Source organism: Triticum aestivum, chromosome 2B, assembly GCF_018294505.1.
Source record: "Triticum aestivum cultivar Chinese Spring chromosome 2B, IWGSC CS RefSeq v2.1, whole genome shotgun sequence".
In the NCBI taxonomy this organism is placed as follows: Eukaryota; Viridiplantae; Streptophyta; class Magnoliopsida; order Poales; family Poaceae; genus Triticum; species Triticum aestivum.
In genome coordinates, this window is record NC_057798.1 from 757,584,315 (window position 1) to 757,656,403 (window position 72,089).

Here is a 72,089-nt window from a genome sequence, read left to right on the forward strand (position 1 = left end):
TAGCATGTTGGCACGCAAGGTAAACCATTATAACTCATAGCTAATCAAGCATGGCACAAGCAACTATAATCTCTAAATGTCATTGCAAATATGTTTACTTCATAATAGCTGACTCAGGAACGATGAACTCATCATATTTACAAAAACAAGAGAGGTCGAGTTCATACCAACTTTTCTCATCCCAATAAGTCCATCATATTATCGTCATTATTGCCTTTCACTCGCACGACCGAACGATGTGTATAATAATAAGAGTGCACGTGCATTGGACTAAGCTGGAATCTGCAAGCATTCAACTCAAGAGAGAAGACAAGTAATATGGGCTCTAAGTTAAATAAACAATCACGCATATAAGAGCCACTAAGCATTTTCAATATGGTCTTCTCGACCCCCAAAAGAAAGAAAAGAAAATAAAACTATTTACACGGGAAAGCTCCCAACAAGTAAAAGAAGAACGAGAAATCTTTTTGGGTTTTCATTTTAATTCCTACTGCAAAAATCGCTTAAATACATTTCTTTGAACTCATCATATAAATGAAAGGATACTGCAGGCGGTGACTTCTTAGGATAATAGTAAAAGTTTTGCATGAAAGTATTTGTAAGTAAGAGATACTGATCGATTCGGTCGTTGATGAAACCGGTGAGGCCTGCAGTCTCGATTAAAGCATAAAAGTCTTCATGAATTCCGGCTTCTTTCAAGAAATCCTCACATAGCCATTTGCACGAACGTACTTCCGCTAAGCGAGGAAGATTATACTTGGCTTTTCTCTTCTCCTTGGCTTGTTTTCCCTCAGAGCTTTGGCTGGAAGAGCCTTTAAAGAGCCTCCTTAACATTTTCTGTTTTTTTGAAATTTTAATAACTTCAAAATAAAAGTGAATAAAACTAAACAAGATTGATAGCAACTACTCCTACAAGTGCCTAGAGCCTATATCATGCATTGGAATTGCATGGGACCTCAAAAATTTAACATGCAAGCTCAAGAACATGGTCACCAAAGCAGCAATAATTTGCAATGAATAAAGAACTAGAACAAAAACTAATTGGACCAATGGAGGAGTCACATACCAAGCAACAATCTCTCAAAGCAGTTTTGTGAATGGAGCTTTGAGCTAAGAGATCGAAAATCGCAGCAAAACAAGCTAAAACTCGTGCTTGAGCTGGATGGGGATTTTTTTTGGGTAGAAGATGAAGTGTGTGGGTGCTGGCATAAGTGGAGGGGAGCCACCAGGTGCCCACGAAACAGGGGGCGCGCCTTACAGGTGGGGCGCGCCCTCCTCTCTTGTGGCCTGGTGCTTGCCCCTCCAGCAGTGTTTTCAGTGCCTAAAATCCTCAAATATTCCAGAAAAAATCATACTAAATTTGCAGGGCATTTGGGGCACTTTTATTTTCGGACTATTTTTTGTTGCACGAATAATTCAGAAAACAGACGAATAATACTATTTTTGTTTTATTTAATCTAAATAACAGAAAGTAAAAGGAGAGTACAGAAGGTTGTGCCTTCTAGTTTCGTCCAGCTCGTGATCATCAAAATGAACCCACTAACAAGGTTGATCAAGTCTTGTTAACAAACTCATTCTGAATAACACGGAACCGGAGAAATTTTGAATGACACTAAGTTACCTCAACGGGGATATGAGAATCCCCGACAACAAGAATATCATATTTTTTCTTGACGGTAGGAGGAGGAAATTCAAAACCTCCAAAAATGATTGTTGGAACTTTTTCAATAGAATTGATGCTATGAACTTGAGATTGTTTCCTCGGAAATTGTACCGTATGCTCATTACCATTAACATGAAAAGTGACATTGCCTTTGTTGCAATCAATAACAGCCCCTGCAGTATTAAGAAAAGGTCTACCAAGGATAATAGACATACCATCGTCCTCGGGAATATCAAGAATAACAAAGTCCGTTAAGATGGTGACATTTGCAACCAGAACAGGCACATCCTCACAAATACCGACATGTATAGCAGTTGATTTATCAGCCATTTGCAAAGATATTTCAGTAGGTGTCAACTTATTCAATTCAAGTCTACGATATAAAGAGAGAGGCATAACACTAACACCGGCTCCAAGATCACATAAAGCAGTTCTAACATAATTTCTTTTAATGGAGCATGGTATAGTTGGGACACCCGGATCTCCAAGTTTCTTTGGTATTCCACCCTTAAAAGTGTAATTAGCAAGCATGGTGGAAATTTCAGCTTCTGGTATCTTTCTTTTATTTGTGATGATATCCTTCATATACTTAGCATAAGGATTTACTTTAAGCATATCAGTAAGCGCGTACGTAAGAAAATAGGTCTAATCATTTCAGCAAAGCGCTCAAAATCCTCATCATCCTTTGACTTGGATGGTTTAGGAGGAAAGGGCATGGGTTTCTGAACCCATGGTTCTCTTTCTTTACCGTGCTTCCCAGCAATAAAATCTCTCTTATCATAACATTGATTCTTTGATTGTGGGTTATCAAGATCAACAGCAGGTTCAATCTCTACATCATTATCTTGCTAGGTTGAGCATCAACATGAACATTATCATTAACATTATCACTAGGTTCATGTTCATCACCTGATTGTGTTTCAGCATCAGAAATAGAAATATCATTGGGATTCTAATGTGTGTCTACAGTAGGTTCACTAGAAGCATGCAAAGTTCTATCGTTTTTCTTTTTCTTCTTTTTAGAAGAACTAGGTGCCTCTAAATTATTTCTCTGAGAATCTTGCTCGATTCTCTTAGGGTGGCCTTTAGGATACAAAGGTTCCTGAGTCATTCTACCAGTTCTAGTAGCCACTCTAACGGCAAAGTCATTTTTATTATTCAATTCATCAAGCAAATCATTTTGAGCTTTGAGTTCTTGCTCAGCTTGAGTAGCAACCATAGAAGCATATTTGCTGACGCGGTGAAGTTCATCTTTAACTCTAGCCAGATTATCACCTACGCGTCCTATCTCAAAGGCATTATTCTTTAACTCTCTACCAACATATGCATTAAAACTTTCTTGTCTAGCCATAAAGTCATCAAATTCATCTAAGCATGGGCTATGAAATTTAGTAGAGGGTATTTCAACTTTATCATATCTATAGAGAGAATTTACCTTTACTACCTGTGTCGGGTTATCAAGACAATGTGGTTCTTTAGGCGGTAAATTAAGACCATGTATTTCTTCAATAGGTGGTAAATTCTTAACATCTTCAGCTTTAATACCTTTTCCTTTCATTGACTACTTTGCCTCTTGCATATCTTCAGGACTGAGAAATAAAACGCCTCTCTTCTTCGGAGTGGGTTTAGGAATAGGCTCATGAGTTGGCTCAATTGGTTCAGGGATTACTTCAGGAGCTGGCTCGGGAAGAGTCCAATTATTTTCATTAGTCAACATATTATTCAATAATATTTCAGCTTTGTCGACTGTTCTTTTCCTGAAAACACAACCAGCACAACTATCCAAGTAGTCCTTGGAAGCATCATTAGTCCATTATAGAAGATATCAAGTATTTCATTTTTCTTAAGAGGATGATCAGGCAAAGCATTAAGTAATTGGAGAAGCCTCCCCCAAGCTTGTGGGAGACTCTCTTCTTTGATTTGCACAAAATTATATATTTCCCACAAGGCAGCTTGTTTCTTATGAGCAGGGAAATATTTAGCAGAGAAGTAATAAATCATATCCTGGGGACTACACACACAACCAGGAGCAAGAGAATTGTACCAAGTCTTAGCATCACCCTTTAATGAGAACGGAAATATCTTAAGGATATATAAATAGCGAGACTTCTCATCATGAGTAAATAGGGTGGCTATATCATTCAACTTGGTAAGATGTGCCACAACAGTTTTAGATTCAAGGCCATAAAAAGGACCAGATTCAACTAAAGTAATAATCTCAGGATCAACAGAGAATTCATAATCCTTATCAGTAACACAGATAGGTGAAGTAGCAAAAGCAGGATCGGGTTTCATTCTAGCATTAAGAGACTGCTGCTTCCATTTAGCTAATAATTTCTTAAGATCAGATCTATCATTACAAGCAAGAATTTCCATAGCAGCTTCTTCATTCATAACATAACCCTTAGGAACAACAGGTAACACATAATCACTGGGGGAACATTCATCATCACTATCATCAATAATAGGTTCTTCAATATTTTCATTCCCCCTAACTCTAGCAAGTTGTTCATCAACAAATTCACCTAATGGCAAAGTAGTATCACACACAGAAGTAGTTTTATCATGCATAGCAGAAGTGGCATCATCAATAACATAAGACATATCAGAATTCATAGCAGTAGTAGGTTTAGGTGTCGCAAGCCTACTAATAAGGGAAGGAGAATCTAGTGTAGAGCTAGATGGCAGTTCCTTACCTCCCCTCGTAGTTGAGGGCAAAATCTTGGTCTTAGCGTCTTTCAAGTTCTTCATAGTGATCAACAGATATAAATCCCAAGTGACTCAGAGAATAGAGCTATGCTCCCCGGCAACGGCGCCAGAAATTAGTCTTGATAACCCACAAGTGTAGGGGATCGCAACAACTTTCGAGGGTAAAGTATTCAACCCAAATTTATTGATTCAACACAAGGGGAACCAAAGAATATTCTTGAGTATTAGCAATTGAGTTGTCAATTCAACCACATCTGGATAACTTAGTATCTGCAGCAAAGTATTTAGTAGCAAAAGTGGTATGATAATAAGGGTAGCGGTAGCAACAGTAAAGATAAATGTTTTTGGGTTTTTGTAGTAGTTGTAACAGTAGCAACGGAAAAGTAAATAAGCGAAGAACAATATGTGAAAAGCTCGTAGGTAATGGATCAGTGATGGATAATTATGCCGGATGTGATTCCTCATGCAATGGTTATAACATAGGGTGATATAGAACTAGCTCCAATTCATCAATGTGTAGGCATGTATTCCGTAAATAGTCATACGTGCTTATGGAAAAGAACTTGTATGACATCTTTTGTCCTACCCTCCCGTGGCAGCGGGGTCCTAGCGGAAACTGAGGGATATTAAGGCCTCCTTTTAATAGAGAACCGGAACAAAGCATTAGCACATAGTGAATACATGAACTCCTCAAACTACGGTCATCACCGAGAAGTATCCCGATTATTGTCACTTCGGGGTTGTCGGATCAAAACACATAATAGGTGACTATAGACTTGCAAGATAGGATCAAGAACACGCATATATTCATGAAAACATAATAGTTTTAGATCTGAAATCATGGCACTCAGGCCCTAGTGACAAGCATTAAGCATTGCAAAGTCATAGCAACATCAATCTCAGAACATAGTGGATACTAGGGATCAAACCCTAACAAAACTAACTTGATTACATGGTAAATCTCATCCAACCCATCACCGTCCAGCAAGCCTACGATGGAGTTACTCACGCACGGCGGTGAGCATCATGAAATTGGTGATGGAGGATGGTTGATGATGATGACAGCGACGAATCCCCCTCTCCGGAGCCCCGAACGGACGCCAGATCAGCCCTCCCGAGAGAGATTAGGGCTTGGCGGCGGCTCCGTGTTGTAAAACGCGATGAAACTTTCTCTCTGATTTTTATCTCCCCGAGACGAAATATATGGAGTTGGAGTTGAGGTCGGAGGAGGTCCAGGGCGCCCACGAGATAGGAGGCCGCGCCCTAGGGGGGGGGGCACGCCCCCCTATCTCGTGGACAGGCTGTGGGCCCCCTGGCATTAACTCTTTCACCAAAAATTCTTATTAATTCCAAAAAGTGCCTCCGTGGATTTCCAGGACATTCCGAGAACTTTTCTTTTCTACACATAAAACAACATCATGGCAGTTCTGCTGAAAACAGCGTCAGTCCGGGTTAGTTTCATTCAAATCATGCAATTTAGAGTCCAAAACAAGGGCAAAAGTGTTTGGAAAAGTAGATACATTGGAGACGTATCAACTCCCCCAAGCTTAAACCTTTGCTTGTCCTCAAGCAATTCAGTTGATAAACTGAAAGTGATAAAGAAAAAAATTTACAAACTCTGTTTGTTGCTGTTGTTGTAAACATGAAAAGCCAGCATTCAAGTTTCAGCAAATATTATGAACGAACCATACTCACAATAACACTTAGCTCTCAGAATCACTCATATCAATAGCATAAACAGCTAGCGAGCCATAATAATAAAACTCGGATGACAACACTTTCTCAAAATAAGTATAACATGATATAACAAAATGGTATCTCGCTAGCCCTTTCTGAGACCACAAAACATAAATGCGGAGCACCTTTAAAGATCAAGGACTGACTAAACATTGTAATTCATGGTAAAAGAGATCCAGTCAAGTCATACCCAATATAAATCAATAATAATGAATGCAAATGACAGTGTGCTCTCTAGCGGGTGCTTTTAATAAGAAGGGTGATGACTCAACATAAAAGTAAATAGATAGGCCCTTCGCAGAGGGAAGCAGGGATTTGTAGAGGTGCCAGAGCTCGATTTTAAAATAGAGATTGAATAACATTTTGAGCGGCATACTTTCACTGTCAACACAACAACTATGAGATGGCTGTATCTTCCATACTACATGCATTATAGGCAGTTTCCAAACAGAATGGTAAAGGTTTATACTCCCCCAACCACCAACAAGCATCAATCCATGGCTTGCTTGAAACAACGAGTGCCTCCAACATACAACAACCCTGAGGGAGTTTTGTTTGATTATTTTAATTTGCTTTGATCTTTTTGGATCATGGGACTGGGCATCCCGGTTACCGGCCCTTTCTCGTGAATGAGGAGTGGAGTCCACTCCTCGTGAGAATAACCCACCTAGCATGGAAGATATAGGCAACCCTAGTTGTAACATGAGCTGCTCGAGCATACAAAAAAGAATTTCATTTGAAGGTTTGGAGTTTGGCACATACAAATTTACTTGGAACAGCAGGTAGATACCGCATATAGGTAGGTATAGTGGACTCATATGGAACAACTTTGGGTTTTAAGGAGTTTGGATGCACAAGCAGTATTCCCGCTTAGTACAGATGAAGGCTAGCAAAAGACTGGGAAGCGACCAACTGAGAGAGCGACAACAGTCGTAAGCATGCATTAAAATTAATTCACACCGAGTACAAGCATGAGTAGGATATAATCCACCATGAACATAAATATCATGAAGGCTATGTTGATTTGATTCAACTACATGCGTGAACATGTGCCAAGTCGAGTCACTCAATTCATTCAAAGGAGGATACCATCCCATCATACCACATCATAATCATTCTAATAGCATGTTGGCACGCAAGGTAAACCATTATAACTCATAGCTAATCAAGCATGGCACAAGCAACTATAATCTCTAAATGTCATTGCAAATATGTTTACTTCATAATAGCTGACTCAGGAACGATGAACTCATCATATTTACAAAAACAAGAGAGGTCGAGTTCATACCAGCTTTTCTCATCCCAATAAGTCCATCATATATCGTCATTATTGCCTTTCACTCGCACGACCAAACGATGTGTATAATAATAAGAGTGCACGTGCATTGGACTGAGCTGGAATCTGCAAGCATTCAACTCAAGAGAGAAGACAAGTAATATGGGCTCTAAGTTAAATAAACAATCACGCATATAAGAGCCACTAAGCACTTTCAATATGGTCTTCTCGACCCCCAAAAGAAAGAAAAGAAAATAAAACTATTTACACGGGAAAGCTCCCAACAAGTAAAAGAAGAATGAGAAATCTTTTTGGGTTTTCATTTTAATTCCTGCTGCAAAAATCGCTTAAATACATTTCTTTGAACTCATCATATAAATGAAAGGATACTGCAGGCGGTGACTTCTTAGGATAATAGTAAAAGTTTTGCACGAAAGTATTTGTAAGTAAGAGATACTGATCGATTCGGTCGTTGATGAAACCGGTGAGGCCTGCAGTCTCGATTAAAGCATAAAAGTCTTCATGAATTCCGGCTTCTTTCAAGAAATCCTCACATAGCCATTCGCACGACCGTACTTCCGCTAAGTGAGGAAGATTATACTTGGCTTTTTTCTTCTCCTTGGCTTGTTTTTCCTCAGAGCTTTGGCTAGAAGAGCCTTTAAAGTGCCTCCTTAACATTTTCTGATTTTTTTTGAAATTTTAATAACTTCAAAATAAAAGTGAATAAAACTAAACAAGATTGATAGCAACTACTCCTACAAGTGCCTAGAGCCTATATCATGCATTGGAATTGCTTGGGGCCTCAAAAATTTAACATGCCAGCTCAAGAACATGGTCACGAAAGCAGCAAAAATTTGCAGTGAATAAAGAACTAGAACAAAAACTAATTGGACCAATGGAGGAGTCACATACCAAGCAAAAATCTCTCAAAGCAGTTTTGTGAATGGAGCTTTGAGCTAAGAGATCGAAAATCGCAGCAAAACAAGCTAGAACTCATGCTTGAGCTGGATGGGGATTTTTTTGGGTAGGAGATGAAGTGTGTGGGTACTGGCATAAGTGGAGGGGAGCCACCAGGGGCCCACGAGACAGGGGGGCGCCCTACAGGTGGGGCGCGCACTCCTCTCTCGTGGCTTGGTGCTTGCCCCTCCTGCAGTGTTTTCAGTGCCTAAAATCCTCAAATATTCCAGAAAAAATCATACTAAATTTGCAGGGCATTTGGAGCACTTTTATTTTTGGACTATTTTTTATTGCACGGATAATTTAGAAAATAGACGAATAATACTATTTTTGTTTTATTTATTCTAAATAACAGAAAGTAAAAGGAGGGTACATAAGGTTGTGCCTTCTAGTTTCATCCATCTCGTGATCATCAAAATGAACCCACTAACAAGGTTGATCAAGTCTTGTTAACAAACTCATTCTGAATAACACGGAACTGTAGAAATTTCGAATGACACTAAGTTACCTCAAAGGGGATATGAAAATCCCCGACAACAAGAATATCATATTTTTTCTTGACAGTAGGAGGAGGAAATTCAAAACCTCCAAAAATGATAGTTGGAACTTTTTCAATAGAATTGATGCTATGAACTTGAGATTGTTTCCTCGGAAAGTGTACCGAATGCTCATTACCATTAACATGGAAAGTGACATTGCCTTTGTTGCAATCAATAACAGCCCCTGCAGTATTAAGAAAAGGTCTACCAAGGATAATAGACATACCGTCGTCCTCGGGAATATCAAGAATAACAAAGTCCGTTAAGATGGTGACATTTGCAACCAGAACAGGCACATCCTCACAAATATTGACATGTATAGCAGTTGATTTATCAGCCATTTGCAAAGATATTTCAGTAGGTGTCAACTTATTCAATTCAAGTCTACGATATAAAGAGAGAGGCATAACACTAACACCGGCTCCAAGATCACATAAAGCAGTTCTAACATAATTTCTTTTAATGGAGCATGGTATAGTTGGGACACCCGGATCTCCAAGTTTCTTTGGTATTCCACCCTTAAAAGTGTAATTAGCAAGCATGGTGGAAATTTCAGCTTCCGGCATCTTTCTTTTATTTTTGATGATATCCTTCATATACTTAGCATAAGGATTTACTTTAAGCATATCAGTAAGTGCGTACGTAAGAAAATAGGTCTAATCATTTCAGCAAAGCGCTCAAAATCCTCATCATCCTTTGACTTGGATGGTTTAGGAGGAAAGGGCATGGGTTTCTGAACCCATGGTTCTCTTTCTTTACCGTGCTTCCTAGCAATAAAATCTCTCTTATCATAACATTGATTCTTTGATTGTGGGTTATCAAGATCAACAACAGGTTCAATATGTACATCATTATCTTTGCTAGGTTGAGCATCAACATGAACATTATCATTAACATTATCACTAGGTTCATTTTCATCACCTGATTGTGTTTCAGCATCAGAAATAGAAATATCATTGGGATTCTAAGATGTGTCTACAGTAGGTTCACTAGAAGCATGCAAAGTTCTATCGTTTTTCTTTTTCTTCTTTTTAGAAGAACTAGGTGCCTCTAGATTATTTCTCTGAGAATCTTGCTCGATTCTCTTAGGGTGGCCTTCAGGATACAAAGGTTCCTGAATCATTCTACCAGTGCTAGTAGCCACTCTAACGACAAAGTCATTTTTATTATTCAATTCATCAAGCAAATCATTTTATGCTTTGAGTACTTGCTCAGCTTGAGTAGCAACCATAGAAGCATATTTGCTGACGCGGTGAAGTTCATCTTTAACTCTAGCCAGATTATCACCTACGCGTCCTATCTCGAAGGCATTATTCTGTAACTCTCTACCAACATATGCATTAAAACTTTCTTGTCTAGCCATAAAGTCATCAAATTCATCTAAGCATGGGCTATGAAATTTAGTAGAGGGTATTTCAACTTTATCATATCTATAGAGAGAATTTACCTTTACTACCTGTGTCGGGTTATCAAGACAATGTGGTTCTTCAGGCGGTAAATTAAGACCATGTATTTCTTCAATAGGTGGTAAATTCTTAACATCTTCAACTTTAATACCTTTTCCTTTCATTGACTTCTTTGCCTCTTGCATATCTTATGGACTGAGAAATAAAACGCCTCTCTTCTTCGGAGTGGGTTTAGGAATAGGCTCATGAGTTGGCTCAATTGGTTCAGGGATTACTTCAGGAGCTGGCTCAGGAAGAGTCCAATTATTTTCATTAGTCAACATATTATTCAATAATATTTCAGCTTCGCCGACTGTTCTTTCCTTGAAAACACAACCAGCACAACTATCCAAGTAGTCCTTGGAATCATAGGTTAGTCCATTATAAAAGATATCAAGTATTTCATTTTTCTTAAGAGGATGATCAGGCAAAGCATTAAGTAACTGGAGAAGCCTCCCCCAAGCTTGTGGGAGACTGTCTTCTTTGATTTGCACAAAATTATATATTTCCCACAAGGCAGCTTGTTTCTTATGAGTAGGGAAATATTTAGCAGAGAAGTAATAAATCATATCCTGGGGACTACGCACACAACCAGGAGCAAGAGAATTGTACCAAGTCTTAGCATCACCCTTTAATGAGAACGGAAATATCTTAAGGATATATAAATAGCGAGACTTCTCATCATGAGTAAATAGGGTGGCTATATCATTCAACTTGGTAAGATGTGCCACAACAGTGTCAGATTCAAGGCCATAAAAAGGATCAGATTCAACTAAAGTAATAATCTCAGGATCAACAGAGAATTCATAATCCTTATCAGTAACACAGATAGGTGAAGTAGCAAAAGCAAGATCGGGTTTCATTCTAGCATTAAGAGACTGCTGCTTCCATTTAGCTAATAATTTCTTAAGATCAGATCTATCATTGCAAGCAAGAATTTCCATAGCAGCTTCCTCATTCATAACATAACCCTTAGGAACAACAGGTAACACATAATCATTGGGGGAACATTCATCATCACTATCATCAATAATAGGTTCTCCAATATTTTCATTCCCCCTAACTCTAGCAAGTTGTTCATCAACAAATTCACCTAATGGCAAAGTAGTATCACACACAGAATTAGTTTCATCATGCATAGCAGAAGTGGCATCATCAGTAACATACGACATATCAGAATTCATAGCAGTAGTAGGTTTAGGTGTCGCAAGCCTACTAATAAGGGAAGGAGAATCTAGTGTAGAGCTAGATGGCAGTTCCTTACCTCCCCTCATAGTTGAGGGCAAAATCATGGTCTTAGCGTCTTTCAAGTTCTTCATAGTGATCAACAGATATAAATCCCAAGTGACTCAGAGAATAGAGCTATGCTCCCCGGCAACGGCGCCAGAAATTAGTCTTGATAACCCACAAGTGTAGGGGATCGCAACAACTTTCGAGGGTAAAGTATTCAACCCAAATTTATTGATTCAACACAAGGGGAGCCAAAGAATATTCTTGAGTATTAGCCATTGAGTTGTCAATTCAACCACATCTGGATAACTTAGTATCTGCAGCAAAGTATTTAGTAGCAAAAGTGGTATGATAATAAGGGTAGCGGTAGCAACAGTAAAGATAAATGTTTTTGGGTTTTTGTAGTAGTTGTAACAGTAGCAACGAAAAAGTAATAAGCGAAGAACAATATGTGAAAAGCTCGTAGGTAATGGATCAGTGATGGATAATTATGCCGGATGCGATTCCTCATGCAATGGTTATAACATAGGGTGATATAGAACTAGCTCCAATTCATCAATGTAATGTAGCCATGTATTCCGTAAATAGTCATACGTGCTTATGGAAAAGAACTTGTATGACATCTTTTGTCCTACCCTCCCGTGGCAGCGGGGTCCTAGCGGAAACTGAGGGATATTAAGGCCTCCTTTTAATAGAGAACCGGAACAAAGCATTAGCACATAGTGAATACATGAACTCCTCAAACTACGGTCATCACCGAGAAGTATCCCGATTATTGTCACTTCAGGGTTGTCGAATCATAACACATAATAGGTGACTATAGACTTGCAAGATAGGATCAAGAACACGCATATATTCATGAAAACATAATAGGTTCAGATCTGAAATCATGGCACTCGGGCCCTAGTGACAAGCATTAAGCATTGCAAAGTCATAGCAACATCAATCTCAGAACATAGTGGATACTAGGGATCAAACCCTAACAAAACTAACTTGATTACATGGTAAATCTCATCCAACCCATCACCGTCCAGCAAGCCTACGATGGAATTACTCACGCACGGAGGTGAGCATCATGAAATTGGTGATGGAGGATGGTTGATGATGACGATGGCGACGAATCCCCCTCTCCGGAGCCCCGAACGGACTCCAGATCAGCCCTCCCGAGAGAGATTAGGGCTTGGCGGCAGCTCCATGTCGTAAAACGCAATGAAACTTTCTCTTTGATTTTTTTCTTCCCGAGACGGAATATATGGAGTTGGAGTTGAGGTCGGAGGAGGTCCAGGGGGCCCACGAGATAGGAGGCCGCGCCCTAGGGGGGGCGCCCCCTGTCTCGTGGACAGGTTGTGGGTCCCCTAGCATTAATTCTTTCGCCAAAAATTCTTATTAATTCCAAAAAGTGCCTCCGTGGATTTTCAGGACATTCCGAGAACTTTTCTTTTCTACACATAAAACAACATCATGGCAGTTCTGCTGAAAACAACGTCAGTCCGGGTTAGTTTCATTCAAATCATGCAAGTTAGAGTCCAAAACAAGGGCAAAAGTGTTTGGAAAAGTAGATACGTTGGAGTCGTATCATGCGTCGCCCGGGGCGGAACCCATGCTGCTTCTCGGCATGGATGGGATGGTGGTATCCAATGCTGGACGATCATTTGCTTGCTGCTGCCGCTGCCGAGACCCCCTTTCCTGGCTAAGTGAGTCGATCTGCTGCTGCTGCTGCTGGAATTTGAGTGCCAAGTCCACGTGCCTTGCTTCTAGGCCTTGAAGGTGTTCTGCGTCCTGCTTCCTCTGCTCCTCCTCCAGCTTCCCCTTCTTCTCCTCCTCCTTCTTCTTTCTTGCATGGGTCCTATAGTCGTCGTTCTATTCCAAAAAGCCCTCATACTAGCGAATAACGCCCTTGCCTCGTGTTCTTCCGGGGAGTTCAGGATTTTCCAGGGCGCGCGTAAGCTCGTCCTTCTCTCTGTTGGGCATGAACACCCCCTTTCGAGCATCTTCTATTGCGTCAAGTATCTTTTGTCCGGCTCCTTTTAGACTTGCCTTCTTCGAAACCAGGCCTGTCTTTGGGTCCAACGCTCCCCCATGCGCATAGAACAAAGTTCTGCACCTGGGGGGCCAGCACCTAGTAACCGGAGTGACCCCTGCATCCTCCATCTCTTGCTCAGACTTATCCCACTTAGGCATTCCCACCGCGTAGCCAGCTAGACCCAGTCTATGGAACTGCGTCTTTTTTGCGGCATTGGCCTTGTTTTTTCTCGACCATTCCTTAGATAATTCTGATTCCTTGAATTTCACGGAAGCGGCCCAGTGTTCTCTTTGCTTCTCTAGTGTTCTAATAAATTCTGGAGTCTCCCTTTCTGCAGCGAGGTAGTTGGCCCATATAGTTTTCTTGTGGGTGTTGAATGTAATTGCCATCTTCTTAAGAGCGGCGGCCTTGACTTTCTGCACATCTGCATCAGTGAAATACTCTAGTAGGGTGAAATGTTCCATCACAGATTCCCAAAGGTTTTTTTTGCTCTGTCGTCGACCCAAGTAACATCTGGACGTTTAGTTTTTGGCTCTTTCCATTCTTGAATGGAGATCGGGAGTTGGTCCTTCACAAGAACTCCGCACTGACGAGTCCACTTGTTCGCAATGTTCTTAGGTGTGAGGGGTTCGCCACTAGCTTTGATGGAGTCGATGTTGTACTTTACATGGTCCTTCAACTTTATGCCCGGGCCTCGCTTTGTCCTGCTGTCTGTAGAAGTATATTTGCACGATCAGGAGGGCTTAAAGAAGAAAGATCAATTCGTTAATATATCTTCAAATAAAAAACATGTGATGATCACCAGATGCCTGCTTATATAAATATACCTCGCCGGTAGTCTTTGTTATTTCAAGATCAGCATTGTCTGTGTCATCATAAACATTGTCTGCATCATCATAATCATAATCATAGTTCATGACTTCATTAGCTTGGTCGTCGAGATCGAATATATTATCATCACCCTCCCCGGTATTGTTCAGATATTGGGAGCCATCATCTGCTTCATTCAGATCATCTAGCCTGCAAGGGCTGCGTATGATCTCGAACAATTCCTCTTCTCTCTCTCTGCCGGTATTGTCCGCCATAGCTTTTACTTAACTAATATAGAAGAAATATAAAACAATTTAGTATTCAAATTACAATGCATGGATGCAATCAATAAGGAAAAACTGAATCATATAGTACATAATATGCATCGTCTCGATTATATATAATCTCGAATACATCGTCTCGAATAATATATATAATCTCGAATACGTAGTCTCGAATGTTATATATCGAATACATCACTGGCTAGGTACCTAACAAAGATCGAATACTACAGAAGAATCTAGGCCACTCGCGGTTCCTGGGGCGCGGGCGGTGGACACCCAAAGAGAAGGAACCATCACAGGATCATATCTCCGGTCATCTGCCCAAAGAACCTGCCAAGTATTGGAGAACCTGACGTCCATAGCAGGCATGTAGCGATAGACGTGCTCGTCCTCCTCCCTGACACGGCGACGCACCACCTCCGGTGGGGCCGGCTCCCTCTACACCGAATGTGGCCCCACGCGAATGCCACCAAAGGAGATCAGGGTCGACGACGGGACCCGAGGCCGGGTTCCTCACCAAGCGGCGCGCCCCTCCAGGTAGCACCTCCCAGTGCCAGCCCGGCGGAGCCTAGTCCCGGACATGGGTCAGCCGGACGTCGTCGTGAACGAGTCGACGGCGAGGATGCGGGCCGGGCATCATCGAGAACTAATACTATATGCCCGCAAAAAGTAATATTTTTTAAATGATTGGATTGTGATAACTAAAATTCTATATGCAAATTCTAACAATTTGACATTAATCTAATTCATCTAACTAAAACTAATTCTAAAATTTCTAACATTTCTATATATATAACTTAAATTTCTATAACATTTCTAATATTTCTATAACTAGAAAACAAAAAATTGCTAATGTTTCTATAAATATTTTTATAACTAAAAAACATAAAAATTTTATAACATTTCGATATAACTAACATTTCTATAACATTTCTAATATTTCTATAACAAAAAACAGAAAAATTTCTAACATTTCTATAACTAAAAACAGAAAAAATTCTATAACTAAAAAACTAATGTGTGTGTGTGGACATGGCGGCCGGGGCAAGAGCTCACCGGCGAAGCGCGGTGACGGGGGGAGGCGACGGGGACGGAGATGGGCGGTGATGACGGGGATGGGGACGGGGCGGCGACGACGGGGACGGGGACGGGCTGGGCGGGGACGATGGGACGGGGCGCGGCAACGAGGACGATGGGGACGGGGACGGCCGGGGCGGCGACGATGACGGGGACGGCGATGGACGCTGATGGGGATGGCGACGGACGGCGACGGGGACGGCGAAGGGGGTGGCAGCGACGACGGGGCAGAGAAGAAGCAGAGGGAGAGATGAGAAACTGAATTTTTTTGAAGTGCTTTCTTATATAGAACACCCCTTTAGTACCAGTTGGAGCCACCAACCGGTACTAAAGGTCTGTTCTGGCTAGGCCAAGCGGCGGGAAGCGCCCCCCTTTAGTACCGGGTGGTGGCACCAACCGGTACTAAAGATCCCCTCTTTAGTACCGGTTGGAGCCATGAACCGGTACTAAAGGTGGTACGCTGGCGCAGGTTCGGTGCGGCAAGTTTAGTCCCACCTCGCTAGCCGAGGGGCGTCCACACTAGTTTATAAGCCCAGTGCAGTAGCTCTCTCGAGCTCCTCTCCAAAGCAGGCCTACTGGGCCTACCTGTTCTCTGCTGCCCTGTGGGACTACTGGGCCTTTGCGAGCCTGCATCCTGGCCCAACAACACATTGGGTTTCTAGGTGTATGCAGGCCGCTCTGGCCCAGTAGGCGGGCTTTTTTATTTTCTTTTTTTTTGCTTTATTTATTTTTGTTTTATTTATTTTTGAGTTGTTTTTTGCTGTATTTAGAGTTTCTTTGTGAATATTTTTGCTTTAGGTACAAAAAATTACAAACTTTCTATTAGTGCCGATAGTTTTGAAATTTGAATAGTTTAAATTTTGAATTATTTGAAATTTGTTTGAATCACTAGTTTGTGAATAACTTAACTTTGAAAATAGATATTTCAGTGATTCTTTTTTCTTATGTTTAATATTAGTGTGTTTTATTATTATATTCAATTTGGTAATGCTTAGGTTATTTAAAAAATGAAATGCCTTTGTAACAGATGAGTTTTCGTCCGAAACCCTGATACTTCGAAAGAGATTGTCCATTTTGTACACGAAGTGCATCCAGTTTTTGCGGTAACCCTCTCTACTTTTTTGCACATGCTATGTGGGTGAAATTATGATACCATGCCAACTTTCTACCTTTTCTGAGTTCATTTGAAATGCTTTTCAATTTCAGGGTCATTTAGCTGAAAAAATGAATAAATGCATGAAAGAATTTGTTTGCACATAAAATTTCTTCGCGTTTCAAATGCGAAAACACATAACTACCCTAACTATTACAGAGATTCCCTCCTAGGTGTGAAACATAGAAGAAAGTGATGATAGTGAAGCCGATCACATCCCAGATCTTTGGGTGTGAAACTTTTTCTTCGCGTGTGTCCCTTTGCGCCGTAGCCATGGACAATCTTCATCATTTAACTGGGTGCTCGGGTCAATATTCATTTTGAATGGAGCAATTTCATCAAAATTTTCATAATCTTCTGACATGTCTGTCTTGTCATCCACTCCCATGATGTTTCTTTTCCCTGAAAGAACTATGTGGCGCTTTGGCTCATCGTATGATCCATTCGCTTCCTTATATTTTCTTTTTCTCGGCCTGGTGGACATGTCTTTCACATAAAAAACCTGCACCACATCATTGGCTAGGACGAATGGTTGGTCTGCATACGCAAGATTGTTGAGGTCCACTGTTGTCATTCCGTACTGTGGGTCTTCCGTTACCCCGCCTCGTGTCATATTGACCCATTTGCACCGAAACAAAGGGACCTTCAAACCACCTCCATAGTTAAGTTCCCATATGTCCTCTATGTAACCATAATATGTTTACTTTTCCGTGTTGGTTGTTGCATCAAAGCAGACACCACTGTTTTGCTTGATGCTCTTCTTATCTTGGGCGATCGTGTAAAATGTATTCCCATTTATCTCGTACCCTTTGAAAGTCATTATATTCGAAGATGGTAACTGGGACAACGAGTATAGGTCATCTTCAATATCGCCATCATGCATGGCACATTTCTGCAACCAACTGGCAGAAGTCCTCGTTTGTTCATGTGTAATCCAGTCGTCAGACTGCTCCGAGTGTTTGGAGTGTAGAAAATTCTTGTGTTCCTCCATATACGGAGCCACCAAGGCAGAATTCTGTAGAACTGTGTAGTGTGCTTCAGTGATAGAATGCTCGTCCATACATATTATTTGATCCCCTCCTAGCGTGCCTTTTCCATCCAGTCTGCCCTTATGCCGCCATTCAGGAACACCAATCGGCTTAAGGTCAGGAATAAAGTCAATACAAAACTCAATGACCTCCTCATTTTCATGGCCCTTCGAGATGCTTCCTTCGGGCCTAGCACGGTTATGAACATATTTCATCAAGACTCCCATGAACCTCTCAAAGGGGAACATATTGTGTAGAAATACAGGACCCAAAATGTTAATCACTTCGCAAAGGTGAACTAGGACATGCGTCATGATGTTGAAGAAGGATGGTGGGAACACCAACTCGAAACTGACAAGACATTGCACCAAATCATTCTGTAACCTTGGTATGATTTCTGGATCGATTACCTTCTGAGAGATTGCATTGAGGAATGCACATAGCTTCACAATGGCTAATCGAACATTTTCCGGTAGAAGCCCCCTCAATGCAACCGGAAGCAGTTGCGTCATAATCATGTGGTAGTCATGAGACTTTAGGTTCTGAAACTTTTCTCTGTCATATTTATTATTCCCTTTATATTGGATGAGAAGCCAGACAGTACCTTCATACTAAGCAGGCATTCAAACAAGATTTCCTTCTCTTCTTTGGTAAGAGCGTAGCTGGCCTGACCCTGATGTATGTCGTCTTTTCCGTGCATACGTTGCTGGTCCTCCCGTGCCTCTGGTGTATCTTTTGTCTTCCCATACACGCCCAAGAAGCCAAGCAGGGTCATGCAAAGATTCTTCGTCACGTGCATCACGTCAATTGCGGAGCGGACCTCTAGGTCTTTACAATATGGCAGGTCCCAAAATATAGATTTCTTCTTCCACATGGGTGCGCGTCCGTCAGCGTCCTTTGGAACAGGTTGTCCTCCAGGACCCTTTCCAAAGATTACCTTCAAATCCTTGACCATATCATGTACATCAGCACCAGTACGGTGGTGAGGCTTCGTCCGGTGATCCGCATCACCTTTGAAATGCTTGCCTTTCTTTCTTACGGGATGCCTGCTCGGAAGAAATCGACGATGTCCCATGTGCCCATTCTTCCTACAACTATCCAAATATATACTGTCGGTATCATCCAAACAGTGCGTGCATCCGCGGTATCCCTTGTTTGTCTGTCCTGAAAGGTTACTGAGAGCAGGTCAATCATTGATGGTCATGAACAGCAACGCCTTTAGGTCAAATTCTTCATGTTTGTTCTCATCCCACACACGTACACCTTTTCCATTCCATAGATGTAATAGTTCTTCAACTAATGGCCTTAGGTACACATCAATGTCGTTGCCGGGTTGCTTAGGGCCTTGGATGAGCACTGGCATCATAATGAACTTCCGCTTCATGCACAACCAAGGAGGAAGGTTATACAAATATAGAGTCACATGCCACGTGCTATGGTTGCTGCTCTGCTCCCCAAAAGGATTAATGCCATCTGCGCTTAGACCAAACCATACGTTCCTTGGGTCACCTGCAAACTCCTCCCTGTACTTTCTCTTGATTTTTCACCACTGCGACCCGTCAGCGGGTGCTCTCAACTTTCCGTCATTCTTACGGTCTTCTCCGTGCCATCGCATCGCCTTCGCATGCTCTTTGTTTTGGAACAAACGTTTCAACCGTGGTATTATAGGAGCATACCACATCACCTTGGCAGGAATATTCTTCCTGGGGCGCTCGCCCTCGACATCACCAGGGTCATCGCGACTGATCTTATAACGCAATGCATCACATACTGGGCAAGCGTTCAAATCCTCGTACTCACCATGGTAGAGGATGCAGTCATTAGGGCATGCATGTATCTTTTGCACCTCTAACCCTAGAGGGCAGACAACCTTCTTTGCTTCATACGTACTCTCGAGCAATTGTATGTCCTTTGGAAGCATATTCTTTATCGTTACCAGCAACTTTCCAAATCCCTTGTCAGATACACCATTCTCTTCCTTCCATTGCAGCAATTCCAGTGTGGTGCCCAACTTTTTTTTGTCAGCTTCGCAATTCAGGTACAACAATTTCTTGTGATCCTCTAACATGCGCTGCAACTTCTTCTTCTCCAAATCACTTGCGCAGTTTCTCTTTGCATCGGCAATGGCCCGACCTAGATCATCAGCGGGCTCATCTGATGCCTCTTCTTCAGCTTCTTCCCGCATTGCTGGCTCGGCTTCTTCCCCCATTGTTGTATCATCGTATTCAGGGAACCCATGGCCAGGATAGCTATCGTCGTCCTCTTCTTCTTCATTGTCTTCCATCATAACCCCTCTTTCTCCGTGCTTGGTCCAAATATTATAGTGGGGCATGAAACCGGACTCAAATAGGTGGACGTGAATGGTTCTTGACGTTGAGTGATTGTGACCATTCTTACAGCCAGCACATGGACAAGGCATAAAACCATCTGCCCGCTTGTTTGCCTCAGCGGCAAGCAGAAAAGTATGCATGCCATTAATGAACTCGGAAGAGCATCGGTCATCATACATCCATTGTCGGCTCATCTTCATTACACAACACCGAAAAGACTCATACAACACTTAAATGCAACAAACAAATAACTCTCTAGCTAAAGCATTTAAATGCAACAACAAATGCGATCAAGATTGCAACTAAGGTAACAATTGATCCAACAGCATAATGATACCAAGCCTCGCTATCAATGGCATATTTTCTAATCTTTCTAATCTTCAAGCGCATTTTCTCCATCTTGATCTTGTGATCATCGACGACATCGGCAACATGCAACTCCAATTCCATCTTCTCCCCCTCAATTCTTTTCAATTTTTCTTTCAAATAGTCGTTTTCTCTTTCAACTAAATTTAACCTCTCGACAATAGGGTCGGTTGGAATTTCCGGTCCACATACCTCCTAGATAAAAATATCGATGTCGACTTGATGGGCATAATTTATCATAAACACGAAATGCAACAACTAGTTTTAAAAGAGAATATACCACATCTGAATCATAACAAGGACGAGGGCCAACGGGGACGGATATCAAAACCATGGCACTATGTATAACAAACAACGTACGGGTAAGATAATTATACGAGTAAGTATATATCCAAATCACACAAACATCAATTTGGTAATGTAAAACATGCATGAACAAGAGCCTCACCACAAGGTGGTGCCGGTGATGGGACGGTGCGGGCGATCGACGGTGGTTATGACGGACATTTAGAAGGCACTAAGTAAACCACACCTATATATGCAAACTAAGTGTTATTTTTGACCTCAAATTGCATATAAATCAAATACTAGCACATATAATTCCTCCCAAATTACTAAACTCACAAATTAATTACTATAGAAAGCATTGCAAGAGCTAATCTAGTAATGAGAGATGAAAGGACAAAGTTGCTAACCTTTGTGATCATTTGAATGGATGGGGGCCTTTAAATCTTGACAAATTTTGGGCAAAATGTGTGATGAGCTTGAGGAAGAGGGGAAGAACAGAGGAGGAGAGGGGAAAGGGGAAGAACAGAGCGAGCTCGGGTGGACGGAGGGTTTATGTAGGACGACCTTTAGTACCGGTTCGTAACACAAACCGGTACTAAAGGTGCTGGAGGGGCCCCAGACTGACAACATCCTGCCACAACTCACTTTAGTACCGGTTCGTGGCATGAACCGGTGCTAAAGGTTCGCCACGAACCGGTACTAATGAGAGCGGCCGGCTAGCCGTTGGAACCGGCACTAATGGACACATTAGTGCCGGCTCAAACCGGCACTAATGTGCTTCACATTTGACCCTTTTTCTACTAAACCTAAACATGCAAGGGACTTAGTAACTTTCAATGTAAACAATGCAAGTACAAGTTACCGCAAAGAGGAGCATTGGATTGATAGATATGATGATAATCCACTTGACATGGCATTAACCATAACATATGGTGAAAATAGTTTTTCTTCATGAAGTAGCCAAGTCTCCAATGCCCTCCACACACCTGTTGATCAAGTTTGAGCTTGATGGTCCCCAACCAAGTTGGGTCCTAAGAAGTTAGTAACAATAGGCTTGGCAATCCAAATGGTCTTGTCCACTTTCAAACTTCTTTGGGAACCCACAAACTTGGCAAACACATTGCCAACAATATCATTCCTTAGCGAATAGTGATTATTGACTATAGGAGGCTTAGATATGTTACCGTTGGGACAAGATGAAGCTATGTGTCCCTTCTCACGACAAACATAGCAACATGTGCCCCCTTTTCTTTTCTTCTTTATTTTCTCAATTTGAGAAGCATCATCATGGTTCATCATGGGTGGAGGCCTTTCTACATCTTGAGATTGAACTTGAGGCCACTTTCCATTTTGCTTCTTATTTGAAGCCGTCTTCTTTAGTGGACAAGATCTCACATGGTGTCCAACATTTTTGCACTTAAAGCAAGTAATGTTGGCCGAATTCTTGACTTGTTCTTGTCCCTTCTTCTTGTTCTTGGACTTCTTCCTGTTGGAGATGAAATCAAGTCCTATTTTGTCTTGAGGGTCCTTTTGCACACTCAAGATATTCTCACAACATTTTTCCAAGTCTTTCTTCAAACTAGTGACTTGGGCCTTGAGCTCTTTATTTTCCTCTACAAGGTTAGTATTAACAAAAGAACAAGAGGAAGTAGAAGCTTCATTGTTAGAGCAACAAGGCATGGTGAGCAATTTATTACAAGATGTACCAATATCATGTAGAGAGGGATTGCAAGGACTAGCACATGGCAATACGGCATTTTGAGTAGAAAATGTGCTAATATCCACCTGAGAGTCACATGATTTTACCTTGGTGACCATAGCCTCATGAGCTAACTTTAACTCATCATGAGAGATTAAAAGATCCTCATGAGTGCCTGAGAGCTTTTTATGACTTTCTCCCAATTTCCCATAATTGCTAGTTAGAAAATCAAGTCGAGTCCTTAGCTCAACATTTTCTTTTAATATCGATGCTTCACACAAGATAGAGTTAGTAGCACAAGCATCATTATCAATATGAGAGGAGCATGTAGAAGCTAGAGACTCCGCATGAGTAGCTTGAAGTTCCTCATGAGACTTAGAGAGTTTGGTGAGCTCTCCTTTGACCTTCTTGTAGTCAAGGTCAAGGTGCTCAAAATCCTCTTTAAGTTTACAATGAGTAACTTCAATCACTTCTTTTAAAGACCTCAAGTCACTAAGACGTTGATGAGCCATAGCAAGTTCATGTTCAAGTTGTTCACATTTTTCTTGCTCATAAAGAAACAAGTCATTACATTTTTGAAAGCGAGAAAGAACATCTTGGAGCCTTTTATAAGGGTTAATTTTTAGCTCTACGAAGAGTTTTCCAATCTCATGGAGATTTTGAGTCAAGACTTCATCATCTTCCTCATTACAACTATCATCATTGTCATTAAGAGAAGATGATACCTCGTCATTACCTCTTGCCATGAGGCACATGTGAACACAGGGGGTTGATGATGATTCTTTTGAAGAAGAGGGTTCTTCATCAACCAAGCATGCATCATTTTTCTTGATTTCCTCTACATGGTTAGTTTCACAAAGAGAACTAGAGGGAATCACGGCATTTTGAATATGGCAACACAAACGACCTAGCATATCATCACAAGAATTTATGAGTGCATCATTAGATGATATTCATGGACTCTCTACACAATAATGTACGATGTTCTCGGTGTTAGATATGCTCGTGTCCATAGAAGATACATCACTAGTATCAACATAAGCAAGATCAGCAATGATGAGCTTAATACCATCATCACGAGATATTTCTTCACTCACCATGCCATTACCTTGTGGTAAGCCACATTTTGGTGAAGTGAAAGATGTTGAGGTATGCAAGTAATCGGAGGTGCAAGCAATAAAGATCTCTTCATGATTTAAAAATGTGGAGAACTCCTCCGTTAACTCCCCAAAAATAATACTTTCTTCATCAAGATTGAACCCACCATATATATCTTCAATTTTGGTCCAAGCCTCATGAGCCAACGAACAAGACGAGATTGACTTGAACACCTCGAAGGTTATAGCTTGGTGAATGACACTTAAAGCTTCACAATCAAGATGCATATCATCAAGTGACAGAGATTGTCCATCCTTTAGATTTGAATTCCCTACAACCACAATCCACAAAGCATTTGGACCCATGGCCCGAAAGTGACAAAGCATGCGTAATCTCCACATAATGTAATTTGTGCCATTAAAAAAATGTGTCAGCATGCACTAGTTCACTAGTCGACATCATTACTCTCTAGGTGGTTAAGCCTAATAAGGAGGTACCTAGCTCTGATACCAATTGAAAGGACCACGATGTGGCCTAGAGGGGGGGTGAATATGCGTTTTAAAGCCTTTTACGGATTTGACTATATCCTAATGCGGAAATAAACTAAGTGGGTACTTTTCAAGCACAAATCCTAAATATACTAGGCTCACTAAGTGCACCAACAACTTAGCATAAACAAGATGAGAACAACGAGGATATGAGAAAGCACAAGTAAGTTACACAAACTTACTCAATGTATATCACGAGATATGGAAATGAATAATACACAAACCCACAAGTAGGCAATACAAGCTTAAACAAACTGTATCACAATATATGGAATTGAATGATACAAGCAAACTCAAGTAAGTACTACAAGCTTACACAAGTTATGTTACAAGATATGGAAATGAATGTTACAAGCTAGCAATTCACACTAAACACAAGATAGAACAATAGTAGGAAGTATGAATTGCGGACTATAAAGTGTTGGCCTAAATAAACTCTACGATATGGTAACCAACACAATATAATGAGGACAACAAGAATAGTGAATGCACGGTCAAGTGACCAAGGTAAACCACAAGTAAGGAGTTAGGGTTAGGGATAACCGAAGTCACAAAGACAATGATGTATCCCGATGTTCACTTCCTTGGAGGGAAGCTAGTCACCTTTAGAGAGGTGGATGTTACCATGAAGGCACACCAATGCCACGAAGGCTCACCCTATTCTCCTTGAGATATCACCACGAAGGAGATTCCCAACCACTAGTGGTAGACCTTGAGGTGCCCTCCAAACCTTTCACAAACATTCCAGGGGACAAATCACAAGTTGATTCCTCACCGGAGCACTCCTACCGCCTAGGAGTCTCCAACCTCCAACAGTAACAAGATCAAGGGGGAAATGCTCAAGACTTGCTCAAATCACGAATTCCTTTGGTCAAGAGAGGGAGATGGAGTGGATCTTGACTTGAGTGGAATCTCTCTCAAGAACTCTCACAAATCTCTCCGGGATCTAAGATTTGAGGTAGGAGAAAGGAGAGGGAGCTTTTCTTCAAGTGTGGGTCAAGATAGTTGTGTTGCTCAATCCCTCCACGAAGTAGTGAAGGGGTATTTATAGTGTGGACCCAAATGGCCATTGGGGCGGAATTCTGCTTAGGAAAGTGTAGGACGTCCGGTGGATTACCGGACGTCCGGTGGCAAAACAGGCACCGGACGTCCGACGGCTGTAGCACGCCATCAGGCGAATGTAGCAGGATATTTGCGAAACAGGTTTGTCCGACATCCGACACTTTCTGGACGTCCGGTAACCGAATGTCCGGTAAGTATCAGAAATCCATCCGTTTGCTGCTGGATATGGCCACCGGATTTCCGGACGCTACCGGACGTCCGGCCAATAAAGAAAACAGCAGCAACCCCAAAACTAAAACATGCACAACTTTTTCATACGGACTCTGATTTTGATGATCTTGGGCTCGTTCTGAAGCTATGGAAAAACTCTAGGTCCTCACATAGAGAATCACCCAATATAAACCAAAATGGAGGGTGCAAAGTATGCAAAGGTTAGATCATATATTTTGGGAAACTATTTGGCTTTGGCTTTTCTTTGGTATATAGGATATGAGTGGAATTGTGTATAGAAGATGTTGACTTGAGAAAATCCATCACAAACCCCTTTGATCCTCTCTTAATAGTGCAGGATCCCTATAACTCAAGAATCATAAAAGAGCTACACTACATAGCAATCGAGAATCCATTCTTGAGTGTATATGTTTCTTTGGTGGTCATCACTCCACAATACTAACGTCAAATGAACTAATACCGACACGAGCCGTTCACTTGAGCTTGATGTTGATGTTTCTTCTTGGCTCAAGATGAAGGCAAGACATTGGTGAAGTCTTCAAGTCTCTCCTCCATACACAATGTGGGAAGCTTAGCTTTGTATTCATCTTCACTTGTCCATCATGCGATCATCCACAAGCTTCAAGCATGTAATCCTTTGGGATGGTTATATTGAACTTGCCCTTGTCAACCATGATCACCAACACTTGATGTCATCCTCTCATAGACACTTGAAATCTCTCTCTCGATGCGAGCCCATGAGAATCACCTAACCCTCAAAAACATAGACAACACATAGTATGGGTTAGTACACAGAGTGCAATTGATAATTTCTTATCATACCATAAGATCCTATGTGGTGCATCATTTGCGCTCGTGTGTTGACCATTTAGAGTTCGATCTTTGAGCTTCATCTTGGTCAACCTATATCTCTACTCCATGTTTAATCTTGATGTCTTGAAGGGTATATTGAAATCTTCACTTGAATAGCTTGCTTGAATACTTGATCAATCATGACTCAACACATGAGTCCATTATGATCATATCTTTGAGCCACTCCTAGAACTCATCATTCAAATCATCCTTTTAAGATCTTGATCCATTATGGCTCAAACCATAGCTCTAAGCATGGCAACCCTTAAGCTACTCCAGTGAAGTTGATTTTGATCATCTCAATGTAATTGTTGCTTCAAAGGAGTTGTCTTCCATTATTCTTCAATCATTTTCCAATGGCACTAACCTTCAAGTGTATATCTCAATGCAAACATTAGTCCATAAGGATTGTCATTAATTACCAAAACCACACATGGGGACTACATGTACTTTTAGTCGGCCTCCTCCCTGATAATTGTTGTTGGAGTAGTGGCTGCCACCGCCACCACCATAGTGGTTGCCGTGGTCGCCATAGTAGCCTTTGCTGCCGCCGTTGTTGGGGTAGCCTCCGCCGCCGCCATTTCCAGAGCCACGACGAGGACCGCCGCCACCGCCGCCGCGATAGCCCTTGGTCGAGCCACCTCCATGGCCGCGTGATGCAACGTTGGCTGATGATTTGAAGGCACCAGCACCCGTGCCCTGGAACATCTCTACCCTCTGATCAAAGGTAGCCACCATGTTGAAGAGCTCATCGACGGTGACATCATCAAGACGCACCTCAAGTGCAGAGATGATTGGTCGATAGTCCATGTCAAGACCAGATATGATGTGGGAGACGAGTTCGTTCTCTGTGATGGGTTTTCCTGCTGCAGCTAGCTCATCAGCGAGACCGCGCATATGCCCGAAGTACACAGCAGTAGATTGGGTTCCTTTCTGGGCAGTGGTGAGAGATATGCGAACATGATTGGTTTTGGATCTGGATTGGGTAGAGAACATGTTGGAAAGAGCTGACCATATGGCGGCAGAGGTTTCTAAGGATGCTACCTGAACTAACACTTCCTTGGAGAGATTGCGGAGCAGGTAGGCAATGATCTGCTGATCTTGGATCAACCAAGGCGCATAAGCAGGATTTGGAACAACCCGATCTTTGCCCTCGGAGGTTTTGCTGGTTAGGGTTCTTGGTGGTTCGGCTATGGTTTTGTCGATGTGCCCAAAGAGACCGGTCCCCATGATCTGGGAGCGGGCTTGAGCACGCTAGAGTATGTAGTTGGATCGGGTAAGTGGTTCGGAGGCATTTTTGTTGAGACCGGAGGAAACGACGGATGAAGAGGTCGACATAGTCGAGTTTGAGGAAGGGGATGGCTAGACGAGATGGAAGAAGATGGGTCAGATTACCATGTGAAATATGGAAGCGTTCCTACTCTCCAAACAGGGAGAGCCGCAGGTATATATTGATATCTGACGAGAGACGTCTCGTGGCGTTACAGAGAGAGAGATCGTTGGAACGACCTGAGGAGATACATGCGGGGTAGGAAGAAGAGATAGAAAAGTTAAAGCAATAAATCAGCTCTATCCCTAACTACCTGACTTGATATACAAGTTATATAGCGCGCATACAATGTATCGTGACTATATGATGTTTAACATCCTGCATATACTCCCTCCGTTCCTAAATATAAGTCTTTTTTAGTGATTTCAAATAAACAGCCACATACGGATGTATATAGACATATTTTAGAGTATAGATTTATTTATTTTGCTTCGTATGTAGTCACTTGTTCAAATCTCTAGAAAGATCTATATTTAGGAACGGATGGAGCATAACATAAATAGACATATTTTATAGTATAGATTTATTTATTTTGCTTCGTATGTAGTCACTTGTTCAAATCTCTAGAAAGACCTATATTTAGGAACGGAGGAAGCATAACATTAAATATTTTAACAATCTTGCAGCTGTTATTTTAACATTAAATATTTTAACAATCTTTTCAGGATGGAACATCAAAGTCTGTGTGGCGATGGGTGTGGTTCAAATTGTCGCATGGCCAGTCTGCGCTGGCGTGACCCATCATCCGTCACGGTTGAAGCTTTGGGTCGTTGTGTTTGGAGGAGCTTTAGCTATGCTTCTTGAAGTGTTTGACTTTCCTCCACTAGATAGGAAACGCGCCTTGGCGCGTGGTGCCTGGCTCAACCCATTATCTAAACATATAAACAAAGTATATATTATTGCAAGAAAAGTTGCCGAGAATGGATCAGTTTAATGCATAGAAGCGGAAAATTGCCTTTATAGATAACATGGTTGTGTCAAATACATTGCCTATGTCCGGACAACACTAAATGGGCAGTGCAATCAGTCGCACCAAATGCCCAACAGCATTTTGGCACCAAAAATAAACCAACACGACAGGGCACACATAATATATATTTCAGAGGTAACAAATAGCACACATAATATAGACAACTGAACCATCATATGAATTTCTAAAAGTAAGATGCTTGTGATAGTAATCGTTCAGTTATGATAGACGATTCGGATGGCATGTCTTCCAAATGCCGAGGTCACAGAAATGGTAACATGATTTACCAAAATCAAGTCCTAATGCTTGTGAAGAGAAACGATATTTACCGTTCGTCTACAACATATGTGTTTGTGAGTCTATCTCTCCTAGCTGGAACATCATTAAAATCGTCGTCCCAAAGTAAATCATCATCGTCACCTGGTTCTTATGTTTGCAAGTTCGTCTTCTCCTAGCTAGAACATCATTACAGTTAGAAAGCCCTCTCATCCCTGCAGTACAGTGAACATGAACAAACTGGACGATTATATAAAAGACATATTTCTTAGACCCACTATATACGGAGAAGCATCGACAGGCAATCATAATAATTATATTCGGATACAAAATAGACAGAGCAACAGATATTGATATTTCCATGAAGCTAGAAAGAGATGTGTACAAATGTTATGTTTTTTTTCGAAACAGAGGCAAAAGATTTGCCTCATCGATTAATTAAGAAGAAGAGAGTTGCCCAGTTAATTAATGGAAAACCGGACAAAAACCAATACAAACTTACCACACGAGGACTACTTGCATAACATGTAACCCCATAAGCACACAATCAGCCTGACAATCATACCCAACACATAACGACCACCAACCTCCACAAAGCTACATCGCATAGACACCCCTAACGAGAGTACCTCGGCCGGAGACCACGAGCACCACCAAGACCATAGAGACAAGTTAGGCCATATGGACAACTGAAGAGACTGATGACCATACATCAAGTAGCTGCGGACCCTTTCCTGCGCCACCACTCTTCTTACTTTTGCTCTTGATGAGAGCCTCCTCCACAATCACCTTGCCGGATCCAGGACAAGCCGCCTCCAAACGCTTGAGCAAGCTGTGAACCTCTAACTCGAAGAGAATCTCATCGACCTTGTCACGCACAGACACCACCTTCCCAATGGCCACCTGCGAGTGGGTGACCGCAACGTCGGAATCTCCTCGGTCCACAAAGGCGGGCGGCTGGCTAGGCTCCCAAGAGTCAGGCGCCAACATACAGACCGCCTCAACATCATCAGCCACAGAAACCACCGGCACGACAACATCGCCCACGGGAACCATTGACACTGACTCAGGCACCTCCAGTTGCTCACATGACAGAGGCGAAACATACCACTCACACGAGGTCACCGAAGAGTCCGCCTCCACGCGCTCCACACACAAAGGCGAAACAGGGCACAGACATAGCTCTTGTAGGTCGGGCATAATCTGCAGAACTGGAGCCTCGGGCACGGCAATGGGCTCACCCTCACTAGTACTCAACACATGAGACAAGGTCAATAATGCCGATGAGATATCTCCAACACGAGGAGAGAAACACCCATATAGCTCTTGGCTCCCTTCCTCCATGGAGGCAACACCGACCACACCAGGAGGGCATGACGTCAGAGCGGTCGGCAACACAATTAACACAAGGGCGAGCTTTCCCAAAGCAGCCTCTGCACTCTCCAAAAAGCTCTCGGCCCGTGCCATCCAACCCTACAGCAGTGCAGTCTGATCAGCCAGAGCAGCTTGCAACATCACGTCAGGCTGGGTTGTCGAGCCAACAGTAGTAGAGACGACAGACACCCAAGACCCATGAGGAAGCACCTTGGATGGGAGCGTGGATTTCATCGGACTCTCATATGAAGCTGAAGCAGGACGATGGACGGTACCAACTAATGGCTGCACATCAAGGCAAGACAACGAGCTTAGAGGACGCCATGGATTGCAGCATCCGCGTGCACGGTACACTACCAACTTGAGTATCAGAACCAAATGTGGGTCCGAACCCACTGCAAACAAACAACTTTCACATTCTAGTCTGCACAACAATCCAGTCACTCAAATCTATGCTATACTTGCAGGCTACAACATAAATACAACCACTTAAGAAAACTGGAGTAGGGAAACAATTTTAATCATGATCACACCATTGAAGTGAAAGCCAGGACAAAGTTTAAGGCTATACTCTAAAAGAGCCCACGCTCCCCGCTCCCCGCTCCCCGCTCCCTGAGGGATGCTCGCCGCACCTCCGCCGGCCGCCCCGCTGTGACTTCCACTACTCCGCGCTGTTGGCCAGAGATCCAGGGCTCCTGGATCCGCTCGGTTTCCTTCCCTCCGCTACTCCGCCTCGCCACTGCCGCTGTTCCGAGGTGATGAAGAGGGGAGGATTGGACTAGGGATCTTAGATCGGTGGTCTGGTCCAGTGTTTCCCTGTGCCATAGATGGCTGCCGCCGGCGAGGGGAACAGGGCCACAGACCAAGAGATCGCTGGTTTGATAGCAGATTTGGGGAGGAAACAGAGGGCCTCGGCGAGAGCTGCGAGAGATGCGGAGATTGCGGCAGGGCAGGTACGCGATGCGAGGATGCTGCTTGCGCTGAGGGCCATGTCGAGGACATCTCAAGAGGAGAGGGATCGGATTTTCGCGCTGGGTCAGCCACTCACTCCGGGGTTGATTTTGAATTGGGCATCGGAGGAGGCCAATTCTTCTTCCCGTATTCAGAGAGCAAAGTGGAGGATCTTCAGAGCGCTGCAGATCTAGCTTCTGTCAGGATTGGAGCCGGAAAGAGGGATGGCTTGCGGAGGATTTGGTCCCATGCTAAAGATCGATTTGATGCGTCGAGTACCTGGAGCAGACCGCAGGAAATCAATTCGAGGATGACAGTTCCGCCATGGTTCAGTCTCAGAGGAATTGGAGGAGGCCAGTTCAAACCTCGTCCTGAGGCAAGGGGGCGAGATGAGAGCCAGGTCAAAGATGCTGCTAGGTCATCGGGACAGAAGGGCCCTGTTGTCAGCGAGATAGGAGAGGAGATAGGTGGTGAATTTTTTAGCCAGTTGTGGTTGGAGGAGAAGGATAAATCAGCACCCCCATCTAGGGTTCCCGAGCAGAGGGAGGCGGCAGCGGAGCTCCGCAGATTTCTCTTGGTGAATCAGGATTTGGGAGTTGAAATTTTCCACACAGCCAAAGGAGTTGAAGCAATAGATCGTAGTTCCATCAACTCCAACTCATCCGCGTCTGGGTTTTGCGAAGAAGCTGATCCGGTGTTTGAAACAAATCCTGAGCAGGAGGAGATGGGAGAAGGAGGCCGAGGAAGTGGGAGAGGTTGGGGGGCTGGCCGCAATCAGCAGAATTTGGCGCCCCAGGATGAATTTCTACAGCAATCGGGGCCGCCAGTGATGTATGGATTCCCTCCACCACAGTTTGGTTTCCCAGGAGCTCCTCCCCCGTGGGGATTTCCAGGTGCATATCCACCTTTCCCTACTCCTCCAAGTTTCCCAGTGAACAACCAATGGACTCTGCCTGGTCAAAATCAGATGCCTCCTGGAAGCAACCAGCAGGGTGGAAATCAACAGCAGCATGCAGCTAATACAAGGGGACAGAAACCCCAATCTGGGAAAGAAAAACAGAAGAAGAATTGGAATAGGGCTGGACCTAGCAACAATGGAGAAGGAAAGGAGAAGATGACTGTGGATTTCACTGAGTATAGCCAGGCGATGTGCTACAATTGTGGCGACCCTGGACATCCACAGTCTGAATGTAAGAAGGCCAAGCTTTGCTTCATCTGCAAGAGTGCCGCTCATGCTGTTGGGGAATGCCCTGTCAAAAGGAGGCCACACCAGATGGCCAAGTTTGTGGGAAGTGCAGCTGCAGGCCTAGGATTCTACCACATAGAGGTACCAGACATGGGGCAGAATGTTATTGGCAGTTTTAAGAACTGTGGAGTGGTATACATTGAATCAGGAGAGATTAGTAAGGAGGATTTAGCCAAGGAATTTGCTGTGATATACAAAACCAGCTGGCCCTAGCAATAAGGCCTTTTGGGAGATGGTCATATTTGGTTAAGTTTCCACCACACATCTCTGTGGATCAAGTAGCTGGTTATCCATGTTTTGGGCTATCCAGGGAGGACATCACTGTCAAGGTAGTGGCTTGGAAAGAAGATCTAGTGAAAAAAGATAACCTCATTGAAGTATGAGTTCAGCTGAGGAAATTACTGCCTAAATGGTGTGAATGGTCCTCCCTTGACCAAATTACATTAGTTTTTGGTCTGCTGGTGGATGTGGACTGGCAGTTACTGTTCAAAAGCATGTTTGAGGTAGTCAGGGTGAAAATACAATGTAGGGACCCCAATAAGATCTCCAATGAAAGACTGTTTGCATTGGAGGGCAAGCTAGTGCAGGTTCAGATCACTGTTGAAGTACCCAAACCTTTGTCTGAAGAGATTCAACCAAACCCTAGGCACCAGGATGAAGGAGAAAACACATACAAAGATGGCAATGGTGGTATGGAGACTGAAGGTAGACTTAATGAGGGTGAAGACAATCAGAGACCCCTCAATAACATTGGAGGAAGGGGCAGTGGGAATGGAACTGGTAGTGGCAGCAACAATGGCCAGAGGAACCATTCTTTGTCTGACATAGGGACTCCACTGAGTGAGAAGAATGTTTGGGATGCCTTTAGAAAGAAAAATGGAGGGACTGAGATAGAAACAAGTGAGAGGCAGTGTGAGGGACATGAAGTGGTGCCTACAGAAGATCCTAAGAGAGAGGTTACTAGATTCCTGTTTGTGGAGATGAATGGGGAACTTAATAAAGTTGAGGAAGTCATTAGTCTACTAGAAACAAAAGATTATGAGGCTGGTGAGATGATGAACAGGTGATGGAACAAAAGATTCCTGATAGCCTAGAAATAAGAATGGACAGGGCAAGCACCCTGCTAAAATGATTCCAAAATGAGATACATATTTTGGAACATTAGAGGAGTTGCGTCTCTTGGCAGGCTTAAGTGTATAGAGGATTCCATTTTACCTTTAAAACCTGCTTACATAGGTTTCCAGGAGACTAAGAAAGAGAATTTTTCTAAGTCTTTCCTTAAGAACTTGCTAGGAAATAGGAATTTTGAATGAAACTGGCTTCCTGCAGTTGGTTCTGCTGGTGGCATTCTAGTAGGTGTAGACCTAGATATTTTTAAAGTCATTAGTTGGGATATTCTCAAATTCTCAGTCAATGTGGTGGTGTGCCAAAAGGACACTGGAATAGTTTCTAGGATTACTACTATTTATGGCCCTGCTTATGAAGAGGGTAAAACAAACTTTATTTCTGAGTTGCATCATCTATTTCTTAATTGGAATGGTCCTGCTATTATAGGAGGGGATTTCAATTTAGTTAGGAATCAGACTGATAAAAACAATGGTAGAGTAGATTGTAGGTGGGTAGACAAATTTAATTCTTGGATTGATTTTTGGTGGATAGAGATTAATATGTCTGGTAGAATGTATACTTGGGCAAATAATCAAGTAGACTTGATTATGTCCAAGCTTGATAGAATTTTCTGCACTACTGAGTTTGAGTCCATTTTTCCTCTAGCCAATGCTAAGGTACTCCCTAGGATTGGGAGTGATCATACACCTGTTATTTGGGATTCTGGTTGTAATGATCCCTCAAAGAAATCTAGTTTTAAATTTGAGAATGGTGGCTAGCTAGACCTGATTTTAGAGATATAATAGTTAAGGCTTGGGGAACTAAATGTGCTAGCTCCAACCCTGTAGATGTTTGGCAGTGTAAAGTTAGGGCTTTTAGAAGACTAGCTAAAGGCTGGAATGCCAACCTGGAGGCTTTTCTTAGAAACCATAAGAAAGCACTCATGACAGAGTATGACAGGATAGATATTAAGGCAGAAGTGGATGGTCTTAATGAGGTGGATAGGAATAGGATGAAGGAGATTCTCTTTGAGCTTGGGGGGATTTGGTGCAAAGAAGAAACTAGTGCTAGACAAAGATCTAGAGATAGAGATATCCTAGAGGGAGATAGAAACACAGCTTACTTCCAAGCTGTGGCTAACCAAAGGTGGAGAAAGAAGATGATCTCTGTACTAGAGGGGCCTGAGGGGCCCACATCAGAACAGAGTAAAATGACGAAAATAGCTCTAGATTTTTATAAGAAACTGTTCAAAGAGGAACAGAGGCCTAATATTGCTTTGAAACAAGATTTCTTCAATGTTGATGAAAGAGTTTCTGTAGAGGACAATATTAAGCTAGAGGCAAGGTTTACTGAGGAAGAGGTTAGGAAAGCAGTGTTTGATTCTTACTCAGATGGGGCTCCTGGCCCAGATGGGTTGCCTTTTATGTTCTTTCAGAATTTTTGGGATATAATTAAGGGCGATCTAATGGCCATGTTTGAAGCATGGTATGATCATGGCTTAGACATCTTTAGACTTAACTTTTCCATGATCACCCTGATTCCTAAAGAAGAGGAAGCTAAAGATATGAAGAAATTTAGACCAATTAGCTTACTCAATTGTTGCTTTAAGATTTTTACTAAAGTTCTGAGTAATAGACTAGCTTTGATTATTGGTAAGCTGATCTCTGAAAATCAATCTGCCTTCATTAGAGGTAGATACATCTTGGAGAGTGTGGTTACTGCACATGAAGTGCTACATACTACACACTCTTCTGGTAGGAAAGGGATGATTTTTAAAGTAGATTATGAAAAAGCCTATGATAGGGTTAACTTAGATTTTGTCTATGAAGTTCTTGAGCTTAGGGGTTTTGGTAGGAAATGGATCAACTGGGTTAAGAGCATAACTCGACAGGGGTCCATTGGGGTCAAAGTGAATGGTGAAGAGAGTGATTTCTTCATTACCAGTAGTGGTTTAAGGCAAGGTGACCCTTTCTCACCTTTGCTATTTAATGTTGTGGTAGATGTTTTTGCTAAAATGATAATCGAAGGCTCACAAGCAGGTCTGATTAGAGGACTATGTCCTAATTTCCATCCAGGGGGGGTTACATGTCTACAATATGTAGATGATACTCTGCTTTTTGTAGATTATGATCATAGAGCTGCTATTAACCTCAAGTGGACCCTGACTTGCTTTGAGCTAATTTCTGGCATGTCTATTAATTATCATAAAAGTGAGTTAGTTCCCATTAACTTGGAAGAGGTAGAAATCCAAGCCTTTCTAGATATTTTCAATTGTGTTAGGGGGAACTCCCTATCAAGTATTTAGGGATCCCTTTGCATTTTGACAAGCTTAGAAGGGAAGATTTGCAACCCCTTGTTGATGCTCTACTATCTAGAATGGCTGGCTGGAGGGGTAAATTATTATCCCTGCTGAGGAGAGTAACATTAGTGAAAACCTGTTTAGCCAGCATACCTATCTATCTATTATCCTTTTTTAAATTCCCCAAATGGGCTATTAATTTGATCAACACCCAGCTAGCTAATTGTCTTTGGGGTGATGAAGAAGGGAAACATAAAATTCATTTAGCTAATTGGCAGTCTGTGTGTATGAGGAAGGAGTATGGAGGCATGGGGATACCAAACCTACATGACTTGAACTTATGCTTAATAGGTTCTTGGATTAAAAGATATATTTTTAGTGAAGGTTCCCTTTGGAGGAGAGTTATTGACTCCAAATATAACACCAAAAGGCCAAATATCCTCTGCTGTAATGATCCTCATCCATCCCTATTCTGGAAAGGAGTGATGTGGGCTATGAAAGCAGTCAATTGGGATATAAATGGTCTGTAGGCAATGGTAGATCAGTGAAATTTTGGGAAGATATTTGGTTTGGTAATTCTCCACTTGCTACACAATTCTGGGATTTATATTGCATAGCTAATGATAAGAACAAAACCATAGTAGATACTTGGGATGGAGAGACTCTCAAAATCTCATTTAGGAGGAATTTTGATGATGAGTTGATGCAACAATGGCTTGATTTAGAGTCCATTGCTAGATCAATAATCTTCACTGAAGAGGAAGACAGTTTGATTTGGCAATTTGAATCGAAAGGGATATATTCATCTAAATCTTTGTATGCTGTCATTAACTTTAGAGGGGTGCAACCTATTTACACTCCTGCGGTGTGGGACCTAAAGGTTCCACCCAGAATACATGGGTTTCTTTGGCTCTTTTCTCAGAATAAAATTATGACCTGTGACAATCTGAGAAAAAGAGGTATTCCAAAGCCTCTGGAATGTATTCATTGTAAAGAGATGGAATCTGTTCATCATTTGTTTTTTGATTGTGTGGTGGCTAGAGTAGTGTGGAAAGAGTTTGAAATAATATTTGATAGAACTTTCCATTCCTTTATTGAGTTAGCTGCGTGATGGCTTTGCAACAAGAAATTTGCTCATTTGAATATGGTTTCTTCTGCGATCCTTTGGGGATTGTGGAATACTAGAAATTCCATAGTGTTTAATAGATCTAAATGGATTTCTGTCAAGCAGGTCTGGCAGAGAATAAGTACATATCTAGGAGATTGGGTGAAACCACACAGGGAGTTGCAGGAGGGGGCAGTGAAACTTTTCAGGGAGCACCTGTTGCGAAGACTGAGATCTCCACTGGAACTGGAACCATACTGAAATGCCGTGAAGCCGCAGGGCAACTCTCCTGGTCTAAAACCATCCTTGGGAAAACACATGGGGGGCGCGCTACCCTGGAGCAAGTGAAGGAAAACCCAATGATGGCGGAGGAGATCCATGTGGTTTTCGTCCCAATGAACTGATCAAAAAGTATCTGGCTGCCTAGCCGTTTGTCTCTTGGTGTTTCAGTAGACTGTTGGTAGGAACTTTGCTCATGTCAGCCCCTGTGGCTTAGTTGTAATTTCTGTTTTGAACCTGGTTTCATGCCAGAAGACCCTGTATGCGTGTTTGGTTTCATTTTTATGAAAAATGGAGCCGGGGGGTTCCCCTTTGATCGAAAAAAAACTGGAGTAGGGCACCAAGATGTGGGTTACCTGAAGCGGAAAAGCTAGGAGGAGGGAGCACGACCATGCCAACCCGAAGTCTACCTCTACAAGCTGCACACTACCATGTTGTGGAGCAGTAGGATGAGCATCTCATTGTGGATGGTGGCGACAGCACCGCAGATGGCTGGACCTCCTTCTCTCTCTCTATTGCCAGCACACCTTCTACCGCGCCCAAAGGAATGACGACGGAGCCACAATAAGCTCGGTCACCATGTCGTCTCTGTGGCCCGCACTCCTCCTTCCCCTGCCTAGCCCCGATGGGGAGGAGGAGGGAGGCGCAGACATGCGTGCGAGGAGCACCAGAGGGAGTGGATTTTAAAGCTTGAATCAACAATTCCATAACTGTACAAATCCAACATGAATAAATATCCGCCGCCGCTTCTCCAGTATGATAGTTGACTGAAATTTGGAATACTAAATAGGCAATTTGCAGAGAGAGAGACACATATGGGTCTTGTAAATTGGCAGAACCCTTTCAAGCATAGAAAGCTCTGCTTTATCAGTAAGCTTCAGTTCAGGAGAATCCACAGGATCAAGCTCTACTGAAATGCCGCCTATTGACCTTTGTGCCACCTCAAGCTTCTACATAAAGAATACTCTCAGATTTTCCCAAAAGGTAATCATACAAATAATCCAGTAGATTCTGTTTGATACAAAGGACATTCATGTTAGCAAAAAAGTAGCAACACCTATGGTATCCGTTGAAGGTAATAACTACCGCAGGCAAGATCAAAAGCGCGCCTTGACACGTGGTACCTATCTCAGATACTGATCAAGCTTTTGGTATTTCAAAAGAAGTACAGGAAGCAAAACAATTGCTTGCATCCAACGCATATACACGGAGTTTAGTTTTCACTTCGTGAGAAACAATATGATGTATTAGTCAGTACTCTGATGTAAAGAGTCAAGAGAGTCCATCTTGCTGAAAAAACTGAAATAGTCAGGAACACACTGAAAACCTCCCTCCCTCCCTCCCTCTCTTTCTCTCTCACTCAACTGTGGCCTCGAAGCAACCATAAGATGATATTAAAAACCTTAGGGTCCTATTTTCCCTTTCTAATTTTATCCTTTCTCGACATGTACCAGAGAGATACATATATTCAAGCAAAGAACCTTTTTTTTATTCAGGTAATAAATTGTTGGTGCCCTCAAATCTGAAGTTTTACCTTTACTTGAGGATGCCTAAAATCAGGTTGAAGATGGTCCTTGGCTTCTGAACTTCTTTTTATTCCTCCTCCTTACGGTTGATGGTCTCCTAACCTCCTGCGCCGAGCAAAGGAACCAAGCAAACGAACTGAGCGATGCAGCGTTGAACTACACAGGAAGAGCAAGTCAGGGGAGGAAATCTAAACCAAATTGAAGCACAAACTCAGTAAATAAGTCACCCACCACAGGGAAATGTAGCTGCTCTAACACTAACATGAGAACAAAAAGAAGGGTTCGTCCATAGCTGCAAATGCAAATGAATTTGCTTGGTATTGTATGGCAAAAAGCACTGGACAGATTATCTTACCCAAAGATGCAGAACTGCAGCTTAAGATAAAATTAGCAAGGGAACCTGCAAACAAACCACAGTCAACATGCCAGTTTTATATCCTCTCATATTTTTCATCTTTGTCATCTCAAGCTTTGATTTACCTTAAACAACACCTCCATGATATAGTTGTTCCAGATTAATAATCCAAACTGCATCTTATACAATGGGCCATATAAAATCTGGAGCATATGACAACACCTGGATCAGTTAACACCTAGATCAGTTAAGAAAAATATGCCTTCCTGGGCTAGCACAGAGAGAAAGGGACGAACCTAGGAACCCGTAGATACAGCAGACTCCGAGCGCGGAGGCATCCATGCCAATCCGAAGGAGCACCAGTGGCATGCCCAAACCCCACCACCGAACAGCGAGCATAGCAGTGTTCCCCAACAGCTACAATTGTGAGGAACCTGGCACTAAAGCCTAACCACAACCTGCACAGCACAAGAGAATCAACATACACGGCACACAGCGAGCGGAAAAGGGGAAAAGAGGAGAGGGCGCTCACCATTGCCTTGCCGGCACCACCGGCGATGCCCCATTGCTCCTAGAGGCGTCACTGGTGGTGTCGAGGCTGAGGGCGAGGAAGGGCTGGTTGCCGGTTCCAGTTGCATCTGAAAAAAAAACAAGAACTAAACATCAACCACATGATGTGCAGTGAAGACTATACGTGGTTGAATGAGTTTGTATCAGGAAACATGTCAGCCTAGATGAGCACCCGCACAAGAAAAATGATCTCGGTGACAGTGTTTGTTTATCACTACAGATAAAACTAATTATATACTGTGGTCCTTTGATTATGTACATGCCATGCCAGACTAACACAATGAAATTAATACGGAGACAAGATTGCTAATCTTTCTAGTTTATATATTCAGTTGACTTTCTAAATTAATTACACCAATTCACATACATGCATGTACATTGAATCTGACAATCACTCAAGTCTATAGTATATGGCTCTTGCGGGTGCACTATTTGCTGATCTTTTTTTGTTGTTGATCAGTTCACCACAAAACAATACATTTGTTCAGTTGTTCTAACTATCACGAAATTCATCTCTTGAATAGGTGAAGAATTTATGACAAAGAAGGACAACATACTTACATTCCACATCAAGCAACAACCATGAAATTTAGAGCATCCCTAGCTGAGCTCCAAATCAGCAACCTCCATAGAGTTTTCTTCAATCAAAAGTGCAACAATTATTAATGAAAGAGAAAGACACTGGATAAAACCTCATGGAGGGATGGTACCTGACACTGAATTCTAAAGCAAAACAGAACTATGTATGTATGTTCATATGTGCATTCATCGGCATTCCATCGATGGAGAGCCACATAAACCAAATCTCCCATGACTGAAATGGTTAATGGAAACAAAATCCTGACGGGCGAGAGGACGTGAGTGGTATGCCTAGCCTGCCATTCATTCAGATGCTGAGGCACATTCAACACCGTGGACACATCCGACGGCTCCAACTCATCTATGCAAACAAAATCATGTCATCAGTCAATCCAGCGCTCCGAGTCCCCAAAACTGAACCACGAGTAAACAGTACCTTGCAAGGGGGAAGTCACGGAAGGTGATTACGGTCATGCCGTTGACGAACTCGCGGATGTCCTCGCTAATGCTGTAGCGCTCGAGCTCGCCCTCGGAGAGAGTGATAGCCCATGTCCGCTCAACGTCCTCGTCCTCCTTCTGCCGAACGTGAGGACGATGAGAGGATGCTAGAGAGGGTGTGCAGCAGCAACGGACTTGGGCGCTGACTTCTTCTTCCCTAACGTGGTTCCCTTGTGCGGGCGCTTGGTGACCGTGGCCTACTGGTCAGCCTTGGGCGCGGCCTTGGCGGAGGCCTACTGGTCAGCCTCGGGCGCAGCTTTGCCTCGCCTCGCCATTCCTCCTTCCCTCCTGTGGGAGCCGGGGCCGGAATGAATAGTTACTCCAGAGGCTTTGCCTCCATTCCGATGGTCGAGGTCATCCAGCGGCTCGATCCGATGGCCGGAATCACATCAAGCGAACCGATCCGACGGCCGAGAGTGCCTGAGCTCTGAGGAGCCTCGGTGGAGGTTACATCTCTTATTTCTGGATTCTGGATACAAGGGGTATGACGATGCGCATTCGTTGTGGCACGCGAGCACCGTTCCCCTCACCTATCTTTGGTGGAGCTTCATTAAAGATGACGCAGATTTCTGCACCTCCACACTCACACTTGTTAAGACCTCTTCCAATGCAAGGGTGCTTATGGGAGGTGCTAAGTGCATTAAATATCTTAGCAGCTCAACTCCCCAATGCATAGGTGCTTAATTTGTTGTTGCTAAGCACATTTTATTTAATGACTTGGCACCTAAAGTCTTTCATGCATTGGTCAAATTGCTTCATTTAAGTGGTTTGCCTAGATTCTCGCGCTTGGCATTGGTTCTTTCTAGGGTCACTAAAATGCTCTCTCTCCTCCTTAAATGCTGTGACATGTCATTTTTTCGCTTATGTGACATGCTTAGCACCTGTCCACGATGGAGCACTCGGAAGGGCCTAAGAAGGCCAGGTGAGTTAAAAGGTGATTATGCTGTTAGGTCCTCTCATGGTAACATCATGAGGATGTCAGCAAAAGCTTGGTGTTCCCTTGAATGAATGAATCGATCGATCAATCAGGAGAAATCATTTGTCTTTGAGGGTCCTGGTTTTGGTGTGCAAACTCAGCATCTTGTTTCTGCGGCTCCTGACTTGTGTTTTTTATTGACATATGAAGAATTGTTGTCTAATAGAAAGAGACTTTTCATCTTTTTTTCCGTGCGTGTTGAAATGGTTCAGCTCATGAGTGTTCCAATATAAGTAAAGCTTATATGAACCTACCTAGCATTGCAGAATGAGCCGTCAAAGACGAGATATTTGTAGGGGCACATGATATCACCGAAAACGCTGAATGAAGCGGCAACAATTTTTCCAACTAGAAAAAACAGAGTCAGGTTTATTATAGAGCAAACATACATGGGCCGAAGCACAGCTAAGCCCAACAAGAGCCCTCCTCACTCACGTGGTCATCACCTAGACCACCACGCTAGTTCTCGAAAAAAAAAAAAACCTAGACCACCACGCCAGCCCTTGTTCACGCCGCCGCCGCCGCCGCATTCCCCACTTGCACTTGCGTTGCTGCTCTCACTCTTCTTCTTCTTCTTCTTCTTCTCGCTCCGCCGCACCGCGCCGGCCGACGACGGCAGGCAGGCAAGCGGTGCTCTTTCTCCTCCCCCATCCCTCACCGCGGCAAGCAAGCAAGCTCCTCTGCTCGCGCCGGCAGACCCATCCCTCACCGCGGCAGGCGGGAGGCAAGCGGCTGCTATTATCCATTCCATCCTCCTACGCTACTACCCTAGCTAGCAAAGTAGCAATGGCAGATGAGTGCAAGGTTTCTGCTGTCAGTGTAGCTGACAAAGGGTCATACTTGCTCAAGATGGATGGATGCTCAATAGGGAAGGAGCTACTCAAGAATGGTGAGTACACAACTTGTTCCCCTTTCAGTTTTGGAGGCCACAACTGGACTGTCAGGTATTATCCAAACGGTGATTCGGCAAAACACGCGGATTTGATAGTTGTGCACCTGCTTCTCGATTCACTTCATGCCAATAATGTGAAGCTCAAACTCGGATTTTGTCTACTTGACAAGGATGGGTTAGCAGTGGAGCCACACAGCTGCGATGTTACCTTCCGACGCAAAGGCTCAGCTTATGTCCTCATTTTCGACCAGGCTGCTTTACAGGAATCGGCCTATCTGATAGATGACTGCTTCACCATCAGGTATGATCTCACTCTAAGAGATACTATGGGTGAGCAGTTTGTCGAGGTTCCTCCCAGCGACTTGCACCTGCATTTCGGCAACCTCCTAGAGACCATGGATGGAGCCGATGTCACCTTTCTAGTCGGTGGGGACAAGTTCTCTGCTCATAGGATCGTGCTTGCTGCGAGGTCATCCGTATTCAAGGCGGAGCTCCTGGGCGCCATGAAAGAAAAAACTGATAGTCTGATTGAAATCCATGATATGCAACCTCATGTGTTCAAGTCCTTGCTCCATTTCCTCTACACCGACTCACTGCCTGATCTTGAGATCGAGATGACTAGCAGCAAAGGTGAAGATCTGGCGATGGCCGGGCATCTACTCGTGGCGGCAGACAGGTACAACGTATGTGATTCCAAGCATAGAGCTCTTGATGTTAGACTGTAAGCATGTTGTCCTGGCATACTGAATTTCCACCTGAATGTGTTAGCATGAGCGTGGTATTTTCCGTTGAACTGGAAACCATAGCTGGTGCAGCCCATTCATAAGTGAGATACATATGTTAAAGTTTTTGCTATGTTATGCAAGGAAACTTCAACTCCTCCATGTCTCTATGCGGAGTTTTACCTTGCCTGATCTCATATATAGAGAGTGCACTTCGTTTCTTCCCTAATTAAAAGTTGTGTCCCTGAGTCAAGTATTGTTCATGCTTTTTGCAGGAAGTGAAGATATATCACTTGTGTCTCTGTCTCTTTTCTTATCATCTTCAGTGTGACACACATGGTCAATGTCTGAAATAATCTTTCCTTGTTAACGACGTATTGGCCCGCCTTTGGTTTGTTGCGATTCCAAGCATGGAGTTGTTGACGTTATTACTTGTTACTGCAAGGGGGGATATGTTTTCCTGACTAACTGAATTTCGACCTGAACATGTTAGCATGAGCGAGCGTGATATTTTGTGTTGAACTGAAGAAACCATAGCTGGCGCAGCCCAACAAAACAACAAGATCGATCGTATATGCTCACGCGCATGCACTGAAACCTGAAGATCAAGCAAATCTTATGCAGTACTCCCTCCGTCCCGAAATGTAAGACGTTTTTTGATACTATCATAGTGTCTAAAAACGTCTTACATTTCCGGACAGAGGGAGTACAAATTAACTCTGATGGCCATTCTTGTTGCGACCTGATCCAGCGCAAGGGAATCATTCATAAGATTCGTGGCCGAGGTACAATGGTCAGAACCTCCCTCTATGCGGATGACGCCGCCGTGTTCATGGCGCCAATTAAGAGTGATATTGACAACCTTGCAACCATCTTAAAAGGCTTTGGAGACGTCACGGGCCTTTGCATCAACTTCCACAAAAGCTCTGTCGTTCCCATTTGATGCGCCAACCTGGATCTTGTGAGCATTCTCAGCAGCATCCCGGCGACCAGGGCGTTTTTCCCTATCAAATACTTGGGCCTCCCGCTCTCGGTTTGGAGACTGAAGAAAGTTGACTTCCAATACCTCTAGGACAAGGTGGCTGGAAAATTGGTCACCTGGGATGGGCAGAACATCACCATCATTGGGCGCACGGCCCTTGTTCGATCTGTCATCACCTCTCAGGCTGTGTACTCCATCACATCACTCATTGTCCCTCAGGGTTCCCTTGACAACCTCAACAAGATTGAGCGAGCTTTTCTTTGGTCCGGCTCTGACAAGACCACCGGTGCCAAATGTAAAGTCAACTGGGACATGGTCTGCCGCCCCACCAGCTATGGGGGTTTGAGTGTTCTTAACACCGACAAATTTGCTCGTGCTTTGAGGCTCAGATGGCTTTGGTTTGAATGGAAAGAGTCGTCCAAGCTCTGGGTCGGCCTGGGCAACCCTTGCACCGAGGAGGACCGTGATTTTTTCTACGCCTCCACTTCCATCATCGTGGGCAATGGGGCCAAAACGCCTTTTTGGGACTCCCCCTGGCTGCTTGGCCGCAAGCCGAAGGACATTGCACCTCTCGTCTTTGAGGCCTCGAGGAGAAAGAACTGGAAGGTGCGAGAGGCTATTACAGAGAATGCTTGGATGCTTACGATCAGACGAGACATTACCATCACTGGCCAGCATGTGCAGGAATTTTTCACCCTCTGGCTGCTCATCCATGACATACACCTCGACATCCACTCTGAGGATGACATCATTTGGAAGCACTCTTGGGACGGCTCATATTCGGCGTCCACTGCATACAAGGCACAATTTCTGGGTTTGACGCTTTCCCCCATGGACTCCATGGTCTGGAAAATGTGGGCGCCCCCAAAGGTCAAATTCTTCTCTTGGCTGGCCTTACAAGATCGGATTTGGACCGCCGACAGGCTAGAGCGACGTGGCTGGGACAACTGCGGTCTTTGTCCGCTCTGTAAGCAGGTGCAGGAGTCGGGCATCCACCTATTCGCCAAATGCCGCTTCACCTTGAGGCTTTGGCGGATGCTCATTGACAAGTATGGGCTTGCGCATCTAGACCCTTCTGACTGGCACCTTGAGGATTCCCTCCTCTCTTGGTGGGACAAGCGCACCAATTCGAGCATTCCGGATCGTCGAGCCATGGCCTCCCTTACCATACTCGTATCCTGGACAATTTGGAACGAAAGGAACGCTAGAGTCTTCCGCCACAAAGAGACGCCACCGCCAATCCTTCTCAAGCTTATTATAGATGAGGCCAACCTATGGGTTACTGCAGGGGCTAAACAATTAGGGAAAATTGTATCGCGCGAGTAATTGTCATGCCGTACTCCGGCCTTGTGTAACTCTACAAAATTCTATTCTCCTCTACTTTAATAGATGAGGCAAATCTTTTGCCTCCGTTTCGAAAAAAAATTGTTCTTCTTCTAAGGATAGGATAGAGTTATGGATTTTTAGTGCAGCTGGTGGAACGAAACATACAACTTTGAGCAAGATAGACTAGAAGTAGAAGGTCTACCTTTTTTGGCTGATGGAAGATGGATCAGTTCAAGTGCCATCTTCCATCTTCCATCAGGACTCACGGACGAGTATTTAACAAAAGGTAGACCTTCTACTTCCATCTTCCATCTTCCATCTTCCAAAGTGGCACTTGAACTGATCCATCTTCCATCTTCCATCAGGACTCACGGATGAGTATTTAACAAAATACTATCACTTTTGGACCGAAAACTACCACTTTTTCACAAATTTTTTTGCAAAGAAGTATCATGTCAGAAAAGCGCCCATTTAGGCGTTTTTAAAGCCGTTTATGAAAGGTGTGGCTTCTTTAGTTGTTTTCTGTTTAATTTATTGTTTGCAACGCATCACCGAACAAGGCTAAAACTGAATGAAGATCGATGAGAACAAATCTTGCTTATGTTGAGAGCCAACTGATTACACGACATTGGCAAAAGAAAGAGAAAATTGATCTCATCGAACAATTAGGGAATTAATGGTCCCCTAAAAACAGTGGCATGATAAAAAGAAGAGAAAGCTTTGGATCGAGCGGGCGGCGGGACACATAGATCAGCACGTACGCGTTATTACAAGCGAGTGAAAGAGACGGCTCCGGCTCCGGCTCCGGCTCCGGTTCATCATCTCCCGACGGACGGATCGATCATTCCAAAGAATTGCTCTAGACCCATCTCATCTCTGTCCGCCGGCCGAGCTCACCGACTGTCTCAGTCGGAGGTGCTAGGCTCCGGTGCTTACGCAGCGGAGGGCTCCCCGGCTGGGGCCGCGGGAGCGTCAGCGGGCGAGCTGATGCACTTCACCGGTTGGCTTTCATTCTTCCTGCTAGTGAAATACAGATTACCTCTTAGACCTCAGACGAAGAAGACGTACTACGAATACACTGGCTTATGGCATACTCCCTTCGTTCTTGAAAGAACATTTTCAACATTCTTGAGGGGTCAAACTATCTCAAAATTTGACTGAGTTTGTGCAAAAATATGACAATGTTTGTGAAACCAAATAAATATATAATAAAAACATATTTTATCATGAATCTAATGCTACTAATTTAAGGGAAAAAAATATGTAGCACCCGCAGTGTCTAATTGACTCCTGCCTCTGATCCTCCCGACACACTTGGGCCTCTCGGTCGAATCTCGACGTGCTGCATGCAGGGTAACATGCAACACGGTGAGTTAAGCATTGTACAGTAGAGATTTAGAAAACAGTTGAACTCCCAGGTAAATGTAAACATACCTCCTGCACGGCCGGCGCCGGCGCCGACTTGGGGGCCTCCTCCTTGACCCCGGGGCGGCCGCAGCCGGCGACGCGGTCGACGAGGCCGAAAAACCTATCCTTGAGCTGGGCGGCGAAGTTGGCCATGTTGGTGGAAGTGAACAGACTGCACCTGCACGCTGCTACTCTCTCGACAATCTGAACCACGTAGGTAGCTCTAGTGCTTGATTTTGGTGGGGGGAGAACGGTGTGAGTCTGAGAGCGATGCGAAGGTCTCATTTATACACGACGCCGGGCACCAAACGCGTCACCTTTAGTGTTGCGCCTCCATCTATCATCATGGTTCATGCATCTGGGGAGGCCCGCACGCCGTACATCCAGGGATATTCAGATCAACGCAGCGTCGTTTACCACGCAGATATTGTGCAGAGTTGTCGAGTGCCAACTTGCCGTCGTGTTAGCTGTGTCCATTGCTTGATATGATCACTACCAGACTAGTGCTAGCTGCAATTTGCATGGATGACATGATTCGCCGGGCCGGGCATCATATTATCCGATGTCGTGGGCACTTTAATCTCCACCTATTCTCTGGAGATCCCAAACCAGGGCCACGTGATACATTCTTCGTTGTTCGCTTATAGTACCTCTGCGAGCAATGAGCATAGTACAGAGTATAGACCATGTATGGTCCAGAGGATGGCATGGCTGGAGCAGGTATGGTGTTGTGAGATGATAGAGGTAGCAATACCTGGCTACACCGTTTATAGACAACTTTTTTCATGCCGGGAAGCACTTGAAGCTGAACTTTGTGCTTGCATGGAGCCATTCAGAGAAGTGACTGGCAAGTATACCTGGCCATCCCTTGGGCCGGGCCTGACCAAACCCAAAGCAAAAAAATCCAGGCCCCCGGCCCGGGCGTCGGGCCTAAGAAACAGGTTCAAGCTCGTCCCATCACTGCAAAAGCCCGCTGGGCCTCTCCATTGAACGACACATATGACGGGCCTGGGCCTGGCCCGGCCTTCGGGCTCAAAACCTAGGCCCGGGCCCGGCCCATGGACAAGGTCGGGCCCGGTCGGGCTTTTTGGGCCGACAGGGCCGGGCTGCCCATTGCCAGGTATATTGGCAAGTTATCATCGAAATGGACTCCATCATGGCAATCAAGCTGATTCAAGCTACGGATCTTGATTGATCGATTTACTCTTCCATAGTTAGAGAGATTAGGCATCTTATGCGTCTTCGTGATTCTTGGGTTACTCAGTGTAAATCACAATAGAACAAGGTTGGCAATAGCGTAGCTAAATTTGCTAGACTTGAGGGAAGAACGATGACCTGGTTCTGGCCCGGTAGATTCTTTGGAGCTAGCCAAAGCTGATTGTACGGACGATGTGACTTGAGCAATGCAAGAGTTTACCCGCAAGAAAAAGTACAGTGTACAAACCAAACAATACAAATACGAATAAAAATGGCAAGACAAATAAGTCGATAAGTAAAAGCAACCTCTCAGGACCTAGCATAAGAAATGTGCACGCGGTGAGCTACAACAACTTGACAAGCCATATTATCGGTCCTAATTACAATGGGTTGAGTTGGTGATGGTTGCTTCAATTATTACTCTTACAAATTATTTTTCATATTTTTCTTTCTTTTCTGAAATATTTTAAAAATATATGAGAATTTTATTATTATTTTCATACATTTATAATTTTTTTGAGATGCATGTAAAAATTATTCATCATGTATTATAGTACAAAAGAATTTCATCATGTATTTCAAAAATATTTATAGTTTTTTATAAGTAACTTGTATTAAAAATGGCATCTTATTGAAATTATTCATATATTTATAAAAAATGTAATTTTTATGTGTGCTCGAAAAATCACCATGTATTTAGGGGGAAAAGTTGATATTAGTAAAAGTACTTTTCGCATAAAAATCAACTAGTATTTCAAAAAAAAATCAACTAGTATTTAAAAATCATTAATTAATTTATAAAATGTTTTTAATGTTCAACATATATTCGATTACTTAAAAGAATTAGAAAAAAGGAAATTAAGGATAAAAGGAAAGATATAATAATTCATATACAAAAGAAAAAAAAAGAATTCATATACAAAAGAAAAAAAAGAATTCAAATACAAAAGTAACATTAAAAAGACAAATGAAAACAAAAAATCAAACCAGAGAGAAAGTAACTTTCAGAAAATCAATTTAAAAACCCGCTCGGACAACAGAGCGCGAGAAAACCGAAGCAGAAATCTAAAAGAAAAAGAAAATCACAAAGGAAAAACCACCGACGCCCCCACTCCCTCCTACTGGTCTGGCCCAGTTAGTGGAGTGCTTACACGAGGAATACCCATTGTTTGGTAGGAGCGAGTTATAACATTTTTCGTTGGTCATTAGATGGTTGAATTTTCATTTGGGTCGTCACACTTGGTTTGGAAACTTGTAATAAAAGATTGATTATCTAATACTCCCTCCGCCCCATAATGTAAGGCGTTTTTTGACACTACACTAGTGTAAAAAAGCGTCTTACATTATGGGACGGAGGGACTAGTTTAATAGAAAATATGTAAACAGATATTTGCACATTTAAAGCATGAAAATATACATAGTTCTTTTACATATTTTAACATTTTATTAAAAATGCCAAAATACAAATATTTTAAGTAACTTTGTTATAAAATAGCAATTAAGCATAAAACTGCACAGAAAATAAGTTTTTTTTTCGGATTTTTTAGTGATCGTTTGTACCTAATTATTTACAATTGCTTTAGCCGAGTGCTTTCCCCTGTAGTTATCTTATTTTTGTTGGAGAACTTAATATTTTTCTCCTTGTAGTTCGAAAAACGTGCAACCATTGTATTTGTAATATTGCTTTTTTTTGTTGTTCTTTTACATGTACTTCTCGGGTGTTCAAATGAAAAACTTGGTCTGCTGCACTTTAAATATACACTAGCTGCGCAATTTTAAAACCTGCAACGTATACTTTTGTAATGTGCAACGTGTGTACTTGAATGTACAATTTTTTGTCTGTACTACTAAATATGTTATGATGATTTATTTTGGTCTTAAAACTTTATTGGTGCAACTTGTTTCTTTAATGTGCATATGTTTTGGTAATGTGGAAATGATCTTTTGTGTACTGAGTTTCTATAAATTTTCTTGCATTTTTTGTTACTTTTCGTATTGCCGGTCTACTAGAACTTTGTGTTTTTTTAATGTGCTAATGATTTTTTATGCTATTGATTATTTGTGTTATTGATTTCTTTTTTCACGTTTCTTGTCTGTGGTGCATACAAAAAACCAACCTACTAGAATGTAAAAAAAAATTTCATTCGACCTGTGCGCAGCTGAAAATAGTCAATATATGGCTGATACTTGAGTCTGCGCCAATGGCCCAAAAGGAAAAACCGGTTGTACTGAACAAAAAAGAAGTGCATGTCCACTGCAAAGAAAAAAAACACCACAATACCCAGCCAGTCTCGTCTGTTGGTAATACATTCTTTGCATGATTGGGGCTGAATTTGGTTGATATCTCTCGAAAAGATGCTACCCATTTGCCAGGACATGACTTGATACGTATAACTTTACCCAAAAAGGCTCTCACCATGCTTTAGAGATAAATCAACAACCAACATATAAGCCAACACACGCGCGCGCGCGCGCACACACACGCGCGCACACTCAACCAAGGAAAGATATATAGGTGTCAAAGACCAACAAGTACAACAGCCCCAAACGGCTCGAAGAACTAGAGAATAACACTAAGCATCACTACGGCGATACTAAGCATCATCACGGAGCGGCTCTTCTCGGTGAAAAGACACTGCAAAGAGATGAAGTTGAAAGTTGATGAACTGTGAGCTCCAAGAGGTGCCTTAAGTAAGGACATGACACCGGAGCGCCACCACCGCCCGTTCCAAGAATCAAGATTTTGACCCAGAGCACGATGAAATACAAGGAGCAACAATAGGCGAGACTTCAAGAAGGTGACGATTTCCATGGGCGTCGCCTCCGTTCGCTTGGCCAAGCCATATAGGGTTTTCACCTCGGCAAGCATACTTCGCCTACACCCAGGGTGCGACGAGCCCCACAGATGACAGCCGCACACCGCCATAGAATGTCAAAGTGCCGGCCACCATAACGCCCAGGTGGCTATGGCTGTTAGCCGCCTGCACTTGAGCCGCGTGCTCAGCCCACGAGCACGGCGGCTCCCGCCACCAGGGCCACCACCCGAGAAACAAGATATCCAGAGTCCCTCCATGGTGACAAGATGAACCGACTGACAACCTCCAACTACCGATAGAACCGCCAACGACCGGTTAGACTAGATCGATCAAGGATCTACCAGGTTGGGGAAGAGGTGAAACTGCGGGAACGGACCACATCCACGACCGGCAAACCTGGCGGTGCTGTCGTGGTGGGCGCACGGTAGATGCCATGGGATGGCTAAAGAGAGGAGGAGGCTCGAGGGCACTGGTGGGCTCCAGAGGCGGGTTGGCATGAGCGAGCGCGGGACGCAAGACATACCCAGGTTCGGGGCTCTCTGGAGAGATAATACCCCTAGTCCTGTCGAGTGTGGTTGATATGCAACAGTACAAGGTTGCCCCTAGAGCTGTATGGGGGAAGAAGGGAGGCCGGCCAAGGCTTAGGCCGCTCCTTCTTCCAGAGTGTGTTCTACTGATCAGTGGCTAGTTCCTGCGTGCTTAGTGCTTCCAGCTTGCTTGCCCGCATGCGTGAGGGCTTCTGGGGGTTTTATAGGCCAACCCCCCAGGGGTACAATGGTAATGCTACATGCCCGTAGGGCCGGGTCGTCAGCGTCTGGGGACTCGGGGCTGGGACCCGCCGGGGGCTTGTGGTTCGCCGAGTTCCCCTAGGTGCGGGCCCTGCATGCCTAGGGGAACTGTGTGCCGGCTTGTCGATCGTCAGGGGGTGGCCGAGTCAAGTCGGGTACAGTGGCGCTCCGTCAGGTCGACGACGGGGGCACTGTTGCCACGCCGGCCCTGGTCAGCGGGTAGGTGAGGGGCACTGTTGTCATGCTCCGGCTAACTAGAGGCATGGGCGGGGCACTGTTGCCTCGGTCATTGATGGATGAAGACTCGTCCCATCGTACGGCCTGGATGGGACGGGAGCTGACCCGTGGCTGGGTTGAGGAACACGCCAGGGGTGGAGCTGGCTTGTTGGGGAAGTCTTGGCGTGCCGGGTTCGGCTGTCTTGCACTGGTTGTCGAGGCCGAGCTGAGGGACTTGGCTGGGTCAGAGAGTTCGGCCGGGTCGAGGGGCCTGGCCGGGTCGAGCGACCCGGCCAAGCGCGGGCCGGCTATAGGGGCGATGCTGGCCCCGTTGTTTTTGAAAAGGATCCGGGTTCTGTTGCCTGCCCGAGGTTCATCCCCCCGATAGTAGTCCCCGAAGTTGTGAAGGTCCGCCGTCCTCGGATGGGAGGACCTTCGCAGTTTCCCCCTTTAAAAAAGGCGAATCCTGCGAATGACGGGTCCGGCAACACCCACTGTGTGCCGGTTTTTGGAAACCGGATCGCGGCATCTCGACAGTGGCGGGAAACCGAGGAGTCCATCGAATCTTGGGGCGATCCCTCGGGCTTCGCGCGGGCACCACGTGGCGCCGGGAAGTCGGAGGGGCTTGATAGGCCACGCGCGTGACGGTACTAGGCGACGTGCTGGGGCCCGCCGCCGTGTGCCCTTGGCCCACGCGCGTGGATTTATTGCGGCGTCCGCAAGTCGGTTGCTCTTCCCCGTGCAGTTATTGCGCGCGTACGTGCGCACTTATTGCGGGGGAGTGTAAAAGGCGAGCGCAAACGATCCCACTCCCCCACGTTCGAAACGGGGGTTATAAATTGGGGCGAGGGGGCGCGGACATCATTCTTGCTCGCACTCCCCTGCCTCTTCATCCTCTGCTCCTTGCGCCCGCCGCGCTGCGACGCCCGCCTCTTCGAACAGAGCTCCACCGTCGTCCATCTTCCTTCCTTTCTTGTGTCTCCGTCGATGGAGCTGCCGTTGATGTCTACTACACAACCTTCTTCTTGTAGACGTTGTTGGGCCTGCAAGTGCACAGGTTTGTAGGACAGTAGCAAATTTCCCTCAAGTGGTTGACCTAAGCTCTATCAATCCGTGGGATGCATAGGATGAAGATGGTCTCTCTCAAACAACCCTGCAACCAAATAACAAAGAGTCTCTTGTGTCCCCAACACACCCAATACAATGGTAAATTGTATAGGTGCACTAGTTCGGCAAAGAGATGGTGATACAAGTGCAATATGGATAGTAGATATAGGTTTTTGTAATCTGAAAATATAAAAACAGCAAGGTAACTAATGATAAAAGTGAGCGTAAACGGTATTGCAATGGTAGGAAACAAGGCCCAAGGTTCATACTTTCACTAGTGCAAGTTCTCTCAACAATAATAACATAATTGGATCACATAACTATCCCTCAACATGGAATAAAGAGTCACTCCAAAGACACTAATAGAGGAGAACAAATGAAGAGATTATGGTAGGGTACAAAACCACCTCAAAGTTATTCTTTCGGATCAATCTATTCAAGAGTTCGTACTAGAATAACACCTTAAGACACAAATCAACCAAAACCCTAATGTCACCTAGATACTCCATTGTCACCTCAAGTATCTGTGGGCATGATTATACGATATGCATCACACAATCTCAGATTCATCTATTCAACCAACACAAAGTACTTCAAAGAGTGCCCCAAGGTTTCTACCGGAGAGTCAAGAAGAAAACGTGTGCCAACCCCTATGCATAGGTTCATGGGCGGAACCCGCAAGTTGATCACCAAAACATACATCAAGTGGATCATGTGAATATCCCATTGTCACCACAAATAAGCACGGCAAGACATACATCAAGTGTTCTCAAATTCTTAAAGACTCAATCCGACAAGATAACTTCAAAGGGAAAACTCAATTCATCACAAGAGAGTAGAGGGGGAGAAACCAGTAATTGCCTTTGGCTCCTAGGTGCATATGCACCCATCGTCGAAATACACATTTCGAAAAGTTGAAAAATTTGGAACAAAAATCCCGCGTGTATATCCGGACATTTTATGTGCGTGCACAAGGTTTCAGTGAAAAACGATGTTTTTTGTGGCTTGTGTAAAAAAGACAATTTTTGATGCTTCATTATAACTATTCATGAGGCATTTCTTTATCTTTTTTACACAAACCACAAAAACGTCGTTTTTCACCGAAACCTTATGAACGCACATAAAATGTCCAGATATACACGTGGGATTTTTGTTCCTAATTTTTTAACTTTTTGAAATGTGTATTTCGACAATGGGTGCATACGAACCTAGGAGCCAAAACGCCGCTCTCGGGAGAAACATCATAAGATCCAACTATAATAGCAAAGCTCGCGATACATCAAGATCGTGCCATAGAGAGAACACGAGAGAAGAGAGATCAAACACATAGCTACTGGTACATACCCTCGGCCCTGAGGGTGAATTACTCCCTCCTTGTCATGGAGAGCGCCGGGATGATGAAGATGGCCACCAGTGATGGGTTCCCCCTCCGACAGGATGCCAGAATAGGCTCCCGAAAGGTTTTTGGTGGCTACAGAGGCTTACGATGGCGGAACTCCCGATCTATCTTCTCCTTCGATGTTTTTAGGGTATGTGGACTTATATAGGCGAAAGAAGTCGGTAGGGGGAGCCTCGAGGGGCCCAGGAGAAAGGGGGCGCGCCCTCCTATCTCCTGGCTTCCTCGATCCTTCCCTGGCTTGAACTCCAAGTCTCCCTCATATCCTTTCCAAAAATCACGCTCCCGAAGGTTTCATTCCGTTTGGACTCCGTTTGATATTCCTTTTCTTCGAAATACTGAAACAGGCGATAAAACAACAATATGGGTTGGGCCTCCGGTTAATAGGTTAGTCCCAAAAGTAATATAAACGTGTATAATAAAGCCCGTAATCATTCAAAACAGATAATAAAATAGCATGAATGCTTCATAAATTATAGATATGTTGGAGACGTATCAGCATCCCCAAGCTTAATTCCTACTCGTCCTCGAGTAGGTAAATGATAAAAGAAAGAATTTATGAAGTGTGAATGCTAGAAGGTGCACAAGTTTGATCAATGATAATTTCAATCACCTTTTCTAGCATGATTATATGTCATAACAATAGTTCATCTCATAAAACTTCTCAATGATCAAGTAACAAGCTATTCACATGTTAAAGCATAGACCAAAAACTAGCAAACTTCATTCTCAGTCATCAAACAACTGCAATTCATCTTATTTTCAGGAAGGGTCTATATCAGAGCTTTGATTTAGCAAACTCCACATACTCAACTATCATATAGTCTTCTACAATTGCTAACACTCACGCAATACTTGTGGTTATGGAGTTTTAATCGGACACTGAGAAAGATAGGGGCTTATAGTGTTGCCTCCCAACATATTCACCTTTGGGTGATGTCAACAATAATAGTTCATGCTAACTTACATCCAATTGGATATATATATCAGGATCTTTCCAACACGAGGTGCTTGCCAAAGGATAAAATGAAAAAGAAAAAGGTGAAGATCACCTTGACTCTTGCATAAAGTAAAAGACATAAAGTAAAAGATAGGCCCTTCCCAGAGGGAAGCAGGGATTTGCAGAGTAGCCAGAGCTCAATTTTGAAATAGAGATAAATAATTTTGAGAGGTATGATCTCATTTTCAACATAACGACCAAGAGCTCTCAATATCTTCCATACTACATACATTATAGGCGGTTCCCAAACAGAATGGTAAAAGTTTTTACTCCCCCTCCACCAACAATCATCAATCCATGGCTTGCCCAAAACAATGGGTGCCTCCAACTAACATCAAACTTGGGGGAGTTTTGTTTGCAATTAATTTTGATTTGATTTTGATCTTTTGATCATGGGACTGGGCATCCCGGTTACCAGCCATTTTTCTCGTGCATGATGAGCGGAGTCCACTCATCTTGAGAATAACCCACCTAGCATGGAAGATACTGACAGCCCCTAGTCACTACATGAGCGATTCGGACATACAAAACAGATTATTATTTGAAGGTTTAGAGTTTGGCACATGCAAATTTACTTGGAACGGCAGGTAAATACCACATATAGGTAGGTATGGTGGACACTCATGGCAAAAATTGGGTTTAAGGATATTTGGAAGCACAAGTAGTATCTATACTTCGTGCAAGGAATTTTGGCTAGCATGAGGGGGAAAGGCAAGCTCAACATGTTTGAATGATCCATGACAATATACTTTAACTAAGATGTGAGAAAACATAACCCATTACGTTGTCTTCCTTGTCCAACATCAACTCTTTAGCATATCATACTTAATGAGTGCTCACAATTATAAAAGATGTCTAAGATAGTATATTTATATGTGAAATCTCTCTTCCTTCAATATTCTTTCATGAATTGTTCAAATGACCAATACAATGCTTGCTAACCTTAAATAAACTTACTACCTCTACTTCTTAGATGTGAAGTCATTACTCCTAACGGGGTAAGCATATGAAACATAAATAATTTCAGATTCATGACATTCAACTCATTCAAACCATTTACTCATAGGATATAAGTGAAGCACATGAGTAAATGACAAACTACTCCAAAAAGATATAAGTGAAGATCAATGAGTAGCTAAATAATTGTGTAACTATGTGAAGACTCTCTCTCATTAAAGAATTTCAGATCTTGGTATTATATTCAAACAGCAAGCAAAACAAAATAAAATGACATTGCAAGGATAGCACAACTCATGTGAAGAAGCAAAAACTTAGGCTCAACCGATACTAACCGATAGTTGTTGAAGAAGAAAGGTGGGATGCCTACCGGGGCATCCCCAAGCTGAGATGCTTGAGACTTCTTGAAATATTATCTTGGGGTGCCTTTGGCATCCCCAAGCTTGAACTTTTGTGTCTCCTTAATTCCTCTCATATCATGGTTTCTCTTTTTATCAAAAGCTTCATCCACACCAAACTCAACAAGAACTCATGAGATAGGTTAGTATAAACCAATGCAAAAACCTTATCATTTTCTACTGTAACAAATCACTAAAATTATTATTCAATATTGCATACTAAATGCCTCTGCATATTTAACACTCCTATCCTCAAATAGAATCATTAAACAAGAAATCATATGCAAACAATGCAAACATAACAGCAATCTGCCAAAACAGTATAGTCTGTAAAGAATGCAAGATTCATCATACTTACCTAACTACACAAATTATGAGAAAAATACTAAGCTCTAGAATATTTATCAGAGCTCAATATGCAAAAAGTTTCAGCATTATGCCATTCTCTTACTTTTCTAGGGAATTTTTGCAACAGCGGTAAACTTTCTGTTTTCAAACAGCAACATGTATAATTGCAAAATAAGCATGGTGAAGGCTATCCTTGACATTTTTATTCAAAATATAGATGCAAAACATTATTCTAAATAACATCAAGCAAATAATAACAAAATAAAATGACGCTCCAAGCAAAACACATATCATGTGGCGAATAAAAATATAGCTCCAAGTAAAGTTACCGATGAACGAAGACGAAAGAGGGGATGCCTTCCGGGGCATCCCCAAGCTTAGGCTCTTGGTTGTCCTTGAATATTACCTTGGGGTGACTTGGGCATCCCAAAGCTTAGGCTCTTTCCACTCCTTATTCCATAGTCCATGGAATCCTTACCCAAAACTTGAAAACTTCAACCACACAAAACTCAACACAGAACTCGTAAGCTCCGTTAGTATAAGAAAATAAAACCACCACTTAGGTACTGTTGTGAATTCATTCTAAATTCATATTGGTGTAATATCTATTGTATCACAACTTCTCTATGGTTCATACCCTCCGATACTACTCATAGATTCATCAAAATAAGCAAACAACACATAGAAAACAGAATCTGTCAAAAACAGAACAGTCTGTAGTAATCTGTATCAAACGTATACTTCCGGAACTCAAAAAAATCTTAAATAAATTGCTGGACCTGAGTAATTTGTCTATTAATCATATGAAAAAAAGAATCAACCTAAAAACAAACTCCAGTAAAAAATGTCAGCTAATATCGTGAGCGCTAAAGTTTTTGTTTTTTTACAGCAAGATCATAAAGACTTCACCCAAGTCTTTCCAAAGGTTCTACTTGGCACTTTATTGAAACAAAAGCTATAAAACATGATTACTACAGTAGCATAATCATGTGTACACACAAAAACAGTAAGGATAAATATTGGGTTGTCTCCCAACAAGCGCTTTTCTTTAATGCCTTTTTAGCTAGGCATGATGATGGCAATGATGCTCACATAAAAGATAAGAATTGAAACATAACGGGAGCATCATGAAGCATATGACTAGCACATTTAAGCCTAACCCACTTCCTATGCATAGGGATTTTTTGAGCAAACAACTTATGGGAACAATGATCAACTAGCATAGGAAGGCAAAACAAGCACAACTTCAAAACTTTGAGCACATAGAGAGGAAACTTGATATTATTGCAATTCCTACAAGCATATGTTCCTCCCTCATAATAATTTTCATTAGCATCATGAATTAATTCAACAATATAACCATCACCTAAAGCATTCTTTTCATGATCTACAAGCATAGAAAATTTACTACTCTCCACATAAGCAAAATTCTTCTCATGAATAATAGTGGGAGTAAACTCAACAAAATAACTATCATGCGAGGCATAATCCAATTGAAAACTAAAATCATGATGACAAGTTTCATGGTTATCATTATTCTTAATAGCATACAAGTCATCACAATAATCACCATGGATAGCATCTTTGTTCTCATAATCAATTGGAACCTCTTCCGAAATAGTGGAATCATCACTAAATAAAGTTGACACTCTTCCAAATCCACTTTCATGTTCATCACAATAAGGTTCAACATCCTCCAAAATAGTGGGATCCCTACTTCCTAAAGTTGACACTCTTCCAAACCCACTTTCATAAATATAATCATCATAAATAGGAGGCATGCTCTCATCATAATAAATATTCTCATCAAAACTTGGGGGACAAAAAAATATCATAATCATCAAACATAGCTTCCCCAAGCTTGTGTCTTTGCATATCATTAGCATCATGGATATTCAAGGAATTCATACTAACAACATTGCAATCATGCTCATCATTCAAATATTTTATGCCAAAAATTTTATAAACTTCTTCTTCTAGCACTTGAGCACAATTTTCCTTTTCATCATACTCACAAAAGATATTAAAAAGATGAAGCGTATGAGACAAACTTAACTCCATTTTTTTGTAGTTTTCTTTTATAAACTAAACTAGTGATAAAACAAGAAACAAAAATATTCGATTGCAAGATCTAAAGATATACCTTCAAGCACTAACCTCTCCGGCAACGGCGCCAAAAAAAGCTTGATGTCTACTACACAACCTTCTTCTTTTAGACGTTGTTGGGCCTGCAAGTGCACAGGTTTGTAGGCCAGCAGCAAATTTCCCTCAAGTGGATGACCTAAGGTTTATCAATCCGTCGGAGGCGTAGGATGAAGATGGTCTCTCTCAAACAACCCTGCAACCAAATAACAAAGAGTCTCTTGTGTCCCCAACACACCCAATACAATGGTAAATTGTATAGGTGCACTTGTTCGGCGAAGAGATGGTGATACAAGTGCAATATTGATAGTAGATATAGGTTTTTGTAATCTGAAAATATAAAAACAGCAAGGTAACTAATGATAAAAGTGAGCGTAAACGGTATTGCATGGTAGGAAACAAGGCCTAAGGTTCATACTTTCACTAGTGCAACTTCTCTCAACAATAATAACATAATTGGATCACATAACTATCCCTCAACATGCAACAAAGAGTCACTCCAAAGACACTAATAGAGGGGAACAAACGAAGATATTATTGTAGGATACGAAACCACCTCAAAGTTATTCTTTCGTATCAATCTATTCAAGAGTTCGTACTAGAATAACACCTTAAGACACAAATCAACCAAAACCCTAATGTCACCTAGATACTCCATTGTCACCTCAAGTATCTGTGGGCATGATTATACAATATGCATCACACAATCTCAGATTCATCTATTCAACCAACACAAAGTACTTCAAAGAGTGCCCTAAAGTTTCTACCGGAGAGTCAAGACAAAAATGTGTGCCAACCCCTATGCATAGGTTCATGGGCGGAACCCGCAAGTTGATCACCAAAACATACATCAAGTGGATAACGAGAATATCCCATTGTCACCACAGATAAGCACGACAAGACATACATCAAGTGTTCTCAAATCCTTAAAGACTCAATCCGACAAGATAACTTCAAAGGTAAAACTCAATTCATCACAAGAGAGTAGAGGGGGATAAACATCATAAGATCCAACTATAATAGCAAAGCTCGCGATACATCAAGATCGTGCCATAGAGAAAACACGAGAGAGAGTGAGAGATCAAACACATAGCTATTGGCACATACCCTCAGCCCCGAGGGTGAACTACTCCCTCCTCATCATGGAGAGCGTCGGGATGATGAAGATGGCCACCGGTGATGGGTTCCCCCTCCGGCAAGGTGCCGGAATGGGCTCCCGAGAGGTTTTTGGTGGCTACAGAGGCTTACGGCGGCGGAACTCCCGATCTATCTTCTCCTTCGATGTTTTTAGGGTACATGGACTTGTATCACTACAAGAAATATGTCAACTTGTGACCTTGACTATTGGTCACTGAAAGGTCATTGTTTTTCATTTGCGACCTTTTTGTGACCAAAAACAGAAGGTCAAAAGCTGGCGGTCGTAAAATGAAATTAACGACCATATGTAAAAGGTCTTTGGTTCTTCGACCAAAATTTTGGTCAGTAGCAGCCTCCCCAAGCCAGGTAGGATCCAGTGTGGCAAGCTGACGTGGATAAGAATCAGCCCGGTCCGATTAGGTGTCTATATGGGCCTAGCCCATTAATTCAGCCCATTTATATTTTTTTGCTTCTAATTTTGGTGAACTACACGGGCCAAGCCCTACAATTTGGCCTTTTTATTTTCTGGGCCATGGCCTTTTTGTACCAGCAATTTTAGTTTTCTTTTTTTTTATAAAATGGGTCCATTAGTCAAACAGGTCCCACTTGTCAGGTTCTGATAAATGGGTCCCAGCTATTAGGCTCAGATTCTTCATATTTCAATTTGACATCATATTTGAATTTCATAGTAAGAAAATAACCAGTATTTAAATAGGCAAGCAGAAAACACACATAATTATTCAAATAACAATAGCCAGATTCACTACAAGCTCTACAAATGACACGTAATACAAGCTCTAACATATACAATGCTTTACAAGCTCTACAAATGCAAAGCTCTACAGTACTTTACAAGCTCTCCAAGTAATGTTACAAGCTCTACAAGTGTTTTCTTCTTCAGCATGGAGCTCCTTCAACAGCGATCAAATGTTGGACTCACGGACAGACATAGTCAGGACTGGGCTGACAGAAATACAACATGCCTTCCACAGTTGCCCTGTTACATGAATCAGCTAAGAAGAATCAGAAAAAACTGGAGCCAATATAATATGAACATTCCATTAAAAAAGTAGTAAAGGAGTAAAGGACAATTCTTTATATAATGATAAACAGATTTCAGCTAGTACCAAGCTTTTTTAGCCGAGCTAGTTAAAATAAGATATTCATACAAGACAATAGAGACTATATGAATATGCATGGCACAAGCGCAGGTTCTAGTTACTGGCTACACATGTAACACTAATAAATGGATTATAACAGGAACAACTCCAGTTCACACACAAAGCTCTATCCATAGTGCCAGCTATGGATAAAATCATGCACACTCCCAACAGAACTCAGTCACACAGTATAATTCTAACTATAATATAACCAAGAACTAAAGATTGTCACACAGTATAATTCCGACTATAATATAACCAGAGAACTAAAGATTATACGTACTTAGAACTCAACTAATAAGTGAGAATGATCTGATTGTATACAAACAAATTTTTTTTAATTTTTTTATATTACTAAAATAGACATATCTTCCTTTATGTGAAGAAGTCTGCTTCCTTCTTTAGTTAGTAGTAATCGTTCCATGCAAATCAACCGTGTGTGTATGCTTGATCGTGGTCTGGAGATTACACGCATAGAGGACCAGAATCCTAAACAAAATAGTATCAAACAACGGTGGGTGCTTAACCTATTTACCATACACACGCAACACTTAAATCATAGCATGTGCATATACTTGTGTCACATCAGGGGGTTCAGAATGTACTCAGAATAATCTAATAAAAAGGATTGGGAGCAGAGGGAGAGGGAGGTGGAGGACGTGCTACCTGTTGCTGCGGTGGTGCCTCTTGGTGGCCGTGCTTGAGCTCCTCCTGAAGCTTCTCACTAACCTGCAAGACAAACAAGACCATGGGTGAGCTGCAGCACAGGCACATACATTAAGTGAAGATAAGGAGAAGAACCTGGAAGAAGAGAGGTGCTCTGTCCTCCGTCTGTGCCCGTCCTCCTCCTCTGTGCCGATGTCAAACAACCTCCGCTCGTCGCTTGCGACCACCATGCGCCTTGGTTGGCCATGACACCCTTGTCCTCTGCTGCACGGATGAAAACCAAAGAATTAGTACAACTACACTGGCACATAATACAGACATGGTTCAGTTAAGATCTACTAAACTACATCATCACAGGAACGACGAGCATATTTAGATCTTAAAAACTAATGTTCCATGCATAGTCTTAGTGCTCCATCAAAGAATCAACTAAATTTGCTCTCAAGCATACAAACAAAGTTTAGGGAAAACCAAATATGAACAAGCACTTATTATGGAGGACACATAGCTATTTCATAAGCACTCACTGTGGATATGTGTGCTAAATGTATTGTGCACAAAAAGGTGAGGCTCCCAACAGCCCAATATTATGACTACTACAGTTCAGATTTTGATAATAAAACTGACATGTGTAATCATATAGCTAATAAAGTACATGGCACAATATGAGTACATATCCAAACAGCTAATAAATCCCATAGTACCACAAGGACATGCACTGCAGTATATCTTGCAATGCAGGTTTTTGACTTAACAGTAACATCCCCTGCATAGTAGTAACCAGGGAATTAATAAATTAGAATAGATATTCTAAAACTAAGAATTTCAGATTGAAATAATTTTTCAGAATAAGATTGCAAAGCTGAAAAAGCAAGGACATTAGAGAATATTTGATTGCAACATTCCACAGGGTTGGAAAGCAGCTTGACATGTTTCTCAGACAAAAAAAACATTACAACTAATTAATTTGCTCCAAAACAAGCAAACATGCTACTGATGCATGACAATATTTGTGTCAAAGAGTTTCTGCAAGAAGTTACTCCTAATGCTACTGATGCAAAACTACTCCTAATGGACTGCTATAGCTATACTGCAAGAAGTTACAACTATACTCCATGTACTGCTGTCCGGGAGTATTCCAATTCATCTTTAAAAAAATGTTCAAGCACTGACTGAAAAAGGAATGCAAAAATAGATGCAGTACCCAGCTGTACTCCAGTGGAGAGCATCCGCCCAAAAGAAAACAAAGATAATGGCTGAAAAATTACTCCAGTTTATACTCCTCTTTTAGCAGTATAGATTATGGATAATGCAACAGCATGGGAGCTGATGTCCAGGAGTATTTGAAATGATACAACATCATGGAGTAGGATAAAATGTTTTAGCAGTACATGTTATAGAGTAAGCAAGCAAGCAATCATGGGAGCTGATGCTGCCAGTTAATATCAGCACATGACAAGACAAAAAGCATGGCATCAACACAAGCATCAACATCATACTAACACCTAAACTGATACTAAATTGATGGAGTCCCATCCATCCATGAGAGAAGAAAGTGCCTTTGGTTGATAAAGAGAAGAGAACACTTCCTTTTCTGGGATCAAACCAGAGGATACCAACCCATTCACCAATTTGCAGGTTGTGTGGCTCGAGGTCATGGTGCCGGACACTGTGTCCGTGGCATAAAGCAACGCCCTTGCAAAGCTGGTACACCATGATCAACGTCCGCGTCCGTGAGGTGCGCCTTGGCGCTCCCGGCCTCCATGTACCTGCCAAAAGACTCATTCAGAATTCAGATCACACATACACACGGCAAACCATTCAAATTTGAACCAACTCAAAGTAGAGCAGGCCACATTGGGTACACTACAATATAGTTGAGATGCAAATACCAAGTCCTAGTTCAGTTCTACTCAAAGAGAAAGACGATGATACATATTTTAAGCTTAGCCTCCCTGTTATATTAGTCTTAAAAACAGATTGTAAGCTTGGATGGCATGGTACATAGAGACAACACCGATGACTTCCCTTTTTATTTGATGAGACCTGAACCAGCAAGGAGCAAGCGATACAAACAGAATGTGCAAATTGCTCTAATGAGAAGAGATACAAAATTGCTAAACGGCACTGCAATTAGTAGCATGCACGCTATTTCCTATAAAACATAGCAATAGTCCTTCTCCACAATGCATATTAGACATCCGGAGTGTACAAAGTAAAACAAACTAGCATCTATTCCCAAAATCGAAGACAGCAGCAGAGATGGATGCACACCCAGAGATCGGTAGCGCAATTTATTCAGTTAAGACAATGGCTTGGTGAACTTATTCAGAACACACATCTTAGTTCAGGTAAAGTTAGTACAGTAGCAGAACTGACCCGATCGGCATTGGCAATCACTCCGGCATCCAGGCTATCATCCACCCACAGCTCACTTACGACCTTCTTCCTGCCCTCCCGCGCCGCCACGCACACTGGATCATCCTGCGTGCATTTCAGTTGAAGAACAAACACCACTGAACCAAGTCAGCGAGAAATGCGCCCAACGAAACCCCCCGGAAGAGCAGAGGAAGTGGGAACTCACGTAGACAAGGCCGAAGACGATGACGTGGGTGCACCCTGCCGCGCCGTGCCCGTCGGCATCGGCGCCGCCGCGCCGCACCATCTCGGACAGGTCCTGCCAGACGCGGGGACCTCACAAGGTGAGACGGGCCGAATCGGGCCAAACCAGCACGGAACTGAAATGAAAAGGGGGGCATGGGAGCGGGAACCACATCGAGGCGGGCGGGTGGGAGCACCTGGGACTCGGAGGCAGGGTCGAAGCCGACGAGCGCGAAGCGCATGCCCGCAAAGAGGCGCTCGTTGCGGTCGCCGGCGCCGGCGCCGTCGTCCTCGCCGTCGTGCGGCCGCATGGAGCGGGATCCGGGTCGGAGGGATTTGGGATTGGTCCGTTCGTCAGCGCGTGAGGTTGGTGCCGGTACGTCATAGATTTTTGCTCCATAGTCGCGCAACGGCCAAGGGAAGAGATAGAATATGGGGAAGGGCGAGAGAGTGGGGGCGGCAGCGGTGCGGGAGAAGGGCAGCAAGGTCGCCGGCGGGGAAGCCCATCACCAGTGGAGATGAGGGGCGGCGGTGGCCACGGGATCGAAGAAGAGGGCAGAGGAACTGGGTTGGGCTTGGGAGGGAGACGAGGGGAGGGATGGGATCGGGGTGGATGGCAGCGGCGATGTGGGAGAGGGGGGCTGCTAGGGTTTGGGTTGGGTTGGGTTGAGAGGGGACCTGAGAGACGTTGGATCCGTCGGATGTGGACGGTCCAGATCGGCTAAGGGGGGTGATCCGTGTGAAGAGCTCTGATTGGTTCAGAAAAATTATGATTTAGAATAGTTTCTAAGTACTAAAGCTAGGAGGGTTTGTGAAGCAGCTATCAAAAGTATTTTGCAAAATGGCACAACTAAAATTTTCTATCAATTTAGACCATATTTTATGGATGATAGCCAGTTTGCATGCAATTTTTTATCTTTGTAGCTATTTTTAATCATTATTCGAGTGCCCAAAATGAGTTTTTTTGTGAAGGGCCTACCAAATAATTGTTGCAAAATTGTACCAAATCAATTTTCTAAAATACTAGGACATATTTAAACCACAATTGACCAAATCGTTGGGTGTAAAAAGTTTTGATCCACCTCTCATGAAAAAGACAAATTTCCGCCGATTCAGTTGGAAGCGGGTCAAATTTGAACTGTAGCTACCTCGTAGTTTGCTCTTTATTTTTTTCCAAAAAACATTTCTAGGTACATAAGTATCTATTTAATCAGAGAAACATCAAAAAATTTCCAAGATTCAACCACTAGATAGGAACGGTCAAGCCCGCCGTTTTGACCGCATTTTGAAACGGGCATAAAAAATTCAAAAAAAAATCAAAAAAACTGGAAAACCTTCGCATTGTGTCATTATATGTGACCAAGTTACCAGGAAAAATAATAAACTTATAATACGGTAATTATTTTAAAAAATGTTCTTAAAAATGAGCTATCATGCGTGAAGATTCATGGCTTTCAAGCCAAATGATCAATCTTATGTCAACATTCATGGCATAGTTTGTTCAAATGATCTCATATTGTGCACAAGGGTGCATCTTGGAATTCCAAACAATGTTGCCTAAGGGAGTTTTCATTTTCTTTGCATGGAAAATTCAGTTTCCATTTTTCGAGTGCCCGAAATGAGTTTTTTTTGTGAAGGACCTACCATATATTTGTTGCAAAATTGTAACAAATCAATTTTATAAAATACTAAGCCATATTTAATGCACAATTAACAAAATGGTTGGGTGTAAAAAGTTTTGATCCACCTCTGGTGAAAAAGAGAAATTCCCGCCGATTCAGTTGGAAGAGGGTCAAATTTGAACTGTAGCTACCTCGTAGTTTGCTCTTTATTTTTTCTAAAAATCATTTCTAGGTACATAAGTATCTATTTAATCAGATAAAAACCAAAAGAATTTCAAGATTCAACCACTAGCTAGGAACGGTTATTCCCGCCATTTTGACCACATTTTGAAACGGGCATAAAAAATTCAAAAAAATAAAAAAATTGGAAAACCTTCATATTGTGTCATTATATGTGGCCAAGTTACCAGCAAAAATTATAAACTTGTAATACGTCAATTATTTTTAAAAAGTGTTCTCAGAAACGAGCTATCAAGTGTGAAGATTCATGGCTTTCAAGCCACATGATCAATCTTATGGCCACATTCATGGCATAGTTTGTTCAAATGATCTCATATTGTGCACAAGGGTTTGCATTTTGGAATTCCAAACAATGTTTCCTAAGGGAGTTTTCACTTTCATTGCACAAAAGAGCCATTTTCCATTTTTCGAGTGCCCCAAATGACGTTTTTTGTGAAGGACCTACCAAATAATTCTTGCAAAATTGGACCAAATCATTTTTCTAAAATACTAGGCCATATTTAATGCACAATTGACCAATGGTTGGGTGTAAAAAGTTTTGATCCACCTCTGTTGAAAAAGACAAATTTTCGCCGATTCAGTTGGAAGTGGGTCAAATTTGAATTGCAGCTGCCTCATAGTTTGCTATTTATTTTTTCCAAAAATCATTTCTAGGTACATAAGTATATATTTAATTAGATAAACATCAAAAGTTTTCCAAGATTCAACCACTAGCTAGGAACGGTCAAGCCCGCCGTTTTGACCGCATTTTGAAACGGGCATAAAAAATTCAAAAAAATCAAAAAATTGGAAAACCTTCGCATTGTGTCATTATATGTGGCCAAGTTCCCAGGAAAAATAATAAGCTTGTAATATGGAAATTCTTTTAAAAAAGTGTTCTCAGAAATGAGCTATCATGCGTGAAGATTCATGGCTATCAAGCTAAATGATCAATCTTATGGCCACATTCATGGCATAGTTTGTTCAAATGACCTCATATCGTGCACAAGGGTGCATCTTGGAATGACAAACAATGTTTCCTAAGGAAGTTTTCATTTTCTTTGCACGAAAAATTCATTTTCCATTTTTCCGAGTGCCCAAAATGAGTTTTTTTGTGAAGGACCTACCATATATTTGTTGCAAAATTGGACCTAATCAATTTTATAAAATACTAGGCCATATATAATGCAAAATTGGCAAAATGGTTGGGTGTCAAATGTTTTGATCCACCTCTGGTGAAAAAGACAAATTCCCGCCGATTCAGTAGGAAGCGGGTCAAATTTAAACTGCAGCTGCCTCATAGTTTGCTATTTATTTTCTCCAAAAATCATTTCTAGTTACATATGTACCTATTTAATCATAAATACATGGTTTGGTGGCGATACGTCGAGGTTTGAACGGTGGCCGAGGGCTCCAACTCTAGAGCGCGTAAACTAGCATGCTCGCCACGTGGTCACCGCATGGCCGTGGCATTGCCATGTGTTCTGGGCGGCCTAGGCATGTCTAGTGGATTGGGCACTCCCCAGGTAGGTGCTAGGAAGAAAATCACAACATAAGATTCTCACGAGGAGATCGATCGATGCTCAAACATGAATAAGTAGCCAAGTGTTTGATTTGCGGTACGGGAAATGCACATGGCTAATGGGCGTGAGTTTTGGCTGAGGATGATCAGTTACTAAGAAGACCGTCTTCACAAATTTTCACCTCAAAAGGAGGAGCCTAGGTTGTACTTGCTTTGCAAAGTACCACACTGGAGATACATATGAATGTTGAAGCTGGGCTCAAAATAATGAATGGATTGAGCTGGCATTTGGTGGAGGATGGTTATTTGGGCATAGGAAAGCACTGTAGAAAATGGATACCATTTGGACATGCCAAAGTGGTACTTCCTTCACAAAGTGCTGCTCTGAACAGAATAGGAAAATGAATATTGTTGAGTTATTTTTGAACTAGGCAAGGAATTTTTTTGACATATTTGATGAATGTATGATCCAAATAATTTATGAGATTTTTTTGGGATTTTTTGGAATAACAGAAATATAGGTTGCTTCACAACCTAGGGCAAAAATTGACACATAGACATGACACATGGGCAAAACTGATGAGATGGTGCCTAGTCATCACAACCCACCACAATCTACAAGGCTATGACCATCTATATTGGTCGTTAACAACTAGAAATAAGGCAGCGGACCAGCACTGTTTGCTTTATGACCATTTCATGTAAGGAAATTACGACCTTTCTGACCAAAATGGTCCTAATGGTTTAGGGTTTGGAGCCCCCCGAACAGCTTTTGACCAATTGGTCTCAAATGGTCATAGATCTATGACCAATTCTTCCAGGGTCACTGACAGAAGGTCACTAGTTGACATATTTCTTGTAGTGTATAGGCGAAAGAAGTCGGTAGGGGGAGCCTCGAGGGGCCCAGGAGATAGGGGGCACACCCTCCTATCTCCTGGATTCCTCGAGTCTTCCCTGGCTTGAACTTCAAGTCTCCCGGATCATATCCTTTCCAAAAATCACGCTCCCGAAGGTTTCATTCCGTTTGGACTCCGTTTGATATTCCTTTTCTTCGAAATACTAAAACAGGCAATAAAACAGCAATATGGGCTGGGCCTCCGGTTAATAGGTTAGTCCCAAAAGTAATATAAAAGTGTATAATAAAGCCCGTAATCATTCAAAATAGATAATAAAATAGCATGAATGCTTCATAAATTATAGATACGTTGGAGACATATCAGCCGTCGGGCTCATGGACGGGCTCGATCATCACCGCCGATGATATCTCCTACCTCCGCTCCTCCCAGCGCTTGACGAGGGAAACGGAGGTCGTCATGCACCTGCCGCGGGGTGAGCAGAGGCCGCAGCCGCAGGGCACGAAGCGCGTGGTCTTCCTCCCGCACTTAGAGCATGGGTTCGGGCTTCCGGCGAGCGCCTTCTTCCGCACCTTCCTGGAGTTCTTCGGGCTCTAGCCCCATCATCTAGGTGCCGACTCCATCGTCCAACTATCGGGCTTCGTCACCCTCTGCGAGGGGTACCTGGGGGTCGAGCCCACGATCGACCTTTGGGCGCGCTTCTTCTCCTTGAAGCAGCAGGGGCTGACGGCCTGCGAGTTCTCCGACTGCGGGGCCGTCGTCATCTCAAAGCGGTCAGGGGTTGACTGCCCCAAGATTCCGCTGGAGGATTCTGCCAAGAAATGGCAGAACTCCTTCTTCCACGTCCGCAACCTTGGCACAGAGTGAGGGAGTCCTGGATTAGGGGGTATCCGGACAGCCGGACTATATACTTTGGCCGGACTGTTGGACCATGAAGATACAAGACTCAAGACTTCATCCCGTGTCCGGACGGGACTCTCCTTTGCGTGGAAGACAATCTTGGCGGTCTGGATATTATATTTCCTTCTTTGTAACCAACTCCTTGTAAACCCTAGCCCCCTCCGGTGTCTATATAAACCGAAGGGTTTAGTCCGTATGAGGACGATCACAACATTCATAATCATCATAGGCTAGCTTCTAGGGTTTAGCCTCTACGATCTCGTGGTAGATCAACTCTTGTAACACCCATATCGTCAATATCAATCAAGCAGGAAGTAGGGTTTTACCTCCATCGAGAGGGCCCGAACCTGGGTAAACATTGTGTCCCTTGCCTCCTGTTACCATTAGCCTTAGACGCACAGATCGGGACCCCCTACCCGAGATCCGCCGGTTTTGACACCAACATTGGTGCTTTCATTGAGAGTTCCTCTGTGTCGTCACTGCAAGGCTCGATGGCTCCTTCAATCGTGAACAACAACACGGTCCAGGGTGAGACTTTTCTCCCCGGACAGATCTTCGTGTTTGGTGGCTTCGCACTGCGGGCCAATTCGCTTGGCCATCTGGAGCAGATCAACAGCTACGCCCCTGGCCATCAGGTCAGTTTCGGAAACCTAAACTACACGGCCGATATCCATGGAGACTTGATCTTTAACGGATTCGGGCCTATGCCAGGAGCGCCGGACAGTCACGATGAGCACGGCTTAGACCTGCTGTCGGACAATGCTCGGGATATCGCCCCTGTAGGAGCCCCGAACCTAAATCCAAGGCAGATTGTGTCGCCCGAGGGCCGGTGGATGGACCCCGCCCCGGAGGCCGTACACCCATCGGCGGTAAAGCTGAACACAGACTTCACCCCCAAGGAAGCCTGTGACACCGGACCCCCGGACTCGTATCCGGTTGTAGGTTCCAGTCCGTGCACTCCTGAGCCCGCCGAATCCTGGTGCGCTCCGGTAATGGAGTTCACCACTGCGGATATCTTCCAGCACTTGCCCTTTGGCGACGTGCTGAACTCGTTAAAGTCTCTCTCATTGGCAGGAGACTCTTGGCCGAACTATGTCCGGCTCGGGCGGGAAGCAGGCGACGAAGGAATTTGTTGCCCACCCACCACCCACTTCATAGCCACTATCGACGACGTAACTGACATGCTTGAATTCGACTCTGATGACACCAACAGGATGGATCTGGGCATAGGGGACGATTCAGAACCACCACTCACGGGGCGCTGGACTGCCACCTCAACATACGATATATACATGGTGGATATGCCTAAGGAGGAGGACGACGACAAACCGGAGCATAAAACCCCCGGACAAAAGCCAAAACGACGCCGCAGGCGCCGCTCCAAGTCCAGCAACAGTAAAAATAGCGATAACAGCGCTAGAAAGATCGACACCACAGTCAACCCCGAAGGCAACAACGACCACATGGACCCAGCGATGGAATAGGATGAACCAGGTCACGCCGAGCATAGCTCGGAGCAGACGCCCGACCACAATGATCCCGAGGGATGAACTCATCAAACCGCCCCGGAACAAGAGCACGGTCCGGATGATGATGCATTCATCATCCCGGAGACACGCTTGGAACGATATAACCTCCACAGAAGGCTTATGGCCATCGCGAGAAGTCTGAAGAAGCAGAAGCAAAAGCTTAAAGCCGCACAGGAAACGCTCAATCGCAGATGGAATAGAGTACTAGACACTAAAGAAAAGTACGGCGACGATCGCCAAACAAAGAGCTATCCTATACGCAAGCTGCTACCAGAATTCGACGACGAGGCCGTTCCACCGAAGAACAATACGACCAATAGGCCGAACAAACCACTTCGA

At 43.2% G+C, this 72,089-nt stretch overlaps 3 long non-coding RNA genes and 1 pseudogene across 5 annotated transcripts; all 4 read right to left on the reverse strand.

The window, feature by feature from the left end:
- Positions 1–27,124: 27,124 nt before the first annotated feature.
- On the reverse strand, positions 27,125–27,263 carry LOC123047860 (uncharacterized; annotated as a pseudogene).
- A 1,599-nt stretch (positions 27,264–28,862) lies between these two features.
- Positions 28,863–39,504, reverse strand: LOC123042499 (uncharacterized). 3 transcript variants are annotated; one of them, XR_006418808.1, is made up of 4 exons: positions 39,349–39,504; positions 39,100–39,268; positions 38,877–39,024; positions 28,863–29,196 (listed from the first exon to the last, which is right to left on the reverse strand). It is a non-coding gene; the product is annotated as an uncharacterized lncRNA (long non-coding RNA). The 3 variants fall into 3 exon arrangements; XR_006418810.1 differs by having other exon boundaries at positions 39,224–39,268; positions 39,349–39,469; XR_006418809.1 differs by having other exon boundaries at positions 38,877–38,973; positions 39,224–39,268; positions 39,349–39,466.
- Positions 39,505–39,817: 313 nt separating this feature from the next.
- Positions 39,818–40,655, reverse strand: LOC123042500 (uncharacterized). Its single transcript, XR_006418811.1, has 3 exons — positions 40,504–40,655; positions 40,355–40,431; positions 39,818–39,861 (listed from the first exon to the last, which is right to left on the reverse strand). It is a non-coding gene; the product is annotated as an uncharacterized lncRNA (long non-coding RNA).
- Positions 40,656–46,340: 5,685 nt separating this feature from the next.
- On the reverse strand, positions 46,341–47,421 carry LOC123042501 (uncharacterized). Its single transcript, XR_006418812.1, has 2 exons — positions 47,203–47,421; positions 46,341–47,110 (listed from the first exon to the last, which is right to left on the reverse strand). It is a non-coding gene; the product is annotated as an uncharacterized lncRNA (long non-coding RNA).
- Between the last annotated feature and the right edge of the window lie 24,668 nt (positions 47,422–72,089).